We start from the raw sequence: 69,465 nt of genomic DNA, 5'->3' as shown, positions 1-69,465 counted from the left end.
ATCTATGCCACATCATTCATTCAAATTTCTTTAATTAGAATCATACTTTTTCTAAATCCATGATGTTTTGCTATTACTAATAGTTGTGAAATTCAAAAGTATTGACATGACATATAATTCAATAAATAAATAAATGAGACATAATACAAAAATTGAAGCCAACCCATCTGAATTATTATAAATAATAATAATAATAATAATAATAATAATAATAATAGTAATTAAAGATACAACTGTTTTGTTGTAAAAGATTGGAAGCAGATGTGTTAAATGCATGAAAAGTTAGAGGAGAAGCTAACAGATGGGATTGGTATGATAAGATAGAGAAAATAAGTGGCATGTGGGGGTTTTAGTTGTGGTTGTTGATGGTTTCCTTCCACATCTCCACCTCCCTCCGTTATCATCAACTCATCAACCAACCCTAACCATCATAGTGTGTGGCCCTTCCTTTTGGATCATTGCCATTGCATTTTCCCTATCATATCAAATTTTCATACCATAAATCAATTAGATTATTTTCATATAATTATTTACACTTTATTACTTTATTTTTATGATTTTTCATCATTTTGTGTCTTAATCTCATTATTTATGCCTTCATTTAATTATTTAGATTTTTAAAATTTTTTTTTTTAATATTGAATATGTTGGGTGATCACATTTTTAATATTTAAAACACGTTTAATAGTATTTTACTCAAAATGTTTTCAGTGTAAACATTTTTTTTAAAGTGTTTTAAAATAATCATCCATCAAGTATTTTTTTCAAAAAATATTATAAGTGATTTTTCAGTACTATAAAGTTATGTTTGCTTCTCCGAAAATATCAAGAAAAGAAAAAAAATATAAAGAAAAATAATTTTTTTATGTTTGGTTATCTTATAAAAAATATAAAAAAAATTAAATATGATTAAAACTAATTAAAAAGTTATATATTTTAAAATTATTTAATATGAATTAAAATAAGTAAAAATTGGTTTAAAGTAATAGATAAAAATAATTTATCAACTTTTAATCTATTTTTTTATTTTTTTAAAATTTTTTTATTTACTTTTTTTTTTGTATTTTTTTCTTTTATATTTTACTTTAAATTTTTCGAAATCAATGATTTTTTTAGTTTTTTAAAAGCAACTCAAATTTAACTTTGTCTTATTTGAAAATCTTGCTGCAATAGAAATTAAGTCTGATTCATTTTATGTGAAAATAATCTCAGGTTTATACAAAACCGACTTTTTCAAGAACAACACAATTTTTTTTTCTTTAATTTTTAGGAAAAATCATTAATATGTAGAAATTGAAAGTTTCAATCCCTTTCTTTCCAGCAAAGGAGAGGACCACATGAGGAGGCTTTTAAATTGATTGGTTATTATTCCACGTAAGTGCAATCAATTATAAATATGTTTTTGTTTCTTATTTTTTAAATATAAAAAATAAAATTAGAATGGCTTTTCTAATTTTAAAAAATTAAAAATAATAAAAATAAAATTTTATTTAAATTTAGTTAGAGTGTGTTTAATAATAATTTTAAAAAATATCATAAAAATTTTGAAGTGTTAAAATCGGAGAGGATTGAGGAACACGTGATTGACGAAAGTCCCGAAAATTAAGCTTCGAGGGTAATCTAGATTCTCAAAGATAATCCTAGAGCTATTATAATATCTGGAATATTCTAGAATCGAGGGGCTATTTTGACATTTTCCGTAGCATCCCGAGGGATATTTACATAATTTGACAAAGAAATTAAAAATAAATAAAAAAAAGGGCAAGATAAAAATATCTGAAAAGTCATTGGCGACATCAACGGCAATGTCGTGAAAACCACGACAACCAAGAATGATATCCACCCCCACCTACACGTGACCTGTTATCAACCCAAAGTACGCGTGGCGCCACCTCAATCTTCTCCACTATTAATATTTGTAAAATATTCCACCGGCTCAGCCGCTTATCGGGAGCAGAAAAATGAATGGCGGTGCGTGTACTGCACATACGGACACTGCCGCCGTGGCCAAATTCCGTAGCGGCTCCGTGGGCGGCTGTTGTGAGCTCACCTGCCACGTCCCAAGTTTTGGTCGACGTGGTGCCTTGCATGCGAAGTTTTCTGAGGACCTGACTCAGCCCTCTTACTTTCTCGTAACTCGTATACGCCGCAATTATTTCGGCGCCGTTTTCGTCGGTGGCTCTTAGATGCTCGGCTGGCTTGGCTTCTCTCCTCTGGCTGTCTGCAAATCTGCTTTTACTTTTATTGGAAACAAAAAAAATTATTTCTAAAAATTATAATTAAATCTTCTTTCGTCAGATCAACTCATCTGACAATTAACCTAATAATTTAGTTTAAAATAATAAAATAAAGAAGAAAAAGTTATGAAAAAGACGTGTTTTGGTGTTGACCTCACAGGATTAAAAACCGTGAGAGAAGGGAAGGAAGAGGGTGGTTTAAGGTCACTGTAGTTGGACACGTGGCCTGGCACGAGGTGGGCTCTGGGAAATAAGATATAACGTGTTAGAAGCAGCATATTTGAATAATTGAAAGGCGTGGAATGGGTTTGGGCCGGATATTTTCTCATTAGGTGGGCCAATCTTGTAATGAAGATCTGTTTGGGGCCCACACAAAATGGAGATTGACACCTCACGCTTTGTGTTTTTGTGGTGGAAGTTTCAAGTTGTTGGGTGGTGTTGGGGTTGCAGACTTGCAGTTGTGACAACATAGAATTTTGGGCCTTGCCTTTTATTTTACTCTAAATTTTGTGCATTTTCCATTAAATTTAAACGAAGTATTTCTTTATAATATTTTTATTAATAGTTTTATTAGATTTTTAAAAATTTATCAAATATTTAATTTTAATAAAAAAATTAAAATAAATAATGTCGACTAAGGCCAACTCTCACTCTGTTCAAAATAAATAAATAAGTAAAATTAGGTTGAGGCCCTTCAGGGCCCTAATAGGCAAAAAATAGAAATATTAAAAGACAGAGGATTACGTTGCAAAATCCCAGATAATAAAAATAAAAGAAGAAGCCACATGGAATAGCAAAATGGGTGTGGGTCCGATACGGACCGGACTTGAAAACCAGGAGTTAAATGTAATTAAATGGGGGAAGGAAAATCCGAGAGAGAAGCAGCGGAAGAAAGAGGAGACAAAGAATTAAATAGAAAAGAATGAAAAAGTGGGACGTCCGTGATGGGGTTGTGAGCCTCCCCTCAACACGCGCCTGTCCACATCCCCTACTTTTTTATTCATTATTATTTTTTATTTTTTTAAATTTAAAATTTAAAATACCACCCACCCCAATTTCTCAATTCCCTCTCCGTATATATAGAGAGCCTCTCTCTCCTCGCCTTCAACATCTGCCTTCTTCAAACCCTTTGTTATTCATCTCCTACTCCACTCCAACTCTCCGACATCCTACATTTCGAGCCAATCTTCAATTTTCCCCCTCTTTCACTCCAACCAAACACCTCTTGCCTCATTTTTCTAACATCTTGTATCCCGTTTTCCTAGCATCCAAACACCTTGCGTCTTGTTTCTGTTCCTTTATTGTTATAAATTTTATGATGGAAAACCCTGCAGAGTGGGCCAATAAGCGAGTTAGGGAGGAGGACTCAGATCCTGACTCGGTCGAGTCGAAGCGGATCCGAGTTGACCCGGACGAGTCGGATGGGCTGAACTCGCCGGAGGCGAAGTGGATCCAGGATGACCTCCTAGATATTCTTGAGGACTCGGATGCTGGTGACCCGGCGATTCTAGGGCTTGACTCGGTCATTAGGAGCTTTGAGGAGGAGATACTTGTGCCGCCGGCGGGTCTGGAGCTGGCGTCGGTTTGCGGCGATTCGCAGCCGGGGCTAGGGTACCTTTGGGAGGCTTCCGACGACGAGCTGGGCCTGCCGCCGACTGACGGAGCCTCCGGCGAGGAGAATAAGATCGAAGCTGCGGATTTGGAGGCCAATTCGTCTGGTTTCTTTGGGCATGGTGGTGACGTATTCGGATTTGATGATGAGATTCCGAGTTACGATTCTTTCGAGTTTGGAATCGGTGGCGAGTTGGCTAGCCACAGCAACGCCTCGGAGTTTTTGATGCTGGATGGACTGTTTGACTATTCAGATCAGAGATACGAACCGGCCGAATTCTCGGAGTTGTCGTGGCAACATGAGTCGTTGCCGGCCGTCTAGATGTTTCGGAATTTTCGGGTGCCGGAATAGTGCAGACACAGGGCATAGGCAGTTTGTAAATTTTAAGAAAAACAAATGTGAATTGAAAACTCAGACAGTAGAAATTCGTTATTTAGACCACAATTATACCGATTGCCGATTGAGATTTGAGATGGACTCTTCCTTCCCAAATATTCAAAACAAAAAACATATCCTAAGTTTGGAGCACGTTATGGAGGATATTATTCAATGTCATTTAATTCTAATTTAACATTGTACTTATCTTCTACGCTGTTCAACAAATACCATCTACCGCTAATAGCAAACATCCATGGCCTAAAAATTAATCAGTCTGGATGCTCTGAACCAATGGGTGAAGACTCAAGAACCCGTTTTGGATGCACACGGAATTCATTGTAGTGTGGTTCGAGTGATTTTTACTTTGGGCTTCCCAGTAACTTTATTTTTTAAAAAAGTAATAAATTGTTGAGAATGAGAATACATTTCAAATTTTTTGAATTTTTATTTTTTATTTTATCATATTTAAAAGTAACTATACAATTACTAAACAGTCCCCGAGAGCGGGGCAAATGCTCCCTTGAAATTTAAAAAAAGTTGTTTGGGGTTAGTGGGATTTGATGCCTTAACCCAAATAGGGACTTGGCTCCCTACCACTAGACCGTGTTATGATATTATTTTGCCCCCCACAACGCATCCTCGTCAACCTGAAATAATTTTTATTTTGAATATTAAAAATAATATATATATTCATATTATTTTTTATTTATTTTATAAATTAAATATAAACAATATATCTTATTACTTTAAAATATCATATTTATATGATATATATATTTAAAAATATCATATTTTATTAAAAATTATATTTTAAAATACATATTTTTTATTTAATTGGATGTGATATTTTAGAATATATGTATTTTATTATAAAAAATGTAGCCTTAATAATTTTTCTTTTTATTGGAAAATCAAATCCTCCTAAGAGAGGTTTAAGTATTAGTTAATTATGAAAATGAATTTTACATTATGATTTTTTTAAGTTGTTTTTTGGTAAAAGTAATTTTCTCGAAAGCTTATAAAAATACTTCTTAGATATCATAATTCTTGTAATTTAAGGACAACCTAAAAATATTTAACAATTCAATTAATAACACTAAACTTTTGGGCTCATGCTTAAACTTCCTTAAAATTTTGAGGGAAAAAAATAGAAAAGAAAAGAAAATACTATGTAAAATAAAAAATTAAATTAATTTTTTTATAAAAAATTTATATGTTATTTAAATTTATTTAACACATTTTAACCTATTTTATATAAAATTAAATAATTTGAAAATATAGAAAATTTTAATTATATTTTTTTCTATATTTTTATAATAAAATCAAACATAATATATATAAAATAAAAATCATTTAGTGCAACTTAAAAAAAAAAATTAAAAATGGAGTCCTTGCCCAATTTGAAAAAGACAAAAATTATGATATTTTTGGAATTTAAAGGCAGTAATTTAATAAATTTTATTTTGAGGATATTATTCGGATTCGTCTCATCCACAGACGCACCTCCATAGTCTCCGTTCAAAACTCCGACGCGACACTCATGTCTCTCACTATAGCCGGAACCGCAGTAGCCAGGGGCGGCGTTGGCCTTACCACCACGAGCCCATCTACTCACCTCCCAATTCGCCGCCACTTTCTCCTTCCATCTCTCCCTTTCACTCTCATAACAACAACAACAACAAGAAGATCAAGAACTTCCCACATAGTTTTCGCCAAGAAGCTCTCGTCCCGGACTGGAAGGTTCGACAGCAAGAATAGAAGGAGCGGCACAACAACCAAGGAAGGGCAGCAAGAACAGCGAGAAGAGGCTGAGATTAAAGAAATTGGCAGCACAGAGAATGTGGGTGTGGCTGATGGTGATGATGATGATGATGGGTATTTCTTGCCGGAGCTTCCCGGGGACAAGCCGGACTTCTGGGAGGGGCCTCAGTGGGATGCTCTCGGCTTCTTTGTTCAGTATATGTGGGCTTTCGGCATTGTTTTTGCGGTACTCTCTTTACTGAATATCTGGCTTATTTATTTATTTTAAATTTTGTTATTTTCTGCAGTAGAGTATTAGTGTCATAGAGATGAATGTGAGAAACTAAGGTCCTTATTGAGAATAGATTCATCAATGGAATCATAGTGTAAGGAAATTGCAGAGAATCTCTCTTTTTTTTTTCTTGCTTGGATGCTTCAGGAAAATTAAGTGAACAACTTTATGTATTATCGAATACGGTTGTTTGTTATCCTAGAAAGTGTGGAGGATTGGAGAAAAGAGATAAGAAATTTCTTTACGTATTACTTGGTAATGTCATCATTGCATAAAAATAATTTGGGAATTTTATTTATTTTTTATTGTAAATCTCGAGATTAGGATTAACTAGAGAAGTCCTTGAATCAAGGTATGAGTGCTTACTAGCACCCCAAGTGTGAGGAATCATTTCCTTCCAATCCACCATCTTTGCTTTTCCCCGCAATGTTAACCTCGTCGATCTTGTTGCATGTTTGGATGAACACTGATGATGCTTCCTATTTTATTGTAGGCGTCTAGGGTAGAGTGGAAGAACAATGTATGGATCACTGTGTATAAATTCTGTTTTCTACCAAGCGAAATAAGAAGTATGGATGGGTGTAATTTGGGCAATAACCATGCTTGACAGAACTAAATGTTCTTACAGGCAATTTTTCCCATTGAATTGGAGAAAATTCTCATGCCATTACCCTGTCGATGTGAGCTACCTATAAGTTTCAAAGTTATGGGATGGAATGATGAATGGGTAGGATGGGGTTTAAGGAAGTGAAGCCAACAAATTTAGGAGGTGGTTTTTTGACAGTAAAACCTGCCCCACATGTTTATTTTTTAGTTCATTGAAGAATACGTGTCTATTATTGTCGCATTGATGGGTTAACCCCTCTTAGCCAGCCCTTAGTCCATGCAGTACTTTCTTCCTGAATAGAATCACTATTTACTTGTAGAGTCATTGATCTTTATTGTGTATCCTGATCGTCTTAGTCCTGTTCATTCCATCTTATCCTCAATTGGTGTTGTCTTTATCTACTCATGAAGGCATCCGGTTGAACAATTCTGATTGGAATGTCTAGGTCTCATGCCTGGCTTGCCAAGTTGTCATTCATACCATACTTTTCATCGCAAGGAAAATCAATTTCACTGGAAGAGGAGCGAATCCCCTGCATGTAGAGTATACAAACTATAATAGGGGCAAGGATTAAAATCTAAAACCCTAAAAAGAGCCAGAAATGAAATTTTCTGAACTCTCCTCTAATATAGAGATCCTTGAGGTTTCATTTGGATCTTGGAAAGTTTAAGGAAATGGGAAAAAAAAATATGGAGTCCAAATTATGTTGTTTGGTTTACTGTGGAAAGTATGAAGAAAAACTAAATATAATGAAAACAAGTACCTATAGAACAAGAATTGCCGGGTGGAATGCAAGCAACCCTCCTCTGACATGCAAGTTGGAGAAGATAAATGATTGGAGTGGAAAAGATAGCATGCCTTATTCCAATGACATCCCCTTTTGAACTTATTTTTATTTTCCTTTAATTTTTTTCTTTTATTTTTTTTCCCTCATGCTTTCTCTCAAACTTTCCAAGTTCCAAACAAAGCCTAAAGGAAAGAAGGGGGGTGTAATTCTCAAGATTGGCATGCTTGGCCACCAACCCTAAAAGAATCCTTCCAACTAGACTAGAAGTACCTGAAACAGTCTATAGAGGAAAATGGCAAAGATCAAAAGGGACAAGGTGATCCATCAGTTTAACACTTATTCTTAATGTGTTGATATGGATTACTCACTTTCTTCCTGAATGTCTAGGTCTCATACCTGGCTTGCTAAGTTGTCATTCATACCATACTTTTCTTTACAAGGAAAATCAATTTCATTGGAAGACGAGTGAACCCGCTGCATGTAGAGTATACATACCATACTAGGGGCAAAGATTAAAATCTAAAACCCTAAAAAGAGCCAGAAATGAAATTCTGTAAACTCTCCGCTAATATAGAGATCCTTGAAATTTCATTTGGATCTTGGAAAGTTTGAGGAAATGGAAAAAAAATATGGAGTCCAAATTGTGTTGTTTGGTTTATGTGGAAAGTACGAAGAAAAACTAAATATAATGAAAACAAGTGCCTATAGATTAAGAATTGCCAGGTGGGATGCCAGCAACCCTCCTCCAACATGCAAGTTGGAGAAAATATATGATTGTAGTGGAAAAGATAGCATAACTTCCAATGACATTCGCCCTTTAAACTTATTTTTATTTTCCTTTAATTTTTCTCTCAAACTTTCCAAGTTCCAAACTAAGCCTAAAGGAAAGAAGCGGGTGTAACTCTCAAGATTGGCATGTTTGGCCACCTACCCGAAAAGGATCCTTCCAACTAGACTAGAAGTACCTGAAACAGTCCATAGAGGGAATGGCAAAGATCAAAAGGGATACAAAAGGGACAAGGTGATCCATCGGTTTAACACTTATTCTTTGTGTGTTGATATGGATTACTCACTTTCTTCCACTCAACTGATTATTGTCAACATATTATCCCAAATGGGCCAAATTGGGGAGGACACATATACTGCAACCACAGGAGATACTTCTCAATAAATTTCCACTACTATTCTGCTTCCACGTGATGGACTCCTCTTCTAATTGCTGCAATCGAGCTTAACAGACAAGGAAATTCTGGGCTTAAACTCCTAGGCATTTGGTGGCACTATGAAGCTGGGGTTCCAAAATTTCCATAGTCATTTTCCATGTTCCAGCTTTGCTTCAAAAGTTTTGTCTTGACTCTGAATATCCATAGTCATTTTTTTGGTGTAGCTTTGTTTAATTAAACTAGTGGGCTCACCTCCAAACCTTGAGCCTTCTTGGTTCATACACTGCATATGGATCAACCAAATATGTTGTAGTCTTTCCCAAACCATGATATATGTGCACCATCAATACTAGAACGAAGAAGGGAGATGAAACTAGAAGGCTAAATAATGTACATCTGATTAGGCTATCCTCACATGCTTCAACGACAAATATTATTCTGCCCTGCCAATCTTCCCTCAATATGCTTCATGGCAGGAAGAGCTTTTGCCAACGAATCATAATAGCAACAAGACAATGTAAACAATAATGCCAACAACTGCAACATCATTGTTGTGACAAGAGTCTTTTACTATTTGAATATTTTATTCAATTATATCAGAAGGCATCACGCAAGAATGTTGGGAGTTTTTTTGTCAAGAAAAAGACAATCAAAGAAGTAAAATAGAAGAGCTGGGAATTTGCAAAACTTTAGAAATCTGAGGTAATCCAAATCACATTCCATGATTGTTGGGGCTTTCGATGGGCAAGACTACTTGTTGCTATATGTTTATTGATGGAACAATGAGTCTCAATTTGCTAAAAGTAAAGCTAGGGAAATTCAGCATGTAGATTTGAAATGGTGTGCAAATTTCTGCTTTAACACATTTTTAGATTTTTTGCCTTCAATTTACACTATGGAGATGGTTTCCTGATGATTTTGAAGGTTAATTTTTAACCTCTCCCTTTTTATTTTTGGTCTTAACAGTTAATTGCATGTGGGATTGCTGTTGTTACATACAATGAGGGGGCAACAGATTTCAAAAAGACTCCTGTCTACCAGGAATCAGTCCAATCTCGAGATCTTTTAGAAGAACCAGAGACGTCTAACTCAGATGTTTTTGAGTCCAACCCAACTGAGGAGGCTCCTAGTTTGGAATAGCCAGTCCATATAGAAGAATGATTACATCTGGGATATGGTAAATTCTTGCAAAGAAACCTTACATCCTGAGGGCATTATACTCAATTTATAAGGTAATGTTTCTGTTTATATGCCAGAACTTCCTTTCTCAAATGTAATTTTACTATTTTGTGAGATGTTGATACAGAAAGATTTCTTAGTAAGTAATGAGTTCACAAGAAAATTTCTGAATGCGGAAGACATGCATGGCTTTGATTGTCTCTGCTACTCACATAGTTCACAAGCTTTGTTGTCAGTTTACATTATCTGACTCAATACTGGAAATATCTGATGAAAGTTAAAGTCAGTATAAACCAGAACACCTTGTATTGGATTGCAGGCAGGTGTTGTGTTGTATCTTTCTTTCTGGATAAATACTGCATTCTTGGAAAAGTGAAAATATCTGGTAAGTTTCATTTGGAGGATATTTTCTGGTTTTGGTGAAAGTTGGAGGATCATACCAAATGTGGTTTTTTGGGGCAATCCACAATAAACAGCAAAGCTATAATACTTGGTAGAAAATCTTTCAGGCTTTTAGCTAGTAAGACAAAGGGCAGAGAACAAAATTGATCCCGTGTAAGTTTTACTGCAGCATATGTTTATAGTTCTACAAAGCTAATTGCATTAAATGTAAGTATAATCACTTTCTTAGTTTACCTATATAATTTTAAAATGGATATAATTTCTACTATGTTAAGTTACATTATTGGTTTCATTCGAGAATATGATCTTGGTTGAATATTTTGTAATCATGCAATAAACATATCGAGAATATATTATATTCATGTTGTAATTACATATCTATGGAAGGTTAGGTTATTGGATAATCATCGCACTTTCTACAAATAAATGATCTAGATTGCTTGCACTTTTGTCCAATATTCGGCTATTACTCATGTCTGATGTTTCTAGGAATCATTAAAAATATTTTTGTGACTGATCAGAACTAAGTTGCTTCTCTCCTTTGGGTTTCAAAAAATTAGAACCATGTGGGTAGGATATTTTTTACCTTCAAATTCAGTCTGAACTTGTGGTCATCTAGGATTTTGAAAGCCATATCAATTCACATGATGTGTTCAAATGGGCTTGATCATAGAATAAGTATTTCAACTATAAAGTGAATAACAAATTAAATTTTGCTTCTTATTTTGACCATTTTTTGTTCAAATTATTTCTCAAGGATTTTGTTTAAGAATGTGTACTGTAGGAATTGTGTTTAGTGGCCCTGCTTTATGATTCAAACTAAAAACCAATTACTATTGCCAGTACTTTATGAAGTAGACAAACTGTGGTATTGGAATCAGGGCTTGGAATTTGGTATCTGTATATGTGATATTTGTTTAAATGAAGGCTCTGGTGTTCATTTGTTTAAATAATTCATCATAAGACAGAAAGGAACTTCTATATAATAGTTCGAACCTATGTAAGGATAACAGCTTGACTAAAATCGAAGTAGTAAAAGTAGTAAACTCATAGCATAATCAGTCCAGAGTTCGACTCTGATACTATCTTAGAGATCAATTAAAATGCACCTACACTATGATATGCCATAATCAGACTCAAAATGGAACTTATGTCAGCAAACAGGCCACCCCAATGACTGCTACAGCTAAGTCACCTTTCACTTCCAACCTCATGCTAGAACTCCGGCCAAACCCAAATCCCATAATGCTTGGTCTTGGTGCCACTGCAACCACGGGGGAAGCTGAAATTCCAACAGAGCAGATTCTTCAGCTGAGATAGAACATAGTAGATGGAGAAATGAAAGAGATCAAATGAAAGGATCAAAGAGCCAAATATGTTTGTATACCGGCAACAGTGGAATTGGTGCCTTCACCCAGGGAAACTTGAGAATCAGGTGAACTAGGAGGCACTGTCATCCCTTCTGCACAATCAACAAACATCTTGGATTAAACATTATTACTGCTAGTATGTATCCTTATCTTAGTTTTTAGAATGTCCAAAATAATGCACCAAGATAGAATGGTTATTCACTGTAAGACACCAGAGCCATGCTTCAGTAAGATGGGGATGGTACCTGAACAGGGAGACATGCTGACTTGAAGGTTGCAAACAAGTGGCAGCTGCAGAGCCAGCGTCCTGTTAATGGGGAAAGAGCCCATGACTGTGCTGTTGAGCAGGAGGCAAAGGCAATTGGGCTGCTGACTATAGACTTGCTTGAGGTTGTCACAGCATGACTGCACTGGTGTTGGGGCTGAACCCTGTACATAGGATCCACATGAAGCCAGAGATAGCAGGGGAAGGCTGCATTGCGCTATGGTAGAGCCTGAGGTGGTGGGGTTCTGAGAAAAAGCGGAAGGAATAAGGGTGATGAGAAGTAGGACGAGAGAGGTGATGGCAGTGGGAGGAAGAGACTGAGAAGCCATGGTTGTTTGGTTGATTCTTGGGTGGACAGGGCTGCTGCATTGTATTGTAAGGTGTCTAAATGGGGGAAATGCATTGTTTAAGTGTGAGCTGCTGCATGTCTCTTGTGTGTTGTTCCACATGCACTTCTTGTTCTATCTCTGTTTCTCTCTGGCACATAACTAATCTGTACTTCAAAGCTCCATGCAGTTACAGAAGTTACTGAACATTAACTCATACACTTTCGGCAAGACAGCATTTCTCACTTTCTTTTTTGTGATTAATTAAGAACCCGAAAATCAGCATCATTCAGAAATATTTTCACTAATTCATCAGGTACCCACTAAGATATTTCTCACTTTCTTTTTTGTGATTAATTAAGACATGATTACGTGAACTAATTAGAACCACAAGATGGAAGATATTTGAATGGAGGAGAAAAATTAACCAAAGATAACACGCAGGGCTCTATATGAAGCACTGAATCATCTTTTTTCAACTTCACCATCAACTTTCCCCACCTTATTTTGCTAGTGCTTGTTATATCTCCATCTGTTTGGTGCCCCAACAACAAAGACAGCTTAAAAAGATGGGATTTCTCAATCAAATAGCTCAAGTTGTTTAAAGTTGAGGTTACCCTTCTAACTATTAGTAGGGAAGTTGAGATTGAATCCATGAACTCAACACGGTAAACTAGCTGCTGTGCTGAATGCAAAGCTTTGTGTAACCAAGTCATGACTCTGGTTTCTTGGGCTAAGAAGGGGCTCAACCGAATTGGTATCCGCCAATCCAGTAAGCTTCTACTCCCTCAGACCAGCCTAGCTTCCATTGAATCCTTAGAGACCCCTCTGGTTTGTATTCTCTACATGCACTTGAATCAATTCTTGTCGCATAGGCTATGGCCATAGTGTTCATGCTTATGATTTTTCCCGGAAAAAAAAATGGTTGTGCTGGTAATAGCAGGTCCAGGAGATAGTCTTAGCAGCTGATTTACATTGTCCCAATTGCCAAAAGAGGGTAGCCAATGTAATCTCAAACATTGATGGTAAGTTTTGTAAAGGATTTCTGGTGGGATCAAAATTCATGAAGCTAATCATCCTGTGCCTGACTTCATGAATATGCTAAACTATATGCTGGCAGATATGGAATCCTTGGTGGTCCATGTACAAGAGAAGAAGGTGTCACTGATTCGTCGCGCATCTGTCAGCTGTGAAGGAAAAGCTGCCAGGAAGGTACCTGCTGCCTACAGTAATCTCTCTCTCAAATTCTCCAGAATTGTACAGTCTTCTTCCCACAGCTGACTGCAAGTCTAGAAAATGAAATCATTTATTATTCAGAATCACATATCCCTTGTATGAATTTGTAGTTTTTGTCACCCTGTGGAGGTAAATGTGAACCAGGACATGGCTGTTTCCATGTTATTGAATTGTGTGTTCCTGTATTGAATTATGGTATTCTGTTATTATGACAATAGGCAACATTTTCCAGTGGTTTGGCTTGAATGAATGATGTGTAGGCAGTCTGTTTCCTGGAAGCATATGGAAGATGTTTAATCAATCCTGGAGATTATAAAATTTTCACTAAAAGGGATGCCTTTCTGTTTTTCAGAATGGACCTTTAGGAACAAGAAAAGGATTCCCTCCTTTAATGGACAGGAAAATACCAAAAAAAAAAAACAAGTGTAAAGAAGTCAAGAATAATGAGGAAGCTACACAACACAAACCCAATGCTTTGGCTTTCTCCTAGCCTTGTGGGAATCAGATGCCAAAAAGAAAACAAATAGAACTCCCACCATAAACCAATTGAAAGAGCCAGGTTGAGATCCTTTATATTCTCAACATCGATCCTATTTTTCCCTTTTATTCATCCCCTTTTTCATTCTCGGTTTGGGCTTCATGACAGAAAGGGCAAGTTTCAATTCTACACCTCTCTTTTTTTTGGGCTCCCTCTCTGTTTTGGCTTCTGATTTAATTTGTTTGTGAACATGGCAGTTCTACTGCATGATCATGAGGATCAACATTGACTGCAATGGCTGTTACAGAAAAGTGAGGAGAGCCCTTCTGAATATACAGGGTGAGCTTTCAGTTTCATCCATGGAGTTCTGAACTGGGTTTGGCCTTACATCTCTCTCTGTCTCTCAATTATTATGTGTTGTTTGGGTTGATGAATGTAGAGTTGGAGACACATCTGATAGAGATGAAGCAGTGCAGAGTGAGCGTGTGTGGTAGATTCATCCCACAGGACTTGGCAATCAAGCTGAGGAAGAAGACGAACCGCAGGGTAGAGATATTGGACATACAGGAATTCAGTGTCAGCAGCGAAAATCAAGAGCAGAAACCCTTGATTAGTAGTACCAGCTGGAATCTGCTGTCCAACCCAAGCCAGTTTGAAACCTGTACAACATGCATATAAGCCATGACAAAGACAAAAAACATAGAAAGATTTCATTTCATTTCCATTTCCATTTCATTTCATTTCTAAGTGAGCTATTGACACTATGCTCGATATACATGTTCATGTAAAAGTAAACCCGTGTTTATTATACATTTAGGTTATGTTTGGTTCCGGAAAAATGCTAAGCATCTTGATGAAAGTTTTACAAGCTTTGGCATAGAAAACAAATGCATGAATCAATGGAAGGGGGCCAGGAAGAAGAAAGAAGTCACGGGGATGCAATCTGTCAGGGGTCACATGCATTTAAAGTAGAGTACATTTTGGTTTTTATGTTATTTATTTATTTATTTATTTTAATTTAAAATTGGACCTTATTTGAAATAATTGAAGTGGTACACACAGCATGTGGCCTGAAGGGGAAAGACAAGGTGGGCTGTCTGCAATCAAGGAAGAGTTAAAACATATGCAGAAAAATGGCAGCACATGAAAAATATGGTGGTGTTGGCTGCGTACTCTGTTCCACTGTTCAGCATTTTTTAGTACCATCATTTTGGGCATGCTTCTTCATCATTTACTCTTATGTTATTATATATATAAAGCCAGAGGGTCCGCCCTTGTGCTCGTTTGTTTTCTTACTCATAAATCAAACTTGCATATTTTGCCTAGAGCTGTCAAGACCCCACCCGCTAAAAGGTCGGGTCAAGCTCAACTTTCATATTTTACCTAGAGGTGTCAGGGCCCAACACGCTAAGAAGGTCGGGTCGGGCCGACATGGCCCAATTGTTGTAGGTCGTGTCACGCCCTGGTCCTTTGGGTTGTACCGACATAACCCGTCAATCCGCTCACTTGCTCATTCAAATATTAGTTTTTGTTTTTTTTTGTTTTTGCTTCTTCACCTTTTTTTTTTTTCCATTCCATGTAATTTATTGAAATATTGAATATAATAATTGTATTTTCTATATTTTATTTTCTTTTTAAAATTTATTGATATTTTGATAATAAAAAAAATTCAAATGTGATTTTTTTTCCTATTTTCAGAAACAAAAAGTTAAAATTTATATGAAATACATTTACAAACTTAATAAATTTAGAAAAATAGAAACGGATAATTACTTAAGATGTTTGAAGTAACAAAAGAAATTTCACTTAATAATAAAAAAAATTATAATAAAAAATGAGTTAAAAAATTAAATTAAATATTAACAAAGTGAGTGGTCGATTGTCACAACTCTAGACACGATTGACATGTATGACACGACATGATTTTTTTGTTGGGTGGTGTTGAGTTGACATGCGGATTCATAAAGGCCCGCTAAAAATTGGTTTGACATGACATATTTGACACCTCTTTATTTTTTTTATGGTAAATTTTAGAATTTTAGAACTCTAGAAAACAACTCTAAAAAACAATTTTATAATACTTTATAGAAAAAATATATATTTAAAAATTTAGAATATTCTTAAAAAGTATAATAACAAACAATTTTATAATTTTTTCTAGAATAAAATGTATTTAGAAAATCTTTAATATGTTTTCCATATTTTAAATATTTTAAAAAATAACATTTATTTATAATATTTTATTTTTAATCGTTTTCTCTCCATATATATAATTAATAGAAGTAAAAAATAATTAAAAATATATTTTTTTAAAAATCCTATTTTTACAATAAATTTTCAAAAATCTATGAAATATTTTTTAAGTTTCAAAACAATTAATCCTAAAATTCATGTAGAAAGGCATGCAAGCATCTCTGCAACTAATCAATGGCACGCAATCCTCCCCACCCAAATTCATGGATATCACTCGAGTAGAGGATTACCTTCTCGAACACAAAAGTGGGTTACAAAAATCATGTCTCTACAATCCAAATAATACCATGTTGTAATTATATTTATCCAAAATTAAAGTCAAACACGAAACTATAATTTTCAAAATCTATCTTAAACTTCCTTTAGTAATGATTTTATAAAATGTTTCTAATTTTCTTAACATTCAACCTTTTTTATCATTCAAGAATTTCAAAAAGTTATAAACGCTTTTTAAAATTATTATCAAACACTTTTTAAAACTCTTTTAATCAAATTAATATATATATATATATATATATATTTATTTATTTACCGTAATTAATTATTCCTTTTATTGTATTGTCATTTCCATGACAAATCATAAAGATAGTGATAGTTGTAATGTTTAGAATAAAATGAATACAAAAGCAACTTTATACATGTGTTGATGTATATGGAAAGTATTTTTTTTTTTTTTTGAATTCTATTTTAAGCCTTTTTTTAAAAAAAAATTATAATAAAATAAACATAAAAGTGGTGTCGTTTATATTGTGAATCATATAGAGATGGCGACCACGTCATAAAAAGCATATGTTTAAATACTAAATTACCCATCATGAAATTCAAAATTCTATAAATGAATATAAAATACGGAATAGTACATTTTTGGACATTCCTTCTTTGAAAAAGAAGGTCTTGTTTGGGAGCTCATTTTATTATGGTATGGGATTTCATAATTTCTCACCACTCGTACACTTCCAAACGCAATGTCTCTATTGTTGACCACACGATCCACCGTCGAAATCAAAGATTGCTTTTGCAATTTGTTGGTGGGTCCCACTTCGGTTCACATGTACATCTTTCCGTGGATTGGATGCTTGGTCCAAAACGACGCCGTTTTGTGGGCCGGGCTAGGTGGCTAACCAACTCCCCTCATATTCAGTGTTTTTCAATTTTCTATTCTGAGATCCAAAAGCTCTGTACTTGCAGATTTCTCCAAACCAGTACATGATTTTTTTCTCTCTTTCTAAACCCATCATGATTTTCTCTCTCTAAACCTCTGATTTAAAAAAAAATTTTTTTTTTTTGCTCCTTAACTTTTCTCTGTATAACTATTTTGAACTATTTTCTCTTCCCTTCAGTTTTAGGCTTTAAGCGTATGTTTTTTTTTTCTTTTTAAATCTCCATATTTCATGTTAAAACTGCTGTTGGTTGATTGAGTTCTGTGATTTTCTGGCTCCAAATTCCCAGTTTCTCTCTCTAGAATTTGGATTCAATAACCGATAGATCATTTGCTCCCGCTCGTATCCTACCTCGTTCAATTTTTATTTTTTTCTTTTATCCTTTTCCCTCTAGAAATGCCCGCGAAACTTGGGTCGTTCAGACACACTTTTGCAGAGAAGAGGGAGAGAGACAGATTGTTATCATGCAAGGGGTATTCAGAGCTAGGGTTCGTCCATTTAGAGGAAAATGAAGATGCAACACCCAGGTGGTGTTCTTTCCGATCGATTCGCGACAAATTTGCGAATTGGTGGAAGACCACGAAAGATGTTGCCGCCAAAGGATGGGAAATGGGTCTGTCCGATCCTCGGAAAATTGTCTTTTCTGCGAAAATGGGTCTGGCTTTGATGCTTATAACGTTGTTGATTTTCTTGAAAGAGCCCGTGAAGGATCTGGGTCGGTACTCTGTTTGGGCCATTCTTACTGTTGTGGTCGTCTTTGAATTCAGTATAGGTAATATTTTTTTTCTTTCTCTTGTTTCTGTTTAGGTTATTCAACTTCTCTGTTTTGTTTCTTTGATCTTTTTTGTGGGAAGATTCTTAAATGGTTGTTTATGTACTGTTTGTTTGTTTGTTTTTTCTTTTTTGTGGGGTGGGGGTGGGGGTGGAGGTGGAATTAAAGGACTGAAAATTTATCTATTTTTGCAAAATCGCAGAAAAGAAAGGAAAATCGAAACTTGGCATCTTGAGAATGTTGTTCTTCTTAAGCCTCTAACCTAATCCGCTCTTCAATTGATACAAAATAAAAGCAAATGCTGCATAAATACTGTGTAGTGATATTCATAGTGGATGGATGAATTCTGTTTTTGTAATAATTCCTTTTCTTTTCTTTTTCTTTTTTTTTTTTTTTCAAAAACCATATAATTTTAGTGGAAAATTTCCTTGTAGTATCATCCTTGCTTTCAGCTTACGCATGTCTTCATTATGAAACCACCCTCTACTCAACTGTGTAATGTCTTGTCTTCACTGGCTATTTCATATTGGAATGAATTTTTGTTATATCCTTTTCGGTTGGCATCCATCTGTCTCATAATTTTCCATCTTTTGTAGCTATTCTAAGTTTTCTATGATAACATTTTTGTAATGATTGTCCATTTGTCATATTTATGTTTTTAATTTCTTGTCTTTATTGGCTATGATCTTTTGTAGGAGCGACCCTAAGCAAAGGATTTAACCGTGGGTTGGGAACGTTCTCTGCGGGAGGCCTTGCTCTAGCCATGGCTGAGTTGTCTACATTGGCTGGAAACTGGGAAGAAGTTGTCATTATTATCAGTATTTTTATCATAGGTTTGTTTTTGTTATCGGTATTATTTTTAATGATTATGCTGTTGGGAAATTAGGTGTCTGCCGTATTTTTTCTACCTCCTGATTTTGAATTTCTCTTTATGACATATTCTTTGGTTGCTAGGATTATGCGGTTAGGAAATTAGGTGTCTGCCAATTTTTTTTTCTGCCTCCTTATTTTGAATCTCTCTTTATTACATATTCTTTGGTTTCTAGGATTATGTGGTGAGGAAATCAGGTGTCTGCTATTTTTTTTTCTGCCTCCTTATTTTGAATTTCTCTTTATTATGTATTCTTTGGTTGCTAGGATTTTGTGCAACTTATGCAAAGCTGTACCCAACAATGAAGGCATATGAATATGGGTTCCGAGTTTTCACGTTGACATATTGTTTCATAATGGTATCTGGGTATAGGACAAGAGAATTTATCGAAACAGCCATTACTCGATTCTTGCTCATTGCCTTGGGTGCTGGGGTATGTTTGCTTGTAAATATATGCATCTATCCCATCTGGGCTGGTGAGGATCTGCACAACTTGGTAGCGAAGAATTTCATGGGTGTTGCTAATTCCCTGGAAGGTTTGGATGAAATTTTATTTATTAACTCTCCATTAAATTGTGGAAAGATTTTAACTAGCACAACTTTAAAATTGCTTTAAGAACTTCTGTCTTTCCATCTTTATTTTTCATGCTTCACTAATTTCCCTAAGCTTCTATTTAGGTTGTGTCAATGGGTACCTCAATTGTGTTGAATATGAGAGGGTTCCTTCCAAGATCCTTACTTACCAAGCTTCAGACGATCCACTTTATGCGGGGTATAGATCAGCTGTTGAATCTACAAGTAAAGAGGAAGCTTTGGTAAGTCTTTTGTTGCCATCATTTAGCAAGTCGAACTTATTAGTTGAAAAAAATTAAGTGTTGTGTTTCATTTATACTTATATGTGCAGGTGAGCTTTGCCATCTGGGAGCCACCTCATGGTCCTTACAAAATGCTTAAATATCCTTGGAAGAATTACATCAAACTAAGCGGGGCACTGAGGCATTGTGCATTCATGGTTATGGCATTGCATGGATGCATACTTTCAGAAATACAGGTAGGTTTGGATCTCCAACTCCCTTATAGAGCTGTTTGCCTGAGAAGTAGAAACATCTTTTTCATTTCTTTTTCCCCTTAGCAATGCTTTCTTCTGTTTGATGGCAATGACATTTTGGAGGAAATATTGCATAAAGATTTTTAATTAAGGCATATACGCACTTTTGATATATGCATCTATTGGTGTTTCTGTACTAGAAATATTTTTCAACTTCTTTCCTTTTTGAATTTCGTTTACATCTTTGGTCATCATAATGACCTGAACAACAAGAAAATATATTTATATTTAATTTTGGTATCTAACTTGGTTACTAGGAAGGCCATGAAGCAAGATCAGTTGAATTAAGTAAGATGAAATTGCTTTTATCAGCAATGTATTTACTTGTGAAAAAAGTGTAAATAGGAGAATTGAGGAATAGAATGACCACAAAAATGTAGAGGGCAATTTGATCCTCCTTGACTTGAAGGGGCTGTCGACCTCGTACTTTTTATCCCCCCTCCTTTTTTTTTTTTCTTTTCATTTTCCAATTTATTATAGTGCTGCTGTCTCTTTTTGAGGGACATCTTGTCCTTGTATTCTTTCATTCTTTTAACATATCCCTTTAAAAAATTTTGAATCTTTTTAAGGAAAATGTAAATCCTAAATGGGATTTGTATTTAAATTAACTGTAGTACTCAAATATTCATGTTGTAGATACATGTGAAACCACATCCATTTTTTTAAATTATTAAATAAAAAATAGGTCAAAACTGAAAGCATTCAAAAAATGACTTCAAACCATGTTTCCATTCTACATCTATAATCAATGAAGGAATGTGGTAGAAACTATGTTGGAGGCTTTTGAACACTTACTACAACAAAAAGGGGCATAGAAAAGTAATATTTTCATTGAGTTCTTTACTTGGCAAACTCAATATTGTTGCATCTTAGTGGTGTGATATATATATATATATATATGTGTGTGTGTGTGTGTGTGTGTGTGTGTATGTATGCTATGTATGTATATATGTTTGTAATGAGAGGAGAGGCGGGGAGGGATAGAAGTATTTGAATATTGTGCATTGATGGGGTCTTCAGTCTTCCTTTTTTTATAACTTCATAAAAGACTCCCGTGGCTTGGGAAGATATATAATATATATCCATATGTCTATATTTATATATATGTAAAAAGGTCATTTCCTGGTTGCAGAGAGCACTTTTCAATGCATTACATTTGTTGATCTTGATCTTGCAATTTTAACATAGAAACTTAGAAAAATTAATTAGCATTATACTTTGTACATATATCATATTAGTGTCATGTGAGCGCATCCCCTCTTGTTATATTTCCTTTTTACTTGCATCAGGGCATATTGATGTTGTGTAGTAACAGTCTCATGCTGTGTCTGTGTATGTCAAATATTCAAAGCCGTGATTTGAGGGTTGTGTATGAATATGTTTTGTCATTCTGACTCCATTTGTCAATGACAGAGAAGGTAACATTTATGCATGCTAATCTTTTGTGGATGTAGGATTAGGATTTTCTTTTTCTTAAAACTTTATGTTAATTAGGTTCTTTAAATATTTGTATATGTAGGCGTCAGCTGAACGAAGGCAGGTCTTTAGGAATGAGCTTCAGAGGTTAGGTAATGAAGGTGCTAAAGTGTTACGGGAGCTAGGAAGCAAAGTTAAAAGGTTGGAGAAATTAGGACCAGTGGACATTCTCTATGAAGTTCATGAGGCAGCAGAAGCATTGCAGAAGAAGGTAGACCAGAAATCATATCTTCTTGTCAATTCAGAAAACTGGGAAATTGGAAAACGGCCAAAGGAGGTGATAGATCAGCAAGAGATTCTCAACATGGAAAATGAAGAAAACAAATTTCTTGAATTCAAGTCCCTCAGTGAAGCTGTGCTTGATCTCAGATCACTTCCAGGGGCACGAGGTTGGGATTTCCAGATCCCTGACATGGGTGGCTACTCACCACTGCCTGATGGTGTTCTCCCAGAGAAGCCAGCCAATTCACAGGTTCCCCGGTCTTCCTTTTTATCATCTGATGCTAAGGCTGAGCCTAAGGAAGAAGAATCAAAAACATATGAAAATGCTAGTGCATTGTCTTTAGCAACGTTTACATCACTTTTGATTGAATTTGTTGCGAGGCTTCAAAATATTGTTGATTCATTTGAAGAATTAAGTGAGAAAGCAAATTTTAAGGATCCTGCTGATCAAACAGCCGTGCCTACAGCAGTGGAGTATGTTGGGTTTGGAACAAGATTGCGCAGGTGGCTGAAGTTGTAGAATTGAGAGATGGGCAACTCAGTTGTTAAAGATCATCTCTAGCTTGAAAGATCAATAACCCAGAAAGCAACCGTGTACTTGGAGCCAAAATTCCAGAATTACAGTCTGTATCCTAGATCTCAACAAATTGGAGTTCACAACTGACATCTCTGCAGTACAGAATTCCAGCCGGAGCTGATTCTACAACTGTCTGAAAGGGAGGCCCTGAAGTTGTATGATGAACCTTGGTTCATCCAGGGCAAGGCAAATCAGAAACTTCACAAGCCATAAGGAGCTCAGAGCATGTCTCGAAAGACAACAATCGGCATGCCTGAATGGAAAGTGTAAATAACTAACAAATGAACAAGAACTGATGGGTTCAACTAAGACTATTGCCAAGGGATGTCATGACATGTTTGACATGGAAATGCAAATTTCCTTGTCTGCAGGTATGCCATTATTGACTGCCTTGGAAGTGTTAGATGAAGCCAGAGAAAGCAGTGATGGTGCTTCTCTTTTAAAACTGCAAATATGCGGGTTTAATATGCCAAAGGACCCCTTCAACGTCTCAAGGTTATTTTCCTTGTTTTCTGTCTTGAACTTAATAAATTTGTAGGTTCTATCATCCAAGGTTATTATCCTTGAATAACCTCTTTAAGTTTAGCTTTATTTGCCTGCCCAAGTCTATTTTTTTTTTTTTTTAATGTTTTCCAAGTTTTTGTACCATCTTTTTAACTGAGTTTCTCATGAGGGCTTTGTTCTCCCAGGCTATTGAAACTCTATGGGCAAAAGTGTGTTTGATGCCCATAAGTGTGTGTGTTTGATATCGATTTTAATTTTTTTTTCTAGTTTTTAAAATATTTAAAAAATAACAAATTTTAAGTGTTAAAAAGATTAAAAATATTTTTTAAAATTATTATCAAATGAACTTTAAATATGGGTATTCATATTCTTTTATTCTTTTATTACATTGTTGAAAGACATGAATAAAATAAAATCATTCTTCCTTTATATTAAGAAATGATTATTTAATTAAAATTATTTAGAAACTTATGAATAAAATAAATAAATAAAAGTTTGAATAAACATGGAAAATAATTTATTAATTTTAAAATTATTTTTTATTTTACTCTTGTTTTTAGGAATTCTACCTGAGAATCATAAATAAACTTAAAAAAATTAGAAGTAATTATTTTTATAATGAACATAATTTTATAACTTTAATCTAACTCTAGCCTTAGATTTTTCCATAATCAGTCAATATAATTGAGTGCATGAGTTGGTAAGTGCAATTTCATATTTTACTTTGATTTTTTAAATATTTATGTAATGAATACCACCTGTTTTTCAAAAGGAGGTTAATTTTTTTTTTTTTTTTGGAAAAAATGTCTATTTATTATCCATTATTGTTTTTAACTTTATTTAAAAATTTAATTATAAATTTTTTATTTGAAGAGAAAAAAAAAAGTCATTAAAAAAATTGTCAAATTCAAATCTATGTTTCCTTTTTCTCTTTAAAGGAAATTATGGGAGGAGTCGAAAGACTACTATTATTTACGTTGTAATTACTAATTACATTAAAATACACTCAAATCCAAACATATCAGCATCTCCCGGAGAAAAGAAGGGAAAGAACAAAGCCTAGGGTTTTTCTCTTTCTCTTCTTCCAATCTTGGAGAATTTGCAGAGGAAATTTGAAAAATTTGAATGGGGAAGAACGACTTTCTGACGCCAAAAGCGATTGCGAATCGGATCAAAGCCAAGGGTTTGCAGAAGCTGCGATGGTATTGTCAAATGTGCCAAAAACAATGCCGGGACGAGAATGGATTCAAGTGTCATTGTATGAGCGAGAGCCACCAACGTCAGATGCAAGTCTTTGGCCAAAACCCTAATCGCATCATCGACGGTTATTCAGAGGAGTTCGAGAGCGAATTCCTTGAGCATATGAAGCGCAGCCACCGCTTCAGCCGTGTCGCCGCCACCGTCGTCTACAACGAGTACATCGCCGACCGCCACCACATCCATATGAACTCTACCGAGTGGGCTACGCTGACCGAGTTTGTGAAGTATTTGGGGCGAACCGGGAAGTGCAAGGTCGAGGAGACGCCGAAAGGGTGGTTTATCACCTATATTGATCGAGATTCGGAGACTCTGTTCAAAGAGAGGCTGAAGAATAAGCGAATGAGGGCAGACATGGTAGAGGAGGAGAAGCAAGAGAGGCAAATTAAGAGACAGATTGAGAAAGCTGAACAGTTGATGCCATTGGTAGGTGGATCTTCTCAGCCTAATGAGTCGGAGCTATTATCTCTGAAATCAGAGAATGGTGGTAAGATCGCCTTTGCCCTGGGTTCATCTAAACCCATTGTGAAAGAAAAAGTGGAGAGCTCGAAATTGGTGTTTGAGGATGGTGAGAGTGAGAACATTGTGAAAGGTAAAGGTGCTGGTGGCAGTGGGATTGGGGGCGTATCAGCATTAGATGAATTAATGAGAGAGCAAGAGAAGGTGAAGGAACGGAATAACAGAAAGGATTATTGGTTGTGCGATGGAATTGTTGTGAAGGTCATGAGCAAAGCTCTGGCCGAGAAGGGTTACTATAAGAAAAAGGGGATTGTGCTCAAAGTGATAGATAGGTATGTTGGGGAAATTGAAATGCTTGACAGCAAGCATGTGCTTAGAGTTGATCAAGAGGAGCTGGAGACTGTCATTCCACAAATCGGAGGTCTTTTGAGGATTGTGAATGGGGCTTATCGGGGATCAAATGCAAGGTTATTAGCAGTGGACACAGAGAAGTACTCTGCAAAGGTACAGATAGAGAAGGGAATTTATGATGGAAGGGTGCTTCAGGCAGTTGAGTATGAAGATATTTGCAAAGTTGGGCAGTGAGATTAATGTTTAATATTCAACTATAAAGATCAGAATTGATTTTCTTGATCCATTGCAAATGAAGATTCACAACATGTTCTTACTCTTTTTTGTAGTCTTTTCTTTATTGTATGCTGTATTTCCTTTTATAACTGATGATTTAGAATCACAATACTTCACAAATGAATATTTTGATGAAGCACCACAAATTAAGAGGTTGGACTTTCCCTTGTCCTTTCATCTTAATATCTCATTGAATTGTTTTTGTTAATCTTGCATTTTAATCAAATGTGCATTATTTTATATATCATATATTATGGTAGAGGATTTTAATGAAAAGGAATTGTGTAGGCATAATTTAAGAGCTTGAAATCCATGACTTTTGGTCCTTAACTTCTCAATCTTAACCCTTCCTCTTGCATTGGTGTTTGCTAGTTCTTACAGTCCATACATCAATAGGTTATGTATGTAAATCAATCTCTCACTCTCAATAGCCTTCATGACTTTTGTTTTTAAACATGACTTTACCCCTAGTTAATTTACATAGATATTCCATGAGTAAAGGCTTTCCTTTTAGTTTGATTAAAAAAAATTTAGTTTGAGTTTGCTTGGAAATTGAAGATTGTTTAAATTTGATTGGTTTTTTAGTTTGAATTGTTAGAAGTTACACTTTCTTTCATCAAATATTTGATTTTTCTCAAATTTGTTCATTGTTGAACCTTTGTAGATCTTTGGTAATTTGATTTTGGTAGGGAAGAAATTCTTGCAAATCTCATGTACCATGCAAGCTGTTTGACGATAAGCATGGTCTTATATAACATTGCAAAGTTTGGACTGAACTCACTTGTTGAAGGTGTGCATAATGTCAGTATTAGAGGTTATCTCAGAGCATAAGCTCTCCCACTTGATGTAAATGAACAAGAGAATGTGCCTTACATATAAGAATTTGAAGTTTTTTGGTGCTTGGAATTTATGTTTTATAAGAGATTTGTTGATATACACACACATATTATGTTTTGTTTAGTTCTTATTTAAAATATTATCTCTGTGAACCTTTTCTTGAGATGCCTGTTTGGGTTTGAGACAGTTTGGGAACTGATCCTCCAGGTTTTAAGGAATACCGAACTCATTAGTCTAAACAAATCTGGTCTAGCTGCTTATCTTTGATCAGTACCTAAATCTTTTCATCTTGTTGTTTGCCTCACAACTTCAATGTTCCATGAGAAATTATGAAACGTCAACACTTATAGGTTTGATATCAAGCATTGGAAATTAATCGTTCTAGTCTAACAAAATGGGTGGTAAAAGGTGAAACAACATAATTTTTTATTTATGGACAAATAAAAAATAGACAAAGGACCCTTAAAAAAGTGGGCACAACCTATGTACACAAGAAATACACAGAGAGCCTAAGGGCAAAAACAAAAAGGTAAACGAAAAAAAGGACTAGCAAGAGCTACACCGTAGTCCATGCCAAAACCATTGACAAAGTCCAAAAAAAGTTAACAGGTCCCAAGGGAAACCTAGAGAATCCAATATGGATTTGAGGAGAAACCTGTTCAGCCTTTGTTCAGAAAACTCCTCATTGTTGCTCTTATTTTCGTTTAACTCACTATGTTCTTTATTTTCAGGAAGATTTTTTTTAGTAAGTGTTGTCTTTAATTGATGAAACTGGTTGTTTCATTATTTCTTGGGCGTGCGACATGGAAATTGCATTATGCTTGTTGTATCAGATCTGTGCTATAGTTTTAGTAGATTAGTGAATGACTTTGATCCTTGAATAGATCTCTAGGAACTCTCATCTGATGGGAATTAACATGACTCTCAATGAATTTGAAGTTTCAACAAAATTTCTTGATCTTTTGCTTAGGGGTCAAAGAGATCATGAGAAATTATTGATTCCAATAAGGTGTGTGCAAGACTTGAAAAGATCCAAAGAGACTTCCTGTGGGGTGGTGGTGCTTTAGAGAAAAAGCCGCACTTGGTGAATTGGAGTGCGGTTTGTGCTGATATGAGACAGGGAGGCTTGGGTATTCGTAGTCTTGTGGCCCTAAATAAAGCTTTGCTTGGGAAATGGAGCTGGAAATTTGCCGTAGAGAGGAATTCTTTGTGGAAACAAGTAATCATAGACAAATATGGGGTGGAAGAGGGAGGTTGGTGTTCAAAAGAAGTGAGGGGAGCCTATGGTGTGGGAGTGTGAAAAGCCATCAGAAAAGATTGGGAAATCATTCGCTCTAGATACCGCTTTATAGTGGGGAATGGGAGGAAGGTCAAATTTTGGAAGGATTTGTGGTGTGAGGACCAAGCTTTGAAAGATGCTTTTCCTAACTTATTCAGATTGGCGGTTAACAAGGATCAATGGGTGTACGATGCTTGGGAGGAGGAAGGAGAGGTGGGGAGTTGGAATCCTTTGTTTTCAAGACACTTTAACGATTGGGAAATGGAAGAGGTGGAGGGCTTGCTCCGAAAAATACACCCTTTGGGTTTGCATAGTGATGTGGAGGATGTTTTGAGTTGGAAGATTAGCAAGAATGACTCCTTTTTTGTTAGATCTCTCTACCGATCCCTCACACTTGCCTCTAGTGAACCTTTTCCTTGGAGCATTATTTGGAGATCTTGGGCTCCCATGAGAGTTAGCTTTTTTGCTTGGGAAGCGTCTTGGAACAGAATTTTGACCATTGATCAGCTTAAAAGAAGGGGTTGGAATATGCCAAATAGATGTTATTTGTGTAAAATGGAAGAGGAAATTAGTGACCACTTGATCCTTTTCTGTAAAAAGGCTACAATGTTATGGAGCTTGCTTTTCTCCCTTTTTGATGTGCAATGGGTTCTGCACTCCTCAATCAAAAGGAATTTGATAGCTTGACATGGTGCTACTGTGAGTAAGAGAAAGGAAAAGGCTTGGAGGGTTGCTCCCCTTTGTTTAATGTGGACATTATGGAAGGAAAGAAATGAAAGAGTGTTCAATGACACTAAACCTTCCGACCAAGCTCTAAAACTTTTTTTTTTGTACACTTTTGTGAATTGGGGTAGGGTCTATTTAGATGATCATTCTTTGTCCTTGTTTGATTTTATAGAGTGGCTTTTGTCTAGATAGAAGAAAGGTTTTTCTTTTTTGGCCTAGCTTGTTGGGCGTTGCTTGTATACTTCGTGTGTACTTTTTTCGCATTTGCTAGGCTTTTCTAATACATTCTCTTATTTGCCTATCAAAAAAAAAAAAAAAAAAATATTGATTCCAGTTGGCTAATGTTATCTTTGCTGAGGGCTGGTGAGTGCTTGCCTCTTTTGTTTCTTGTCTTTTGGTGACTCGTGTATACTCCCTGTATGTTTTAGGTTGCCTTTCAAGCACCCTTTTTCTAATATATCTTCTGTGGGTATCTATTAAAAAAAAATGTTATCTTTGTTCCTTTTGTGTTCTAGCTAATATAAATTTTAAAATATTTACGTTTTGTTGACCTGTCAAACAAAAAAAATATTCACTTTTTGTTATAAGTGGTTTGGGATGATCCACACTAAAAATATTAAATACAGGAACATGTAAAAATGAACATGAAAAACCTTTTTAGGCCGGGCTTTAGTTATCAAATTCCTGTTGAAATGTCAAAGTTGAGGTTTTGTTCTTGACCTCTCAGTCCTTTACTTTCCTATAATTCCTTTATTGGAACTGGAGCACCAAATTATGGCAGATACACACACACACACATCCAACAATGTACTGTACTATTACCTTATGGTGGGTCTGCAATACATCGCTGAGAGATACAAATTTTCCAAACCTGAAAGTACTGAAGATTATATCAGGGTTTTTTTTTTTTTTTTTTTCTCCTTTTTCTATTTAGTTTAATTGCTTCTGCTGCACTTATCTGAAATTATGAAAGACACAGATTTCTCTTTCAGTGCTCTGTTCAAGCTGGTTGACATCAACATGCGACCTTTTTAGGCTTTTCATTCCCTTAATTGTTGATGGGAAAGTTACCACTGAAATATGTTGGATTGATGTTTGGGATATAAATTTGGTCAAAGCTTTCATTTAGTTGTTGAGGTTTTTATTTGAAAACAGTTACACATGACTGCCATTTTCTTTTGGTCTCCTTCATTTTTCTCAGCAACCAAGCAACATGATTCTTAGGAAGCTGTAATTTAAACTGCAAGTATAATTATTGGAATGTCGAATTAATAATTTTATTTGCTTATAAAAAATATGCCACTGCTGTTTTGCTGCGCCAGCTTAGGTTCTTCTGCTGCCATCTCCTTATTAAATATATTTCTGCTGCTAATGTTCGACTGCTGTTTTACTGCACTATATTAGTTTTTTTTGTTTTGCATGGATTTTTCTTGTGCGAATATATATTCTTATTCTTGTTTGGGATGAGATCACCTCTACTAGTGGAAGCTCTTAAATTTGAGTAGAAATAGGATTTGGAATCTAAGCTTACGGAATGCCTTTGGTCCTATAACTTCTACTTCCAAGTTTGTCCATCTTCTTCCTTGTTTCTTTCCCAAATGGCAACATAAAATGGATGAGAGCTCCCAATAAATTACTTCTATTTTCTTATTTGTTTCTGGCTTGCTAAATTGAGCTCCATTTAGGGTTTTGGAACTTTTTGTTCAGAAGTTTATTTCTTGAGATAGAGGATTAGTCATTTACTTGACTCTTGATTATAGCTCTTTGATATGTACTGTGACATGAAGATTTATATAAAGACAAACTACCTCAATATAATTTAGTATGCGTGGCAATTTACCAGTCAATGAATAAGAATTAGCGGATTTTGCACGCTTAGTTGTGAGGCTTGATTGATATCTCTTGAAAGTAGGACTCTAGGAAGGCTTTGTTGTTGGACTTGTGAGACTTGATTTATTTCTCTTGATAGTAGGACTCTAAGAAGGCTTTGTTGTTGGACCATGGACTGCAATAAGTCTCCAGCATTGGAAATTCAAAGAGTTTCTGAACTTCATTTTTGTTGTTGTTAAGTCACTGCTGCTGCTGTGGTACGCTTTTGTGAGGGAATGATTTCCATTTTCATCAAATGGATCCAAAGTAATTGGACTTGCCTAGCTGATTTGTTCCTTTGTTTACCCCAGTAGATAACCTTACATTTAGCTGAAATATTCTGGCCAAGCATTGTTTTTAGAAATTTGCTTCATCTTTGAATTCTATATTTTTATTGTACTAGTTTCAGCTTGGTATGACCATCTTTATAATATCTCATTACCATGACCCCCTTGGCATTCATTGTTTGTTGGTTGGAAAGTCCATATAGGAGAATTCCTTGTCTTTGTTGGATCTAATTGATGGTTTGGGTTAAAGGTAAGGGAGGGAAGTGGTATGTTTCTTTTCTCCCTCTCCTCCTTTAGATCTCCTCTGTATACTACTTGTGTACCTCGATGCACCCTTTCTTGTTAGACGCAGTTTATGATTATTTTGTTTGCCTACCAAAAACTGATCTCATGTTTTTTTCACTTCCCCTCTGTTTGGAGCTTCCTGAAAATCTCGAATATGTTTTGCTGTTTTGGCGTTGGTTTAAGGATTGAAAACTAATATGGTGTTTATTTGAAGTGTCATGTAAAATCAGATGGAGGAAGAGTTGCCATGGACACCAACTTTTTCTGTCCAGATTGATGGGAGCTCAGTTTTTGGTCAGGTAGACGGACTGGTATCTATTAACTCTGTTTCATTACTACACAGCACAATGCTAAACTGGCCTCAGGATGTCGAGTTGGTTGGGGCAAATACTAAGATGTGTGTTGGAGGTGCACCGTTAGGTCCGTTACCTGGTGCTGGTTGTAGCAGGCGCAGTTATTACAAAAAAGGATGATGACAACAACAATGCTACCCAACTGTGTTTTTACCGGTTTATAGCATGAGCTATAGGGTCTGTTTGGTTGCTTTTTTTAAAACTATTTTGGGAAACAGTTTTTTAGAACAGTTTTTTTGTGTTTTCAAAAAAAAAAAAAAATTGTGTTTGAAAATTGAATTTTGGAAAATAGTTTTTGTTTTAAAAAACAAAAAGAACATGTTTTGGTTGAGTTAATGAATTTTTTTTTTAGAATAAGTAAAACAAAAAAAAATGTATCAAAGTTATTTTTTTAATTAATAAAGCGTTTTCTTCAATTAACTTTATATTATAAATATATAAATAATTTTTATATACACAATTCATTTAAATTTTTTTAAAAAAATTATTCCATTTTGAAAATTTTACATTAGTTATAATTTTTTTAAACAAATGATGACTTTGTCACCATGTGTAAGTATAGTAATTTCAATAACAATTTATTATTTGAACAGTGAAAAAACCATGAAAACATTTTTTTATTATTTTTAAAAAAGTGGTTTTTGAGAACACATAAAACACAAAAAATAAAAATACACTCCCTTCCCCAAACAAATTTTTTGTGTTTTTTTATTCTCAATAACATAAAACAGTTTTTGAAAATATAAACTAAAACTAGCCCTAGTTTCTGAAACTCATTTTCTACGATCCAATCCAAATAAGGATTAAGGGTTTTTTTTCTTTTTTTCTTTTTAATAAAATTAATCAAATAAGCAAAGATAAGTTTTAAACAAATATTTTGGCTTTTTAAAAGCCATAGAAAATAAGTCCCTTTCGTAATATAAAGAACTTAAAATTATTATGAACAAATTAAAATCATATTTTAGGTGAGATAATTGAAAAATAAAAGGTGGGTGAACATCTGGATTTAATAAATTCATTATAGTAATATTTTAAATATATATTTTTATTTTTTACTTTATATGTGACAGAGGAATGAAATAAATAACCGCATGATTTTGTGATGTTATTAATAATCTTTAAGATTATAGGTTTGGATAATCTTAGCAAAAGAAGTTAGAAACTTAAAGGATGTTTGCTTTTTTTACATTTTTATTAGAAATAATTTATTTTTACACTTTAATTTGTTTGTTTTTATATTTTTTTTTATGACTTATAATAAATTTTTAGTTGAATAGGAAAAATTAAATATTTTATTTTTTTTAAATGAAAAAAATAATATGATAGTATATATTTTTTTTAATGTTTAATAAAAATAAAATATCATAAAAACAAATAATTTAATATTTAATCATATTAAATATTATTTAATTTTAAATTTTATTTAAAATAAAATAAATAATAAATATTATTATATATATATTTTTTAATTTCCATTCATAATTTTCCCGTGAAATGAAATTTCCGGAAAGCACGGCTGTGCAAACTCCGCGAGTGTTAAGAAGAAAAGTGGAAAAGAAATTGAAAAAAGAAAAAAAAAATCCAGGGTCAAAACTCAAAGCCCCACAGCACCACCCAATCAGATCCATCTTTACGACGTCGTTTCCAACTCTCGAGCCCTAGGTAGAAGGCTCCTCTCTCTCTCGAGTCCAAAATTCTAAGACGGGCTTCGCCTTCCTCACCTCCGATCTCAGATCTTACTTTTCCCAAATTGCCCCTTCCTCTTCTCACATTTCCACTGTATGGCTTCAATACTCTTGGAATTTCCTTGATTTTTTGCTTCAGATCTCGTTTCAAATCCTCTCTTTGGTTCAAAATTTGGGGTTTTTTTGGTTGTTGTTTCTTGTTCGATTGTTTTCTTTTTGGTTTCTGGGGAAACAAATGAAAACAGATGTGTTGTTTGAATTCATTTTTTTTTTTCCGAGCAACCAAACAGGGGCTATAGTTAGATCGAATCTGGTTGTTTGAGGATCTTGTTTCCGCGTTTGCAGGTTCCGAGATGGCTATGATTGACGAGCCTCTGTATCCAATTGCGGTTTTGATCGATGAGCTAAAGAACGAGGACATTCAGCTTCGATTGAACTCGATCCGGCGGCTCTCAACGATTGCTAGGGCGCTAGGAGAGGAGAGGACTAGGAAGGAGTTGATTCCATTTCTGAGCGAGAATAATGATGACGATGATGAGGTGCTTCTTGCGATGGCTGAAGAATTGGGGGTATTTATTCCCTATGTCGGAGGTGTTGAGCACGCGAATGTTCTGCTTCCTCCATTGGAGACCCTCTGCACTGTTGAGGAAACTTGTGTGAGGGACAAAGCGGTGGAGTCGTTATGCAGGATTGGAGCTCAAATGAGGGAGCCAGATTTGGTGGAAGCCTTCATTCCATTGGTGAAGGTCAGATGATTGATTGGTTTATTTTGTTTTGTTGTTTGATCTCGGTTTCTTTGTTGTGGCTCTTGTGGAATACAAGTGATATAATGTAGTATGCTTAGGAAACTTTTTCAGTATTGTTATAATTATAAAACCTTCATACATTTGCACAAGAAGAAATGAAGTAGAGAGGTCAGTGTATCTTGAATAATTATTCAGATTCACTTAGAGGAGGGCATGAAGAAGGCTGTTATAAAAATGGACTAGAGATGCAATCAAATTTCAATGTCCAAGCTTATACAATGGAGAATTTGCTGGTAAACTAAGTAAACTAACACAGCCTGAATTGGAATAGCCTTGGGTAGGCAACATGAATATACGGTCTTTCCTCTCTAATTTAGCTTTATGTAGAAGCATATACTCCTTTGTTAAGTCCTTGTGGACCATCAGCTTGCATCCCACAGTTATTCTATGCCTATGCGTTTGATTGGTGATGAATGCTAGCTGATGAATTTGCACTTTATACCCAGTTTAAGTGTCCATTGACCCATGTGACAAAACAACATGCTCATGCAATTACTCACTCCTGTTCTCACTTTTATTTTATTTTTGCATGGGAGATGGCTATTCATTACTCAGATGCAGTCCACCACTACTTGTGTAAGCCCTATTGTGGGTTGTGTGTGGTTTAGTTAAATGAAGAGATGCTTGGATACAGTGTTGTAATGCTTCCTTAGTTACATCTAATGCATGGAGTTTTAATATTCTAAAAACATTTTATCTTTGATAATGCTTGTTCTTTTCTAATATAAAGATGTGAGTACTTGAATCTTTTATCCTAGTGATGTTTTTTTTTCTGTCTTCTGAAATTTCCTGGGCCTTGAGTAACCTATAGAGAACTAGGGTTATATGTTCTCCAAGGATGTATATTTAATTGTTTTTTGTAACTTATAATATTGTTTCCTCTCTCCTGTTGATGTTCCTCTTTATCTGGTCTAATAGGTTCTATTTTCCCTCATTCTCCTATTGTGTATAAGGTTATCATCCACACATATATATAAATGCACAATTTAAGACCATTACTGTGTAGTTGTTCTTTTTATTCACACAATGTAATCTCCAACATTCAGAGATTGGCTGCTGGCGAGTGGTTTACTGCTCGAGTTTCCTCATGTGGATTATTTCATATTGCTTACCCCAGCGCTCCAGAGACATTAAAAACTGAATTACGAGCAATATATAGCCAGCTGTGTCAAGATGACATGCCAATGGTGAGGAGATCTGCTGCATCAAATCTGGGAAAGTTTGCTGCTACTGTTGAAGCCGCTCATTTGAAGGCTGACATCATGTCAATATTTGAGGATCTGACACAGGATGGTATGTGGATTTTGTAATATGTATGTGTATTTGATTCCGCTCTTTGATTGCTATGATATGCATACACACTTTTCTATTTGAGTTATTTGTTCAATTTTCTTGTAACAAAATGAAAGCACAATTGTCACCCCTGGCCTAACTTTAGGTTGGTTATCTGGGAAATAGGGTATAAACTCTTGAACATAAAAATTACATCATTGAAAAATGTTGGCACCATTTTGCTTACGAGATTGCTTTATTTTTATACATCCACCTCATATGTTGGATGGGTATTCACTTATAGTGCTGATAAAGATGTGGGTGCCTGGGAGAGCACTAATTTTAAACTATGGTTGTGGTTTTTAGGTTGCTCCATCTTGGCAGGCGGTCTTATGCCTTAGCCAAGGGTAAAATTTCAAAAATATAAATTTTTAATTTTCTAATTTGCGAAATTTTTATATTTGTATTTGGTTTTATATACTGTGTATGAAGCAAATAGCTTTAATGTTCTGTCACTAAAATTACTAAAATTTTGGATTATAAATTTGCTACTAATAATAATAAGGTAAATTTTTAACTTAGCATGGTTCCAAGTGGCCATTTTTGATAGGTAATAAGAATTATATTAAATTTGGTTCAATTAAAGGGAGGGAAACAAAGGGAGTATACAAGGTAAATAACACCAATCTATTGCTACAGCCATCACTAAGAACAATCAGGTAAATAATCTGCATGAATGACTCTAATTTGAACTTCCAGGTAAGAAAAAAAACTACATCAGTATGCTAACAAAAAAGATTATATTGTTTGTAGCAATGCACTATTTATATAGCATAAAAACAAATGGAGACAATAATAGCTTAGGGCATTTTACAAAGATAAATTTTTATGTTCCACTATTAAGTGTGGGAAAGTTTTCAATGTCATATAGTTTGATCGATGATGGTGACTTTTTTAGAATTTCCACTAACTGGAAGGCTTCATAGTATGATGTGGGGTTATGTGAATAGCAAAAGGCTTAGGATTGGATTGAGCCGTTTGGTGCCTGTTGTATGCAACTTGTGTGCTTTGGTCCGCTTTTTATAAATTTCTTTTAATTGCCCTATCAAAAAAAAAAAAAAAAAAAGGCTTAGGATTGGAGTGATAATAGAGGAAAATCTTGGAATGAAAAAGTTGTTTTTCTTTCGTTTTTGCTGGTATTTTTTTATATTGGAAGTATGATAGCCATTTTGGGTTGTTAGCTTACAATTTATCTTCATTTCAGATCAAGATTCTGTTAGGTTATTGGCTGTTGAGGGTTGTGCAGCTCTCGGAAAGCTGTTGGAACCTCAAGATTGTGTAGCACATATTCTTCCCGTAATTGTGAATTTCTCTCAGGTACATCCATAAAGTTGGATATGTTAATCAACATTTATTTCCATGGATTTGCTTATTCATATTTTAAAGTTTCTTTGATCTTCATCTTATGTGTTCAAGTTCTTGATGTGGTGAGCCTTGAGCTATGGGATTATTTCTATTGTTGATTTAATTATTTGTCCTTTGATTTCACTATTAGGTAAGTGTATTCTGATTGTATGAGCTAATTTTCTGTTTGAAAGTTAATAGATCTTGATTAGGAAATAACTAGAGGGTGGCGAATTGGTGTTTGATCCTTTTAGCCCAAAAATTATTAACTTTTAAATTTCTCCTTTGATGTATGGAATAGAAAAAGTAGAATTAGTGCAATGGAAACAAAATTTTTTACTTAGAAAACAACCCACATGGTCTCCTAAAGACTATGTGGATGTAAAAATCATAGAGTCAAAAACCTCTAATCACAAATTCGCTATCAAAAGAACAATATATAGTTTTACCTTGTAGATGCTATCCTTAAGTTTTACTCTCTAGCACCTATATTGAACTCCATGTTTGCGATGCAAGCACCACACGTGCTCCCAATGGATTCTACCTCAGTGCTTGAGGGGATGCAAATCTCTTTCTCAACCCAAAGAGTGCAAAGATGAACTTCTTGAGAGTTTCGGGATGTGGGGAAAGCTAATAATGGTTTCTCCAGGATTTGCATCAAAGAGCAAAAACCATTTTTGGCATGGTATTTATAAGATAAAAATACCAAGTAGACTGAATCTCAAATTTCCAATATAAAACAAGTTAAAATTTGAAAAAAAAATTAGAGAGATTTGGATCTTTGCCACGAGTACTTGGGCGCTTTTAGGAGTGCTTGAGTGCTTAAGGAGATTTTGAAAAACACTTTTAAAATATTTACGCTCATTTTTAAAACCTATAGTTCACTCCATGCTTTAATTAATTCCAATTGATCTTTCTTGGACCCTTCTAATCTTACCTGTGTTATTACGATTGAACATGCAACAACAGTAAGACACAATCTAGAAAAGTCATAAACAGGAATGAATGGAACAAAATTGCCAACTTACAAACGCCTATTGTATACTCCCTGTATGCTTTGGGTTGGCCTTTGGGTGCCCTTTATTCATTCTTTATATATATATATATATATATATATATATGATTTTTCTGTGCTTTTACCTATCAAAAAGTAAAAATTTGCCAACTTACAGCCTAATGTACTAACACTTTTTTTTTTTTTTTTGATAGGATAATGTACTAACACTTTTCATCCATGATGTTTAAAAATAAATGACAAGTAGGATGCATACACAGAATGTGTGGAGCAACTATCATCTTTAGTGATGAAAGGTGCTTAAACATAATTGACCACATATATGTGAAGGCATTAGGGATATAATTTGGAAGCAGTTGGAAATTTGTAAGATGATACATTATAGAAAAATCTGTATGGTTCCTTATAGGACCTACATATTACATAAATTAATAATTTCCTGATATGCAACCTAATCCATATGATCTGTCTAGGAGGCCTTCCTAAGATATGTGTCTAGTGTTGCTTGTTTCTTCTTGAAATTGATGTTGACTTGGATTTCTTTTTAAACTTTTCGTAATGCAATAAGAAATTCTGATGTGGTGTTCTTATATTGCAACAAGAATATCTGCTCAAACAGTAGTAGGATGCATTCCCTTTGTATAGGAGCATTTACACCTTAATCATATTTTAAATGTTAATTCTCATGTTAGTTTTTGGTTCATTATATTTAGGAACCAAGTGCAAACTCCTTCATTTTGTGGGTTTACACTGGGGTCTGCCAACTCAGTAACCATTCAAATAGAAGAAAAGATATGTTTTATATTTTCTTGGACTTAATTTAGTGATTTTTGTCATATAATACTAGATTGGAGATCTTGGGAAGGAAATAGGTTAGTTGGCTTTCTCATCTGCTGGTGTGGCTTTGAACTTGTTTCCTTTTTTTTTTTTTTTGTAAGTACTAGATATAGCTTAAGAGTTTTAAGCAGCAGTTGCTATTTCATTTGTTTGTTCATTTGGGTTTTTTGCAAAGATTATAAATGTACACACTTCCTTTTTTTTTTTTTTTTGATAAGTAAATAAGATTTCATATATAAAAGAGACGCTAAAAAAGCGACTCAATGTATACAATACCTATACACCTGCCTTCAACAAGGCTAAAAAACAAAGATAGCCCAACACTACAATCCTACTTAGAGCCCAACCAATCAATAAAATTAGCTATAGTTAGAGGGCAATCATCTATGAACAACTTAGTCTCGGACCACAAAGAAAGGATAAAAGAGTGTTTCAGTCTCTGAATTGATAACATATCATCCTTGAATGCCAATCTATTCCTCGCCTTCCAAACCGTCCAGAAAATGTAAAGAGGAGCAGCTCTCCACGCCTTCTTGCGTTTTTTGCCCATGAAAAAACCATTTCAACTTAGAAGAGTCTCTCTAACTGAAGAAGGCATAACCCAAGACACCAAAATAAAGTAAAAAGTAGATCCCATAACACCCTTGTTCTTGAACAATGAAGGAGAAGATGGTTTATGTTCTCCGCTTTCTCAAGACACATAAAACATCTATTTGCCAATGTCCATCCTCTTTTCTGGACCATATCCAAGGTTAAGGCTTTGCCCCACGTAGCCTCCCATGCAAAGAAACTAATCTCGGGCTGCACATTCACATTCCAAATATAGCTTGAAGGAAACAGAGATGAACCACCCGCTTCAAGGGCTACATAGAGATACTTGACCGAGAATTTACCACTCTTAGTTTCAGTCTAGGACACCATATCCTCCACATCCTCAATAACTCTCTTACCATGTAGCCTCTCCAAAAATCTTTCCGTCTCCTCTACCTCCCAATCATTAAAAGCTCTTAAAAAACAGGGGTTCCAACCCCCCCAACCCCCCTCAGCCAAGGGGTCCCAAATACCTGCCACCTACGCTTCCTTCTCAACAGTCAAAGCAAAAAGAGAAGGAAAGGACATACACAAAGGAGAATCCCCGCACCATCTATCCCTCCAAAATTTCACCCTCCAAAATCTCACCCTCCTCCCGTTACCAACAATGAAAACCATCCTATCGCTCACCAACTTCCAAACCATCCTTATTCCTTTCCACAACCCCATAACATGAGCCTCTCTCACTTCCCAAGAGCACCAACCCCCTCTATCTTCTCCATACTTCTCTCTAATCACTTGATTCCACAAAGCCTCTCTCTCATTTGCGAAATGCCAATTCCATTTAGCAAGAAGAGCCTTGTTGAGAAAGGAAAGGCATTTGACCCCCAAACCTCCTTTCTTCTTACTTAAACACACCAACTCCTATCTTACTAAATGAGGCTTTCGCTCCAAATTGCCCCCACCCCAAAGGAAGTCCCTTTGGATTTTCTCTAATCTCCGTCTGACTGAGCTTGGTAAGCATAACAATGACATTAGATAGATGGGTAAATTCGATAACGTGCTTCGAATAAGAGTCGCCCTCCCTCCCTTGGATAAATATTGTTCTTCCACATGGCTAACCTTCTTCGGAAGCGCTCTTCCACACCATCCCAAACTGTAACTGACTTAAAAAGAGCACCCAAGGGCATCCCCAAATAGGTGGTTGGAAGACTACCTAGTCTACAACCAAATTCCCAAGCAAGATCATCCATATTCTCTACCCTCCCTATTGGAATGAGTTTACTTTTTTCCAAATTTATTCTCAATCCCGAAACGGCCTCAAACCACATAAGTAACCAACTAAGATAAGTCAATTGATCTTGTGAAGGTTTACAGAACACCAGTGTATCATCAGCAAACAACAAGTGGGAAATTAGGACCCCTTCTTCACTCCTACCCTTCACCCTACTACCCGATAAGAAACCTTCCTCTACAGCCCTTTTGAGAAAAACACTAAAGACCTCCATAGCTATCACAAAGAGATAAGGGGAGTGGGGATCACCCTGTCTCAAACCCCTGGAGCTTTGGAAGAAGCCCGTAGGGGTTCCATTGACCAACACGGAGAAACTTGTAGTGGATATGCACCACTTAATCCACCTGATCCATTTTTCCCCAAAACCCATATTTTGCATAACTGTGAGAATAAAAGTCCAGTCCACGTTATCATACGCCTTCTCTATATCCAATTTGCACAAAATGCCACTTTCATTATTCTTGAGAATCGAATCAATGGCTTCATTAGCTATCAACACTGCATCTAGGATTTGTCTACCTTCCACAAACACCCCTTGAGCCTTGGAGACCACCTTTCCAACCACCTTTTTTAGCCTAAGACCTTGGCTAGCCACTTGTACAAGCTTCCCACCAAGCTTATAGGCCTAAAATCCCCTAAGTCTTCAGCCCCTGCTTTTTTTGGAATTAGGACCATAAAAGTTGCATTTAGGCTTTTAACAAATTTGCCATTTTCATAGAATTCCTTGAAAAAACATATCACACCAGCCTTCATGAAATTCCAAGCAAATTGCCAAAAGGCCATAGAGAATCCATCTAGCCTCAGGGCTTTATCCCCATTACAGCCCAATAGTGCATCAGAGGCCTCCTCTTCCGTAAAAGGAATCTCCAAGGCACTAGCGTCCAAAGGCTCCAAAGTCTCAAACTGCAGCTTGGAAACAGAAGGGCGCCATTCCCTCGGATTGGACAGCAACGACCTAAAAGCATTGGCAATCCCTTCCCTAATTCCATTCTCCTCCGTAACCTAGGCTCCATTAATCTTAATTTTGTCCACATTATTCCTCCTCCTGTGAGCATTGACCATCTTGTGGAAAAAATGGTATTTCTATCCCCCTCTTTCAGCCACACTTCCCTAGATTTTTGCCTCCACGTGATTTCTTCAAGTAAGACCCATTTTTTATAGTCTTCCCTCGCTTCATTTCTAGCTTCCAACTCTTCCAATGACAGTCTGCTAATTTTCTCCTTGGCATCCCAAAACTCCATCTGCTCCAAAGCCAAATTCTTTCTATATTCAACCCTACCAAAGGTGTTTCTGTTCCATTCCTTCAGCTTAGCCTAGCCTTCATAAATTTTAGTTTTTCGGCCAAGATAAAACTTGGGATCCACTGAAGCTACCTTCCTCCCACCAATACTTCAATAGGTCCTTAACACCTTCCACTTTCAGCCACATATTCTCAAATCTAAACGGGGAAGAACCTCTTCTCAGGGCCCCTCCATCTAGAAGAAGCGGAAAGTGATCGGACACCGATCTTGGTAGAACAAACTGCCTCGCATCACCAAAATGACTGTCCCACCCCTCATTAACCAAAAAACGATCCAGCCTTAAAAAAGACTAGTAATACCCCTCCAATCCAAGTAAAAGGGTCCCCAACCATAGGCATATCCTTTAACTCTAGATCTTCTATAACTTCTGAGAATCTTCTCATGTTTGAATTCAAGCTCCCTCCTTTGCTGCACTCTTCCGGACTTAGAATGAAATTAAAATCCCCTGCAATACACCACGACCCATTCCAAAGCCCCTTAATGGCCCCCAACTCCTCCCAAAAACTCTCCCTGTTCCTCCTCAATGTTGGGCCATAAACCCCTGTAAACATCCATATGAAACCATCCTCGCAGCTCTTAAAAATGCAAGAAATAGAGAACAATCCTTTTTGAAGGTCAACCAAATCCAACACCCTGTTATCCCAAAACACCACTATACCTCCAGCTGCGCCCCTTGAATCTACAGCTCCCCATTCAAGGAATCTTCCCACTCCTAAACTACGGATAATGCCCATTGACATTTCCCGAATCTTGGTTTCCTGTAAGCAAACCAGATCCACCCTATTCTTCTTTATCAAAGCTTTGATCACCTTCATCTTATCGCAATTATTGGCCCCTCACATTCCAAGTAAGTAGTCGGAACTTCATTTAGACCTGCTCGTACTTCCCTCCCCTTCTCCTCCTCTTCCAAGATAGTTCACTGTTCATTCCAACTTTCTCAATTCTCTTTCGAATTTTGACGACTCCAATTTTTTCCTTTTTCTACCATTCAACTTTCCTTTTTGAAGTTTCCTCTCTTTCATTCTTTTAAGCAAAAACAAAATTTCCCCTTCGAAGCCCTCCGTCTGCATTCCAAGATAGCGACTAAACTTATCCAAGCTACTAGAATGCCAACACAGTTCCCCATCTTCGACCCTCTCCTCCTCATCATCTTGGAAGACCCTTTCCGAAACCCCCTCTGACACCTCCTCGGAATTCCCAGACTCCCTACCCACCAAATCCGATACCTCGGCCTCCCTCCCATCCGCCAATATCATCCTTAACGGGCATAACAGCTCCCCCTACGGCTTCTGAACCTCTGCCCCAATCGGAAACCCTGGCAATGGTAACACCTTCCCCGTCCCGCCCAGAAGGAGTAGAAGAAAGAGAGATTTCCCGCTTCCCCAAAGAAAACAAAGAACAAGAGGATTGATAAGAATACCTGGAAGCCGCCTCCATCAACGCTTTGTCGGTGATTACAGAGAGATTAACGGCCGGATGAAGCGACCCCAGCTGGGAACCAAACAATTCCCTCTCTTGCCCTAACCCCTTTTAAATTCTCCAAATTGGGTCGTCCCACCTCCACCAGGCCTTTAGAAGGCTCCATCATGGGCCGGCCCATCTCCACTAAGTCTTTAAAGACTTCAAACACTTGGCCCTCCTCAGCGGGCCCTCTCCCCCACCCCAGTACCCTTTGCCGGCCCAACGGAAGTTTTTTTGCAGGCCCAAAACAAGAACTCTTCCTGTTATAGGATTTTTGAAAATTTGAAAATTATTTTATTTTTATAAAACATGTGCAAATAACATAAGTTTGTTATTTTTCTTTGCAAACTCATACTATTGAGTCATAATTCTCATAAAAATAGTTAGAAGTGTCACAATATGGTTTATTTGATCATTGTGTATGAGAAATTTTTTCCTGAACAGGATAAGTCTTGGCGTGTTCGCTATATGGTTGCAAATCAATTATATGAGCTATGTGAAGCTGTTGGTCCTGAGCCTACCAGGTAAATATTTCCCTGTTGATGATAAGCTACTGTGTTTTGCATTTCTTTCATGTAACCCCAATTCTATTGTTAAATCCTGTGAGCTTAATATTTTTCTTGACTAGTGTTTTTCTCTCATGTCTTATCTAAAATTCTGACCTTGAACTGCTTTTAACACTTCAATTATTTAACAACTGTATTAAGATAATAATTAAATTTTTTGGATTGGTTTATTCCTGATCTGTGTCCATTTTTTAACAAATTATTTATATAATTGTTATTTGACTTATAATTGATAATTATTTGATATTTTGCAGGTCAGACTTGGTTCCTGCATATGTTCGGTTGCTTCGTGACAATGAGGCTGAAGTACGCATAGCAGCTGCAGGAAAAGTAACAAAGTTTTGCCGGATTTTGAACCCAGAACTTGCAATTCAGCATATTCTTCCTTGTGTGAAGGTATACATGCTTGCAAAAGTTTTAAGTTTCTTTATGCTATGAAGTTTCTTATGGGCTTACATGGTGGGGTTCTATTTACCACTGCTTATCTGTCATCTGTCTTAAAATTTGTGACTAGATTAGAAAATGTCCTTCTGCAGGAATTATCATCAGATTCTTCCCAGCATGTTCGTTCTGCTTTGGCTTCAGTTATTATGGGAATGGCACCTGTTTTAGGAAAGGTAAGGGTACCATATTAGTATGTATATAATTATTCAGGTTGGAGGTAGTTGAACCATTTATTTACTTTCTAGTGTGGTTTCACACTTGCAGGCAAAGCTGTAGGGGTAGTGGAACATGGTCTTGGGGTTCTATCCTATTAATGAATTTTCATTTCCTCATCTGCATCCCACCACCTAAATAATTGATTGGTCTCTAGGGCTGCTGTTTTTTGTTCTTATTATTTGTATTTTTTTCCTTTTGTTTTGTTTTGTTTTTCTTTTTAGCTTCTTTATATGTGTGTGTGTGTGTGTGTATGCATGCATGCATTCATGTATGTATGTATGTATGTATGTATGTGTATTACATATGATAGATAAGAAATTCGTTTGTGTGGTGTGTGACCTGTTTACTTGTTTTTAATGGGCTTAGCTACACAGGTATTATAGTTGCTATTATCGTTGTTTTTATTTTAAAATGAGAATCCATTGTTTAACCAGGAAACGTAAGTGTATAGAAGGACGATGTATCAAGAAAATAAAGAAACAGAGAAAAAGCATTCAGCAGAAAACACCTGTGGCCACAGTAACCCTTTTTATAGGCACCTGAGAAGCCAAGATGTAACTTCTCAAGGAGGAAAAGAAAGACCTCTTTGATGCTTCAAGGAGGTGGCTCCTCTCTTTTAACTGAAATTCTGCTTCCAAGAAAGAGGCACCCAGACCTCAGCCCTTGCTTAATGTATCAGTTTCTGTGCCTTCAGCTACTCTCTGCTAGTAAAGGTGGGCATTGAAGTAAACATTTAGAGTCCACTGGCAAACTCATGAGCTGCTGTGCTCAATCTTCTAGTTCTAGGAAAATACTGGAATTTCCTTTTAGGAAGCCTCTGAATAATGGGAATGGCATTTTCAATTGCTGAACTGCTTGATGAAGAAAAGATGGGGAGCTTCTTAGGGCTGAAATGATAACCTGTTCAGCTATACTTACAGGCTGCTAATTGAGCTGCAAAACCATCCCAAGGTCGGGTAAAGAGGAATGAGATACACTTGCCCAAATCTCCGGTGCAGAGTATCTAGCAGCACAAGTACCAGAGTGTGGAAAGTTTAAAACACTGTATGAGGCATTATTTTCTGGGGTGCGATTAGGAACTTTGTTGAGTTGGCATGGAACTTTTGTGGCAAGAAACGGAGAAAAGCTTGGAGGGCTGCTCCTTTATGTATGTTTTGGACTTTGTGGAAGGAAAGAAATGAGGGGGCTTTTGAAGATTCTTTAGCAATCAAGGCAAGCAATTAAGCTATCTTTCATGAATTCTTTTTTGGATTGGGTCAGACTGTATCTAGATGACCATTCTTTAACCATGGGAGGGTTTGCAGATTGGATTAATTTTAAGTAAGGGGAGAGTTTATTTTTTTGCTTCTTCCTTTTTCCTCTTGCTTGCCTTCTTTGGCAACATATGTATACATCGTGTGTACTTTGTTCCTTTTATTTTGGTGCTTTCTATACATGATCCTTTTGCCTATCAAAAAATTTTCTGGGGTGCAATTGTGTCCTTCCAGATCAGCTTCCTGTTAGATTGAACCTGTTCTACAATGATCCTCATATTTTCCTCTATCCAGAATAGCACGCATTCAGAAGACCCTAGTTTTCCAGAGCTATCAAAAAGTCCAGATGCACAGCAGTCGTACAGTAGTAAACAGTTTACATCACAAAGAGAGGAACTAGACAGTGCAGAAAAAGATGATAATTCGTCTTGCTGCTTTCTTTGTGCAGTACACTAATATCAGGGAACATGTTTGTTCTTGGACCACTCTCATGGAAGCATGTTAATGGTTTCAACGTTGCTTTGGGCAACCACCCAATACAAGCTCTCAAAAATATTGGTCTTTTTTTGCGTGGTTTATGCCAACTAGGTGGGCTTTGTTTTATATTTGTTGTACATTTGCATCATAGCTCTCTTGGATTGCTGATAAGTGGCATGAGATGGAAGTAAATTTTGGAATCTTACAGGAGCTCTTCAACAGCCATTTGTTGTAAGGTTTGGCTTTTCTAATCATGCTATTTGAGTCCTTGCTTTCATCTACATTGCACAGCAGTTGCCAAAATGAAATGAAAATGCGAATGTGTAAAGATGTTTATATTAATGTGTCATGAATCCTTGGACGATGCATGTTTTGTTTTGTTCTGTTTTTCATGATTTGTGTTTTCCTAGACTTTGAGTCTTTTTTACTTTTTTTGGTGGGTAAACAGAAGCAATTTCCCAGACTTGAGTCTTAACAGTTACTTGTACGATGTTAAATTATACTGTGGATGTCCTGGGATTGTGTAGTGGTTTTTGGACTATGAATTTTTTAATTTTGTCGTCGTCTTTCTGGAGGAATTTAAATTTCAGTTTAGGATTCTTCAATGCATTGTTTTAAGCTGCACCTTTTTTGCTAGATTTTTTCCCTGAGATGTTCTATGGAGTGATCTATATCCACTGGTTTGGTCTCTGTTTGTCATTTAATTAATATATATCTTTATTCCTATAGGACGCAACAATAGATCAACTTCTGCCCATTTTCCTTTCTCTGCTTAAAGATGAGTTTCCGGATGTCCGACTGAATATTATCAGCAAGCTTGATCAAGTAAACCAGGTTTGTCTGTTTTTCCATTGTCATTTCTTGGTTTTCATTTGTTCCAGTTGGTTAGAGAGGTGGATGGTTGGTTCTGTTAGAGACCACTTATTAAAAGGCATGCGAATATTGCCTAGCAAGTTTATGGTCATATGATCCTGGATATGTGGTTCGCAAATCCAAAATGTTTCAGGCCCAAATTCTACAAATGAATCTTTTCCATGGCTGAATCCTGAAAAATACAATTTTCATTAGTGTTCAGTATTTCTTTTCATGCATATTTTTCTGTTCAGGCCTGTTGATATTACCTGTTTGTGCAGGTGATTGGAATTGATCTGCTGTCTCAATCCTTACTGCCGGCCATTGTTGAGCTTGCTGAGGATAGACACTGGAGGGTTCGGCTTGCAATAATAGAATACATTCCTTTACTAGCAAGTCAGCTGGGTGTTGGTTTTTTTGATGACAAGCTTGGTGCTCTTTGCATGCAATGGTTAAAAGATAAGGTCAGTGAAGTTCTAGACTAAGAGTAATGATCATGTAAAATGAATTTTACTTGTTCCTTTGACTCTGATCATCATCCACGCTCAGAATAGTTTCCTGTTGTATGTTGTAGCCTTATTTATTTTTTTCTCAATCTTGCTTCCTTTTTCTTCTTTCTTGTTCAAGGACTAGTGAAGATTGTTTTCCTCATTTTAATGGGGAAATTTGTAGCAGTAGTTTTACTAGTGGTGGGGTACTGTAATACTTTGCTCGGATAATAACATATATGATCAATCTGATGATGTACATCCTATACCATGCTATAGGTAATATATCATTGTCTTTATCAAGAAAGGACTGGATTGTAGCCAAGTATATACTATATCAACTTCACAGAAAAATAATTTAAAGCACAACTATGTGTTAGATTTGGGGCATTTTTTTGGCATTTCTCTTATTAATGTACGTTCTCTTTATCTATCACACACACACACACACACACACACACACACACACACACAAAAAAAAAAAACTGTGTTAGAATTAATATATCGGCATATTACATACGAGAAGTTTTCTTTCATTGACCATGATTGCTGGGGGCTTCAAAGCCAGTATTCCTTGGTGTCTCAGTCTGGTATCAACATTTATTACATGTTATTGAATCTTTTAAATTGGCAATGGATTATTTTCTGGTATTGTTGCTTTTATTTTTATTTTTATTTTGTTTTCTTTTATTTTAAGAAACAAGAAAAATGTTCCTATGTATGAAAGAGAAAATTTACAGAGAAGGATTTCAGATCCATTTAAATGAATGGTTCCAGTTCTTTACCCAGCATTAACAAGAAAATAGCCCTTAAAGTAAAGTGAGTGATATCCTAATCTCTTAATATTTGTTTCCTAATTGGCTTGGATGTGAATTGTAGGTTTATTCAATTCGTGATGCAGCTGCTAATAATGTGAAGCGCCTTGCAGAGGAATTTGGCCCAGATTGGGCAATGCAGCACATAATTCCACAGGTCTTTCTGATTACATATTACTGTGAATTGGTACCTTTTAAACAAGCATTGACAAATATCTTGCTGTTCAACATAGATACAAAGTGTCTAATCTGACAAGTCCAAATAAAATGAACTGCAGTGTTGGTTCTTGGGATGATGTCTGATCTGACATCCTCCATGCTGCACCAATATAACAAAAAATACAGTAGGAATATGCTTATAAAGTAGCTTTTAAAGTCTTCTTTTCTTACACTTGGGAAAGAAGCCATTTGGGCCCTTGGGCTGCATAATTTAGTCAGTGATTAAAAGATACTTCATTTTAATTTTTTTCTTTCCATATTTAAATAAAAATTAAAGGATAACGCTTTTCTTTGGCAATGGAAATGCATTAAGATTTAGCTGTGACATGCTGATTTGCCTTTGAATTATGGCTAAAATAACTCATCAATACCCTGGCAGGTTTTGGATATGATTAACAACCCACACTATCTGTATCGGATGACCATCCTCCATGCAATTTCTCTCCTTGCCCCTGTTATGGGCCCAGAAATTACATGCTCGAAACTTCTGCCAGTGGTCATTAATGCAGCAAAAGACAGGTGAAGTTGTTGAGTTCTCAAGCTTGGTTTTGAAAGATGTCTCTTTCCCTCCCCACCTTTTTTTTTTCTTCTTTTCAAAGCTTGGACTGCTGGCCTGAAAGTTAAATTTCACAGGGTACCCAACATAAAGTTCAATGTGGCTAAGGTGTTGCAGTCACTTACTCCTATAGTGGACCAGTCTGTAAGTAACCAATTTTCCCCCCTTCAGATAAACTTTGTGCATTGGAAGTATGGTGACTTTAAGATTCAGAAATAATTTAATGGCGATGCTGATCGAGGGAAAGCAATATGTGATATAAACAGAAGCATATGCTAACTGGGAATGATTTAACTTGAATAAAATTATTTGTTATATTTGTCGTCTTGTGAATAATTTTGTAAAATGTGGAATCAAAGCAATAAAATTTGGTCTGATAAACTTGATGAGAAGGATGGGTGGGAATTCAAGATTTTTAAATAAGAACGTCATTGTTTCCAGCCAAATTTCACTCTTAACAGAAGTTATATTTAGACCCCATGGTAAAGTAGCATCTTTTTTGCATCTTTCCCTCCCTCTTTCATGAGATGTCTTGTTGAAAACACCATCTTTCAGATAAGGCAAAAGTCATCTGCTAACTTATAATCTCATTGGGAATTACTTATAAATGCAGGTGGTAGACAAGACAATTCGTCCCTGTTTGGTTGAGCTGAGTGAGGACCCAGATGTTGATGTTAGGTTTTTTGCAAGCCAAGCACTACAGGCAAGTGATCAGATCATGATGTCTAGCTAGGTGGTGGTTGTTATTAGGAATTTTTTCTTAACTCTTCCTTATTTTGTTTTCCTGATTTGGAAGTCCAATTAACTCAAAAGGTACATGTAATGTCTTACCTGAGGTGCTTTCAGTAAGACAATTTGATGTCTTTAATGTGATGAGTGCTTTTGTATTATGAGAAAACGTGCTTCTACATGTTCGTGATTTTAGCAGGTGTCCTAGTCCTAGTCCTAGTCCCTATGTTAAATAGCCTTTGCCCCCATGTATCATTATATCCTTTCATAATATGGTGCTTTAATCACATTTTACTGGAGCTATTATAGATGGTTGAGTAACTCTGAATTTTGGTGGCCTCCCCAGTCTTATGGTGGAGGCGTGAAAGCTGTTTTTGAAACTGATGGAATAATAATGAGCATTTGGTCTTTTGGTCATGAAACCAGCATAGCCTGATTATCTCGAACTAGTCATAAAACCCAGCCAACCCAATCATAACATCCAAATTAGCTGTCTTTTGGTCTTTAATCACATGTCATGTTTTTCATTTTGGTATATGATAATCCTAAATTATTCCATGAATTATAAAATTATTTCTCGCATCTATTTTCTTTATTCATTTTTATATCATTTATTTTCTAAAATAATAAAAAAAATTGATTAAAAAATTAAACTTTTAGTTAAAAAAAATTAAAAGCAGACTAATATATAATATTGTTTGATTTTTCATATATTCAACAAAATAATGTATAATAATTTTTTATTTACAAAGTTTAAATATTGTAACCTTAAATACTATTAATGAAAAAAATAATAAAAACATTTACTAATCAAACATCAAATCTAATATACCAAATTCTAATTCCAATAAATATAATATCTTACTATGTTTACGATATCATCAAGAGAGGGGGTGTGGCTCGTCAAGGTGTGAAAATAATTATTACATAGAAGTCGAATATCCTGCAAACCTTACAATTTATAGTCATAAAACGGGAAAAAGAAAAAAACATTTGTCTCAAAACTTACATATTTGCTTGTCTTATATACATATAGTATCGTATGTAAGTATGGAGGGATTCACCACAAAAACGCAGAGGTAGTCAGCTGGATATCTACAAAGAAGGAACCGAATCTATAGGCTATACCGCATTCTTCCCATGTTACCTACAAACTCTCGTCAGAAGAATGGAAGGCTTTTAATTTTTTGTGGCTTCACACAAGTGGACTGTGCCCACCCAATTTTCTGGTTCACATTGTCGTATACCACCAATTTTCCCCGCAATGAGATGTCTGCAAAGATTAGATAATCATTTAATCATATTTTGTAGTGGGAGTCATCCACAACCAAAGATCCCGACGGATAATGGCAACAATGTAGGCAAAAGCATGCACACCAAGGCAAGATGATTAAAAACTAACTAGGTTTTAATGAATAATGACGTACCTCCAAGTATAATTGTGGATCCATCATGCACATTGCTTCCATCAAGGATACCCAAGCACACATTGCCTTTATTCTGGAGTACAAGGAATGATATGATACAGTTGCTTTGCAATATCAAACCTTGTATTGGAACACCTAAAAGAAACCGATGCACAAGAGCAAGAAATTCCTTACACTTATTATCAAGTAGCCTTCTGGAGGAATCCGGAATTTTGTGGAGACAATCCACCATTTGCTCCTAAACTGAAGGGTTAGAGGCTGGAAGAACTGCTTCACATCTATCACAGATCTGCATGCATGCGGATACAGTTTCATAGGCTTTAACAAATTTTTTTGACAGATTTTTAAAATTAACCCTAACAATTGCAAAATGATTTAAGGGGGAAGCTTAAAAGTTAAGACTTCTGTCAACTTTGCTCGAATAAACTCAAAAATAGAAATTAACACCCACTTTTGACATTTTGTCCTTAGTTCAATAACTAAGGTGCTTCTATATTACAAGAGCAATTTACCCTTTCAGTCCAATAATCAAATGTAAAAATCTCTTCCCCAAAAAAGTTAACTTTCTTTTGTGGAATTAGAAACGAACAATTCATTGTCATGAAATAAGTAGACAGAGAGACGAGAAATTCTTCCTTCATATACTTATGATCAAAAGTAGGACAAAACTATCTGTACTAGAAACACAAGGCATTCCTAAGCTAAAAGTGGTTCCAAATACAAAATCAATACTCAGGGATAGAAAATTGCTTACAAAGGACATCAAATGTTTGGGATATGAGCTTGTCCTCATTTTGGGTTTGACAAATACAATTTTTAGTAACAGTAAAGGAAAATTGGTGGATGCATCAGAACAGGCAGTAGTACTAGAAGTGTCAGTAGTAGTCCAACAATGGTGGAGATCATAAAGATGGCCTTGGCTATGGAAAAGAAGTTTATTGTTGAAGTCTAACATATGTAGTGTTGCTGATGGTGCCAATGTGATCGTAGTAGTGGTAACTAAATATTTCTTTCAAAGTATATGGTTATCAAATTTCTTTTCACTGTTCTCTTACTTGGGATGATCTTCAGATTGCAATTCTTTTGCTTTTATTGCTTTTTTCACTTCCTAAGTGAGAAAAACACTTTTTGAAACGCTAACCTAGTCGTGGCTTCATGTTTAATTAATTTCTTTAAAACAGTATGTGACACTTCCCTTCAGGAAGAAGCTTAAAAGAACCCTCGCAAAAGATGAAACAAGTATTAATTTACAGTCATACTGCATTTTAACGTCAATTGTCAATTTGTCATCCTCCAGTTAGGATGTCTAAAATAAGCTACCAGCAGTCATTCTAGAGGTGATAAGGAGTAGTTCCTCAAGGAAGACGCTACAAAACAGAACCTTACAATAGAAACAATAGAAAATTATATCCCAAAAAAAATGTAATTATCATTTGAATAGGATCGTAAGTGTGGCCTGACCAATCATTATCTGTGTTTTGCTATCATACCTTATTGGAAATTTAGCTCGCCAACAAACAGGCAATGTAGGATCTGACCCATCTTGGATGAGCCCTTCATCAGAAACATCTTTAAGCTGCATCAGTGGTCATTAAATAATCAGTAAGACCAGTAAAACCGCTTGTGAAGAAATAATTCATGATCTTTTCATGCGGCTGAGGATTAGACTACTTACAGAAGCAACTAAAGCATAATATGCTTCTTTTGGAAAGTATGTGTAAGAACTGCCGGTATCAAAAACTACCCGTTCTGTTCTACCATCCTGCCTGCCTAAGCTAAGCAGCCTGCTTCCATGACTTATTTTCATAATCTGTGAGTGATAATTTCTGTATGGATGAAAACAGGAAATATAATTAAACAAAACCTAATTCCTTAATAAATGTGTAAAGAAGCATTAGAATACAGGATAAGGCTCTGTACAAAGTACAAGATTCAAGAAAATCAATGAAATGACAAAAAAATATGCATTTTTCATCTCTTTATCAAATTGAATAGAGATTGGACTGGAGTAACAAATTTTGTGAGCGCTTCAATAGATGCAGTTCCTTGGAAATGACATCACCAGAATCCATTTTTATCGACCTGAATTTGTTTCAAAGGGAAAAATGACAAAAAGGGATTTGCTCCTTGAGCAGGGAAGGTGATAGCTACAAGGTTGGTTAAAATTAAAACAATTATGGTGTCTACGCTTCCTTTGTTTTACCCTGACAAGAACATTTTCCCATTTGGTGGTTTTCAAGAAAAAAAAAACTGTCAAAAGTAAACAGGAAGTTGGACATTTCTTGGAAAAGATTATGGCAGAATATGCTGATCGCTGCAAGCTATAGCTTTGAAGGATAAAATTCCTGCCATGAAACTATTTTTTTCAATAATAAGAAAAACCCATGAGAAGCCTGAAGTAACCCAAAAGGAAAAAAAGAAAGCAATAAAATCTCAATGAATCCATACTCACGGGGAATGGCTGTTAAGCATGGGTACCCATGCCATACCCCAGTAGGGTACAAAGTCATCACCTAAGAACATATATCCACCACCAGTTGCATCACTGGTAAGGCAGTGACCAAGCACATTGTTAATGATCCTTTGGCTTGCCAATTGAGAAGGTAAGCTAACTTTAGCTTTGCTAAGTCCAAGGATTCCATCAGTCTTTGCCAGAGAGTTTAAAAGTAAGCCTTGTTGATCATATGCACACCTTACAAACAAACAAAGCAAAAGTCAGCTTTTTGTGTAATTTAGATCATTCAGCAATCCAGTATTAACAAATGGAAAAGGCAACATGCAGTAGGCACAAAGATAAAAAGAGTTACCCGAACATAATGCCTAACTTGGTCAGTGATCCATTTGCAAGCATTAGATGAAGATCATCACTTGCAAGAACACCCATTGAGGAGCTATGATCTGCATATTCTATCTCATAGTCACACTGTTCACAAGTCTCACAATATCCTGTCTTTAGGTTTCTCTGAACTTCTACACACAATGAGTCCTTCAACGGTACTAAGTTGCCTTTTTTGGGCTTGTACAAAGGATTTGGTCCCTACAAAAGATGTTTCCATTAGAGCATTGATGATCTAATCTCAACATATTGAATAAAATGTTAGAATTTTAAATATTTAAAAACATTTTAAATACTAAATATTTAAAAACATTTTAAATATTAAATATTTTTTTGGCAGGAAAGCCAGTTTTTCCCCTCCTCTGCATGCTAGTCTTGTATTGTCGCTCAAGTGTGGTGCGGGGTTTGGTTTCTCTTTTGTTAATATAAACACATCCTTTACATAAACAAGAAAAGAAGAAGAAAGGAGTCAAAGGTGAAAAAGGTCCTTTTGGGCAAACTATCATACCAGATAGGCCCTCCTATGAAAATTAAATTTAAAAGAAGATGCATTGTGGTTAGATCATGCAACCACATCTTCATTATGTGGCTTTGATGTTTTAAAAAGAAAAAAAAAAAGTGACTCCATGGCACCTATGTGGAAAAAAGGGGTAAATTGAACATTAGATTATCCACCTCCCCATAATGCATATATATTTTTCCAACAAAAGGGCCATTTTGTCCTTCAACTTAAAAAGGTATACTCTTACACGTGCTCAGAGAAAAATGTTCTCCATCTTTTTTTTTGGGATTACAAATCAAGGATTAATATATCATAAGGGACCAGGTTCTTTTCTCCACTAGATGTTTTCTGAGAAAAAACCATGGTTTTTCCTATGAAAAAGAATCACAAGATCCAATCTTTTCAAAAAGAGTTCAAAGGAAAGTTAAATACAGTTGTCTTCCCATGAAATCCAAAGGTGGCTGATAATCTGTAAAATATGCTTGTCCTCAAATTTGTGGCCACAGCCAAGTAACTTTTTAAGGAAAACAAGAACTTCAATATTAACATTTTGAACATCAAAATTGTTTTGGGTCCAGAAAAGAAGTTACATCTAAAGGCCCCAAAACATAATACAAAATCAGAAAAGGGAAAAAAGAGATGCCAATTTAGTTTATTCAGTTGATGATGTCAGAAAAATATAATAAAGGTCAATATAATTTAACATTTTACAGCACTGAAGAACTTTTAATAGTCTTAAGCATTACCTTGGCACAGCTAGTGCATGGAGCATCACACTGAATCCATGTTAAGTCACTGCCGGTATCCATGTCAAGAAAATAACGTCTTGGAGGACTCCCAACAAAAATGTGTGTGAAATATAAGCTGAACAAAAGATTAAAATTTTAGTTAGCATCGCCATTGACATCACATGATCAGAAATGTAATATTGTAAGGCACATGAACATGATGGCTGGAATAACAAAACTTTTGGCCAATGAATTCACTAAGAAAAAGTAAAGGCACATGAAGGTGATGGCTGAAATAACAAAACTTTTGGCCAGTGAATTCACTATGAAAAGGTAAACCAATATGATTCAGACAAGCATAACATACTTTTAAACTGAGAAACCTTACCTATTCACTAGAGTGATGGATTCAAACTCAATCCAAAAAGTGGTTTGGTGAGAGTAGCTAAGACCCAAATGATGGATTCAGAATTTGGGAGCAGATTTTTGGCATTCCAATTAAAGTAAAACCATTTTGTGTCAGTTTTATTTTATTTTTAATTTTATCAAAAGTTCTTATTGGTGAGCATGAGAGGATTTCAACTCATGCATAACAAGGTGAAGATAATATTTGGAAAGCTTGCTCTTTCCTATATAGCTGCTTCTATGGCCATTAATGCGGAATGTTCAAAGTCTACAATTGAGAATACCATGGAAGCTGCTAAATAGACATTTCAGTTGCGTTTCCTATCAATTAAAAATTAAATCATTTAGATCAAAGATGGCAATAAAAGAAATGACAGGACTAATACTGAGTAAATTTATGAGATGTTGGGAAGAAGACCAACTGGATAAAAGAAGCAAGAAGATCAGACATGGTGAAGATGGTTACAATGTGCAACGAAGATGTGACCTATACCTTGAAGAATCCATACAGTTCAGGTAGAAGGTGTTGTGAAAAGAGGAAGAAATAAAAAGGAACATAGATTGAAACACCAAGAATTTATGGCTTAATAGAAATTGAGGCCAATCAGATTCAAACGGCCAATTCAGGATTTCATGATCACCCCCAAACTATAAGCCATTAAGGGAGAGCTCCAACTTTGATTGATGAAACAAATAAGAAAAAGCAGAAGTAGATATACATTACTTCATTGATTCCAAACAGTACCTTCAAATAGAAGAACAAAATCGGATACTAATAATTGTGTCAAAACATAAAACAAAGCTACCAAAAATTGCCTCCCCAGACATTAACCATGATCAGCAAGAAAACCAGAAATAAAGTTAGATTGCTTCAGTGCAGTGTGGTTCATATATTAACATAACACCCATAATACCACTCCTATAAACCAGTATTCTAACATCAAAGAAACAGTAATTGAATGAAACAATAACAACATTCACACATACCCATTTGGATAAACGTCGCCCCTAACAGGGAAAATGGTAGATGAATCGAAAGCAGAGACAGAAGTAGCCAATTTGTTGATCCCTCCGGGCTTCATATCATTTACATGAAAGTCCACAAACTTCCCCAATTTGAGCTCCAAATCCCCTAGTGATCGAGAACCCAATTTGGGATACAAAGGCAAGATAAAAGAAGTGGGTTCGCGATCATCGTTTTTGCGGCGCAATTCAACAAGGGGGCTTGAAGATGCAAAATTCCACAAAAGAAACACAAAAAGAGAGACACCCAGAAACCCCAAAAGGATTCTTGGGTTACCAAGAGAGAGTTTTCTGACAGAGAACTGGAGCGCAGGGTTCGGGGGCGATGGACTTGGGAGCTGATGGGGTTCTTCTTCTTCTTCTTCTTCTTCCTCCTCCTCTTCCTGGTGTTGTTGGCGCTGAAGTTGTTGATGGGTGTGGTGGGGACGGTCAAGTGGTGGATCGGAGAGCGTGAAAGCGGTAATGGTTTTCCCAAGAGAAGGATTATCAGGTGGTGGAAGAGTGATTATAACAACCCTATTGAGCTGGGGAGACTGCCCGAACTCCATATCTCTCTGCATCAATATGGATCAGAAGATGATCAGAGCCAACGCAGAACCAGAAGAAGAAGAAGAAAGTACAGTCTGCTGGCTTTTTCTCTTCTCATCCGCGGTCCAATTCGCCCAAAAGACTTGGTCTCCCTCTACCTTCCAAGTCAATCTATTGGGTGATGTTAAGGGACGGATTAGAGTGTGGAAAAATGTCAGCAAGTGAAAAGACATGGCAGTTTCCGGATGGGGCAGAGAAATGAACGAGGAGTTGCTCTACCGCGTGGAAGGAAATTATTCGTCTGTTTGTTGTTTTTGAATTTCTTAAAGAAAGTCTTAAGTCATATAGCCGATAATTTTATTTTAATAGAAAAAAGTGAAAATATTTTACTTTTTCATATATTAATTTCCATTTTTTTAATTAAATTCATTCTCTCTCCCACCTTCATTACTTTAATTATTTTCGATTATTTATTGGTTAGTGTTTTGAGAATATTATTTTAATTATTTTCATTTATTTTTACTTATTTTTTTTTATTATTTCTTCCCTATTTTATTTTCATTGTAATCATTTAAAACTTTCTCAAATCAAATATTCTATAAATTTCACCTTCTTTTTTTAATATATTTTATATAAGTTTTAAAAAATTGAGATAGAGGGAAGGGATGACTACAAAATTCAATTCCTTCTTCCATATACTTGACCCACATATGGTTTCTTAATTATGAGTGGTTACTCACATCGGAAGGAATGGATTCAATTTGAAAAAAAAACAAGAGGGAGAGGGGTGAAAGACAACGATAGCTTATAAGAGACATGAAAAAGGCCTCTATTAACAATTGACATGAGATGGACATCCAAGACATTCTATGACTTGTACTCAGAGATAAACATTTTTATAGATATTATAGTAAAATAACATAATGAGAGATAGGGTTTGTGTGGTAACAACCATTTTTTAGAATAATTTTTGAAGATTGTTTTATGATATTTTATAAAAATAAAAATTTATTTAAAAATTTAAAATGTTGTTAACATGTATTTGATATTTTTAAATACATTTTAAAAATAATTTTTATGTTTAATGATTTTTAATTATTCTAAAAACCCGTTTAATAGTGATTCTATGAAGAGTTTTTAAATTTTTATCATTCAATTGTTAGAAATGTCAAAAATGTTTTCTAGAATAACTCAAAAATATACTCTAAATGTTTGTATAATTATTTTTTAAATATGTTATTAAAAGATAAGTAAAATGAATTAAAAGATATTTTCTAAAAATATCATATTTTTTGTTTTTAAAAATACCCATTTTCTATTGTTAAACATATTTTCCTTTTTATTTGTTATGTTGGAAAACAGTTATAAAAAACAAAGCCCGATAAAAGAATAATAATGAGAGAGTATCAACATCATTGGATGAATCCTAGTTAAATACATGAAAGACTAATTAAGTCACATGAATCTTGTAAAATATAATATTAAAAAGTTAAAAATTATATAATTAAAAATATTTAAGAATATTTTTAGAAGCAAATAAAGCTAAAAAAAAAATGATAAGAAAAAAAATATTTTCCTTCTGGTTTTTCCTCCATTTCCAAAATCCAAATGCAACTTAAGAATTTCTTACATTTAGCATTAATACAGAACATCTACCCAACTATCATGATTGTCAGGAATAAAGGGTTTTGCTGAATGTGATGATACCAATTTTAAGAAAAGTCAAAAGTTTGTATTTCCAACACTTGTGGGATGATATCCCATATAAATACTCAAAATCTTTCACCTAGACAATCATTAGTTTATTCTCCACATATATGCCATGGGATTTTTTATTTTTATTTATTTATTTATTTGTGCTTGAAAGAAAAATAACAAGTTTCAAAAAGGCATTTTGAGTTTTAAAAAATAATATTTAATTGTTGATAAATTAAATTATTACATTATGTTGAAAGTAAAATGTGGATATTAAATATTTAAATAATTACTTTATTTTAATATAAAATTAGCCTTTAATTAAAGAAATGATTATATGATTTAAAGTATAGCTATTCTTGTTTTCGTATTTTTAGGAGAAATAATTAATCTCATTTTTCTATTTCAAAAAAAATTTAAATGAACATATTTATGATAATAGTTTTTTCTAACAATTATAAAATATAAATCTTGAGAGATAAGGTTGTGAAATAAAAGAGGGTGACAGAGGAAAAAGGTATTGAGAGAAATTGTAAAAGGAAATTATTTGAAAATATAGTGATAAATTGAAAGATTGAGCTCAGTTGAGAATGTTTTAAAAATCAAATCTCAAAAAATAAAATTTGAGAACAATTTTTCAAAATAGTTTTCTCATGTTTTCTATAACAATAGTATTTGAAATGCTTTCTACTTATTTTCTTTATTTTTCAATATTTTTAAAAAATAAATTTTATAGATGATATTTTGTTTTCAATTATTCTTCATATTTATACTATTATTTTTTAAAATAATCATCATAAAATAAGTAAAAACAAATAAATATATATGAATTGTTTTTGGAAAATGTTTTTGAACACGATTTTGAAAAATAGTTTCTAAAAAGTATTCTTCAATGTTTTGTGGAACAAAAGTTTTTTTTTGAACTCTAAATGTTCTTAATCTCTTTTTTAAATAATTTTTATTTCTAGTCTTTTATTTCAATTATTTTCTACATTTTTATAATTTTCTTTTAAAACAATCTTCATAAAGTAATTGCAAATGACTAAAATATGTTTTAAAGAAAAAAAAAACTTATTTTCTTGTTTTAAGAATGGAAAACTATTTTTTGTTTTAAAAAATAGTTGCAAAATGAAGTCAATTCTTTTTTATTTTCTATTTTTAAAAATAAAAAAATAATTTTTTTCTTTTAATTGTGGGGACTATATTTTCCATGTACCTCTTCACTCGATGGCCATACTCACTTTTTTTTTAGTGAAAAACTAATTTTTATATATTAAAAAATTGGAGTTGTCATTTATTTTATTATTTTTAAAGGAAAACAAAATAAGAAATAAAACCTCTAAAATTGACTCTTAATTTGGAAAAATGTGTCTTCTAAAACCCAAGTCTAAATCAGGGGTGAGATTATCTATAAAAAGATGTATAGTGCCCTCCAAGCCCTAAAGTCTTAAGTCTCAACTAATTAAATTCAGTTAATTATGACAATTGATCATGAAACCAAATTAATGGAATGTATCAATGCTTAATTACAAATTACTCAAGAATCATGCGCATTTAATAAATTGATAATCAAAATAAGAAGAAGACGTACCTTAACAGCACGCTAAGTGATTCCATAAAACAAGGAAGTTAGTTGACAAACAATAACATAGAAGTGTATAATAAGCATTACATATCAATAATAAGTATTACGTGGGATTAGAATATAATCAAGACAATTCAAAGTGTGTTTTCGACTCCTATTTTATTTACTTTATTTGACTAATTTGATGCGATTTCATAACATAATTTCAGTAATTCTCATTATTACAAAGAATTGAAGAATCTCCTAAATAGCATGGATCTCAAGAATTCAATATTGGAATAGATAAAAAGAGTTACCCCTGAACCGTACTGTGGGAGGGCGTTGCCCCTCGCACCCTCCCAACCTATCGTTCGCCTTCAACAATAAAAATACAAGTTTGAATGACAAATGTCGTCACTTCCCTTTGCTTCAACATTTACTCATTTTTCTCCATATGTCTTTTACTCAATATGAGCCACATACTACAACAAGAAGGGAGAAAAGTGAGGTAGAGGAAGATGAAGAGATTAGGATTAGGTTTTTTCGGGTGGGTTGATTTGATGAGGTGTCTTGTAGGATAGAGAAATTGTCTTGAAAATGATTGATTTTCCATTATACTGGTAATGCATCCCAACATTTCTAAAAATAATAACAATAAATAGCATGAGAAATTAATCAAGTAAGGTCAAGTGTATGTTAGGGTTTTTTTATTTATGTAAAACAATAATAACCCTAATTCCTACTGAATAATCATAATCATGATTCTTGCAAAACAATCATAAGCCTAATTCTATAATTATGTAAATTAAGTCCTTATTTTGCACAAATCATAATGGCCAAGGTTTTTAAAATAATATCATTTTCATAGTCACGTTATTAAGAGAAGACATGCTTTTAATTTGTAAGGAATTTTTTGAAAAAATTCTTGAAGAGACCAAACAATAAACATAATAGAAATTGTGTCTCTCTCTTAATTCCTTCACCCTTAGATTTTTTCTTATGTGTATTATTGATGGAATATAATAGTTATTTTATAGGGTGGAGGGAGGACTAGTTTCCTTATAGGATTAGAAGTGTACTTTCTATTAAAATGTCTTTAATTTAAGAAACTAACTTATGATCATTTTAGTTTTGTTATTTATTAAATCATAATACTTAAATATTTAAATAAATATCACATAATAATCTAAAGCATGAGTCACATAAAATTCTTACAGCCCCTAGCAAGCGCACGTAATCCGCTATACTGAAAGCTCCTGCCAAGTTCAACGCCTCGTGTAAGCGCTTTCAACTGGATTCTCTCAATTTTGCTATGCCCAAAAACCATTTTGTGCGTCATGTGTTCAATGAGTTCAATCACCGTGTCACTGAGGTTAACCACCTGACGTGCCTCGCCCATTTCTTTAAGTGATTGCACCATCAACCCTAGCTCCTCCCTCCTCATCGCTGCAAAAGAATCAATTTTCTCCCTGCTGAGAAGCTCCATTGTACACAGTTTCCTGACATTGCGCCAATATGGACCGTAGTTGCAAAAAACCATGCCCTAGCTACCATAAGTCAAATACTCCGAGGCTTGTATTGTAGGACGACTCCCAAAGACAATATCATGAGTTTTGAGGAATAGCTTGGAACTTCAGGCGATGAGACTACAGTAGCTGGAACGTACCTGAGGCGCATAGACATGATGGGACCATACTTCTTGGCCAGGAGGCTGAGGTTGCGCTGAGGAAGGTTCCCCAACATGTGGAGGTTGCCAATAATGGGTAGTGCCCAAGGACCAGGTGGTAGTTTCCCGGTGAGTGGCCGGAGATGGATGAATGAGAACAAGGCTCCATGGAGGAGGAGAAGAAGAAGGCCAATTGTGAAAGGGTTTTAGGTTGGTTGTGGGAAGGGGCTGATTGGTGTAAGAAAGTGATGATACAAGCCTGACATATATAGTAGTGCATAGGGCTGATAAAAGATGGTGGCATGCATTTGGAATTGTAGAAGGACCTAATTAAGTTTAATAACTCTGATGGACCCAACTTTGATAACAAAGAGAGATGCCTTGCTCAGATTTGATCAAGTATCAAATCACAATAATTATCACTGAAAGTTACTTGTCGTGATTAATGTTGAATAGTGTTCAGTCATGAACAAAAAAGGAAAAAGGAAAAACAAGAGACTAGATTTGTTGCTTATGCCAAAGTGTTAACAAACACCCAAAGAGATCATTGCAATGGAAAGTTTAATAGACTTGCTATATATTAAAATTGTTCCTACATCTAAGTACTATGGAAGGTCCATCAAGGGCGTAAAGCAAAATGATATAAAAACTTACCAATTTTATTTAAAACTTGAGAATTTGAGTCAAGTTATAACTTACATATTTGTCTATTGTGATAAATATTTTCACAAGACTCTCCTATTATCATTGTGTATCTTATGAATTCCCTATTTTTGTTTTTTTAATTTTTTCTTTCCTATTATTGTTCTTTGTCATGGATTTCATAATATTGGTACTATTATAAATAAACGATGACTTCCACTTGATTTTTTTTATGATAGATTAAACATGGAAAAATATTTAAACAAAAAGAGTTTTATTTTATATTTTTATTCCTTGTTCCATTAATATCATAGACATTTGAGAACCACAAATTATTGAAAGAGTTTTCTAGATAGATGCTTAATTTTATTATTATCACCATCTACATAAATTTGGTCTACATTATCATAATGTTTTACAAATCCATCTTTTGATGATCATATCTTCATGAAAACAATATCTACCAAGCCCTAGATGATCAAATTAGGCTTGCCAAAATTTAGGTATGGAAAAAGGTTTATCAAAATCAGGCTTACCAAAATTTAGGTATGGAAAGAGGTTTATCAAATTAGGCTTACCAAAATTTAAGTATAGAAATTGGTTTATTCAAAAGTATTACAAATTTTCATATGTAGAAGCTTGTTGTGTCTTGTCTAGGATCACATAAAAGTTAGGTATAGTCATGAAATTTGAAGAAAATGGGAATCCACCTTAAATCAATTAAAGATCACTAAAAGATAGTTAATTCAAATCACTTTGTGTTTTTAGATTATGATATTGGGTAGAAGTTGGCTACTCTTTTAATACTCAATTTGTAGCATAATAATCTCAATTGTATTAAAACAAAGAGAATTTTTATTTATTTATTATTATTATTATTTTTTCAATTGCATGAACGAGTACAATTCATTTATATATTTGGAAAATGCTAATGTATTGTAGTGGTAATTGTCAGAGTAAAAAATTTGGACCGGGTGAAATTTAAGCCGTCATATGAGGGTATAAATAAATGAAATTAATATACAAATTAAATTACAAATAATAAAACTTGAAAATGTATATGTGGAGACCCTAAGAGATATTTTGGACCACCTTTTTTAGTGCCTTTTAGGAGGTTTTGGGCAGCAGGCTGGCAAGGACCTTTTATGTAGGAAACCAGGAGGTGACAAGTGGCAGTAGGATTCAGAGGCCCTGGGGATTGGGATTGGGGCAGCAAGAAATCTGAGAGGGCGGAAACAGAGAACTGAGAAGAGGCTAGGAGAAGAAGAAGAACAGTAGGAAAAACAGAGAGCTGGGGAGAGGAGCTTAAGAGGAGAGAGCTGAACAGAGGGGAGAAGAAAGATAGGGAGCTGCAGAGAGAAAAAAAAAAGGGGAGAATCAGAAAAGGAAGAAGAAAGAGCCGGAGCAAGAAAATTTGGAACTGAAGAAGAAGCAGATGAGGAGCTCGCCGGTTTTGTCCAGGTATGATTACAGCATGCTTCATATTTCTCTACTTCACATTGTTCTGTCCTACCTCCTGCTGATTTTGGGTTCATTTCGATGCTTGATTGTGGACATTAGATGTTGTGCATGTTTGTGGAATCTGAGACTATTTTTTTTTAATGTATTTTATGTCTGGTATTGGCCCTATTTCTTTGGCTCTGTTTTGGTTCCCCTGTGAGATGCCCAATCATGCTTTTATTTCTATTTAAAATGTGTTTGGTTTCACTCACCTGTTTAAGCCCGTTGATTAGAGCATGAAACAGGGCTTCGTTCGATGATTTGTCATTTCATTTTATTTTCTCTATCCATGCTCTGTTTTTGTTGTTCACTCTCTGTTTTTTTGGTACCCACCTCTCTCGAGAGTGCTTAGACTGTGCACATCCTTCTGGTTTGTTCTTGGTTTGAAAATCAATAGATGCCTGCTAGGGTCTTTATCATGTCTCTGTTTCCTCTCTGGCAAACTGGTTAAAGACAAAACATCAATATGACCATCGTCACAGTCCCCCAAGAGTTTCAGTAAAAAGTGCTTGCATTTTCGAAGTCTCGCACAACCAACTGTGCACACGGTCCACTCAAGCCTTAAAGGAGAGATCGATTGTTCACTTCCAAGGTCAGGAAGGTGTTGATGTAGTTGGCTATTTTAGAAAAATGGTTGAAGCTGGGTCAAGACTGAACTGGGGAGTCCATAGTAAGATGGTTGATGGGTTAGTTTTCTTGAGCGGATGACAAGATCTCACAACCTCATTATGGTGCTTGGGCGATATGGAAGCAGTTCATCATGCCTCATTAGTGCATACAGTTTCAGAAATATATGGTGGAGTACTCTCTTTCATTGAGACCAAAAATTTGGGAACCTGGATGCAATCGCACAGAGCATTGGAGACCTTCTGATTGTTGTGGTTCATGAGTTGCAAATGGGGTTGGGTGTGTGGAGCCAGGTCTACCCCTTTCTGTTCTTTAAAAGCAAGAAATTGTCCAAACCGTGTGATGGCTCTTACACGTGGCATATACCATTGTTGGTTTGGACGGGGAATAAGCTACATTCGAATCCTGTTCATGCAGTGGTGTAGCTCCGGCTATCAATGGAATATCTCGGTTCTGGTGATGGCAGTGAGTTGAAAGCTGAAGGTGTAGAAGCTTGAAGGCCATTCCGATATTTTTTCAGTTTAGAGAATCTGGAACATAGTACCTTCTGTACTCCTACTGCTCAAGTCACGCATGCTCATTACAAGGTCCCTTCAGAAAATATTCCTACTGTTAAAGTAGAAGAATTATACAGATGTGCAATGGTTCTGAGATGATATGATTGAGGGAGCAATCGGGAAAGGGTCTCTTAGGAAAATGGATAATTGCGGATTGGAATTCGGAGGCTCATGAGACCACTCGACAATGTGCTACCATCTGTAATACCAAGTCGCAACATGCATCTTGGAGTCCTTGCTATTGCATCACCCTATTGATACTCTTATGCTGGGATAGGTGTTCAGACCTTTGGGAAGACACTCTTATGCTGCGTTTCTTGTCATCTCCCAACCGAGGGGCCTCATGACTGCCATGGACCCTGCTACTCAGATGCTTGCATCCATGATCAAGTCTCTCACCTTCCAGTCCGTATTGAAACAACTGATATGGCCAAGGTAATTCTCAGTTGGGTCTTCCATCACCTAAGCTGCCCCCTAGACCTCACTTTTCCAACTCACTCCTGCCTGGCCACCGAAATCCTTTTCAAAGCCCTCCATCAAAGTCCCTCCTCCATCAAATCTGAATCCCAAGCCAAACTACTCCACGCCTAAAGCCTTATGACCAGCTCACCATCCTCCCAACCTTCATACCCATCAAACTCATGACCCCCCGCGGACCTTCAGGCATTCCGATTTCTTCCACTGTAGATCCTAAATGCATTGCTTCGGGTATCAAATACCATGCAGAGTTCAAGCCTTTGTTTTCCAGAACAGTTCGGGCTCTCTAAGGCTTTCCCTGCAATTGCTCAAAGTGTTCGTGATGCACCATCATAAACTGGAACGCTACATATGTTGACTATGGGAAGATGATTATGCTGTAAAACAAAACCCCGTCTTGATTGAGGGTATGTTGTTATTAAAAATCTGGGCATTGATGATATTCCCATAGTTGAGTGGTACACTTCTGAGTCACCCCATGCATTCCCCGTGATTTCTGATGATGGAGTTCCCCCAAAGGTCACGAAGGAAGTAGAAAATGTTCAGGCACACTGTACGCAACATCATACCATGCTCATTCATCAATCAACCCCTCGGCTCATATGCGTAAGGGTAATGCCGCAACAACAGCCACTCCAATGGATACCATAATTGGTGCATAGTGGGGCAGACCTGTCGCTTCACAAGAGTCAATCCGTAAAGCACACGTGCCTCATCTTCTTTTTCTTCACCTTTGCTTTCAAAAATTGTTTTTTTTTTTTAAATTCCAATTTTCAAATAATTTTAACTCTTCAGTTTTTTATTTATTTTATTTTATTTTTTATCATCCGTAGAGTTTTAGGTCACCAAAAATCCGATTTTAATAAATTATTTGTTGTCATTTTCTCTTCAGCAAGCATTTTTCACAATTTTCCTTTTTTTTCTAAACGTTTCTTTTATTAAGTATGAATTAAATTTTATACTTCCGAACATAATGAAATTCTAGATAATTAATTCATACACAATAAATTGAGCATTGGTGGGACCTGACATTTGTGATCGATTGTTTGATTGACTTTGCCCTACTTTGACATACATGCTGTTAATTTGTATTTGTACACTAATATTGTCTTTTATGATAGCACTCAGCTTGCAATTAAGGTACGTCTTGTATGTAATCATATTTATTTATTTATACGTTATCATGTATGACTTGTTTTATTATTTGATCATTGTTTGACACTCACAATTTTTCGATTAATTGTCATACTTGCTTTAACTAATTAGTAGAGATCTAATTTTTAGGGCTTAAAAGGGTGGTACGATTTATTACCATACATCCCCTTATAGGTAACTTGACTCGAACCTAAATTCGATTTTTCACATACCTGTTTTTCCTTCGTTATCACATTTAGAGTTTTTCTTTTTTATTTTGTTTTTCCTTTTAATAATAAAACAAAAATAAATAGTGATTCTAAAAACTTTTCAATAAATTATTATATTTTCAAATAAAAACGAGTCGTGCCATTTGAGTGGGAACGCATGTATCGCAAGGTAGGGTCCATAATATGTGATACTATCTAATTAATGATGTTCTTTTGGTAGGTATGAAAAAAAATATGGTTCGATATTGTAAATGGAACTTATATATTGATATTAATAGAAAAAAATTTATATTAAAAAAATATTATTCTTATTAAATTGGTTCGTCCATGTCACTTTTATTTAGCTGACCACAGTTTATGGGTCGGCCTCTTGCCTACTTTTAAATCACATAACTAGGCATATAAAATGTATTCTTGGCTTGGCTTAGAGCTGCGTTCAGACTGTTGTTTACTTAGTGCTAGCTGGCTTGGGGTCAAATATATTTAATTCCAAGCTTCCTGATCCTAGGCCTGAGCACGTGTTGGGAATTTAAAAATGATTGTTTTCTTCTTCTTTTTTTTTTTAAATCAAAATTAGACTTACATATTTTCTAGAGAAAATGAAACATAAAAACATTTGTTTTTGTATTAAATGACTAGCCCTTGGTATTGATAAGCCAAATTTCTCACACATATCCAAGTCATTAGGCGACATCTCATTGCAAGCTCAATAATGATTATCTCTAAGTCAAAATTACTTTCTCCATTTTGGACTTGAGATACCCTTAAAGGGATTTATGAACTCTAATTTCTAATCATTAAAGTATGACATTTTAATTAAAAATAGAAATAGGTCCAACTTACAATAAGTTGAATAAATCCTTAATCACATAAAATTTGATAGTCATTTCATGGACACAAGGAAGGTCCAAGATTGACTTTTCTACAACCTAATCTACTACTCAAAAGATATGAAAATAGAATTAAAATGAAGAACAAAAAAAATCATCATTCAAACTTAAGATTCATATTATTTTTCATCTTGTATCTAATTCTTGACCTATCAGGTCTTTTCTTTAAGAGGCACATAAGCCATCATTTTATCAATTTGTTTTTATAAATTTTTTTTCTTCCAATTTTTTAATAATAGCTAATTTTAACTTTCCAAATCTTAATATTAATTCATAATTTTCCTCCAACAAGTCCATATGTCCCTCTCGAAAATCCGTCTTTAAGCTTTAAATTTCATTTTGAAAACTCAACTTGAGTCTTTCACTCATTTTCTTTTTCAATGCACTCTTACCTTTTGGGTGCATTTCATACGCAGGTATGAAAAAAAGAATGTAACTAGGAAAGACAATATTGGAAGTAGATTATTACATGGTATAAATTTTTATGAAAATAAATTTTTTGTTATATTCTCAATCCAAAATAATAATAAATAAGGAAGAGAATGAATTTTTCCACGTACTCCCATGTTCTATTTTTGTATTTCAAATACATCCTCTTTAAAAAATAAATAAATAAATAACCACCTTCATACTCCACATACTTTGGCCATCAAAGTCAAAACTTTGGACATTCAAACATTCCATTAATCAAAACTTTATTACTACAAGTAAATGAAAATTCCACTTTATAAAAACTTCCATGCGCTCCCTAAAACATCTAAATTGGTGCATAACTTAATACTAAAAGCCTAAAACCATAGTTTATGTCATTAATTTTCTTTATAAAAAGAGTGAATTTCTCAAAAAATTTCATTCAAGTCATTTCCTTATCTTCTTTCGATATAGTGAAGAAGAGTGCTAATTAAGTAGATTTAAACATGACCCTCTCTCTCTCTCTCTCTCTCTCTCTCTCTCTCTCTCTCTCTCTCTCTCTCTTTCTTTTCAGACCTTTTTAAATTCTATATGAAATGGGAGGTGATTCATATGTACATCTAAGATATAAATATACTTTCATGAATAATATATAAATCATAAATTATAACAATTATTTGAGTTATAATCAACTTAACATCATATGAGCAATATATTACTGAAATATCTCAATATAAAACATATATAATAATACAATCTTAAAAACAAAATCAATTTAAATGTTCAATAAGACACTCTCATTAAACTTTGGGAAGAAGTCGATAAGTAGGAAGAGCATGTAAGTGAGTGGCCCTTGGCAATGCCAAACCAAATTGCTCGCTCATATCCAACTCACTAGGTAACATGCCATTAGGTAGTTTCCAATCAAAACAATGTACTAATTGAGCTAACACAAGCCGAATGTTTATTAGACCTAATTGTATTCCAGGACATTTTCGACGACCTGATCCAAATGGAATGAACTTAAAATCCTTCCCTTGAAAATCTATATCGCTACCAATGAACCTCTCAGGAAAAAAGTCTTCAACATTATTGGACCATATATTAGGATCTCTTCCAATTGCCCATACATTGATGATAATTCGTGACTTCTTAGGTATGTAATATCCATTTAGAGTAATATCCTCAATGGACTCACGTGGGATAAGGAATGGTCCAACAGGATGTAGTCTTAAACCCTCTTTCAATACCATGTCTAAATAAACTAGATTTGCCAAATCAACCTCTTCTACCATTCGTTCCATTCCAATTACATTCTCTAATTCTTCTTGAAGTTGCCTCATAACTCTTGGATGTCTAAACAATTCAGAAAGTAACCATTCAATGATGATAGTTGAAGTGTCAATTG

The 69,465-nt window shown here is 35.1% G+C and overlaps 10 protein-coding genes across 11 annotated transcripts in view; 6 read left to right on the top strand and 4 right to left on the bottom strand.

Annotated features, from left to right (window-relative positions):
* The first annotated feature begins 3,341 nt into the window (after window positions 1–3,341).
* On the top strand, window positions 3,342–4,452 carry LOC117934490. Its single transcript, XM_034856199.1, has one exon. It carries the CDS (start codon window positions 3,553–3,555, stop codon window positions 4,168–4,170), a length of 618 nt encoding a protein of 205 aa, XP_034712090.1. The 5' UTR covers window positions 3,342–3,552; the 3' UTR covers window positions 4,171–4,452.
* Window positions 4,453–5,689: 1,237 nt separating this feature from the next.
* LOC117904777 lies at window positions 5,690–10,195 on the top strand. Its single transcript, XM_034817531.1, has 2 exons — window positions 5,690–6,214; window positions 9,783–10,195. The coding sequence occupies exons 1-2, from the start codon at window positions 5,768–5,770 to the stop codon at window positions 9,954–9,956; spliced, it is 621 nt and encodes a 206-aa protein (XP_034673422.1). The 5' UTR covers window positions 5,690–5,767; the 3' UTR covers window positions 9,957–10,195.
* Window positions 10,196–11,526: 1,331 nt separating this feature from the next.
* On the bottom strand, window positions 11,527–12,501 carry LOC117904776 (protein YLS3). The gene is made up of 3 exons (XM_034817530.1): window positions 12,013–12,501; window positions 11,785–11,859; window positions 11,527–11,679 (listed from the first exon to the last, which is right to left on the bottom strand). Exons 1-3 carry the CDS (start codon window positions 12,479–12,481, stop codon window positions 11,546–11,548), a joined length of 678 nt encoding a protein of 225 aa, XP_034673421.1. The 5' UTR covers window positions 12,482–12,501; the 3' UTR covers window positions 11,527–11,545.
* Window positions 12,502–12,553: 52 nt separating this feature from the next.
* Window positions 12,554–14,940, top strand: LOC117904778. 2 transcript variants are annotated; one of them, XM_034817533.1, is made up of 5 exons: window positions 12,554–13,189; window positions 13,302–13,383; window positions 13,479–13,570; window positions 14,330–14,411; window positions 14,512–14,940. In XM_034817533.1, exons 1-5 carry the CDS (start codon window positions 13,073–13,075, stop codon window positions 14,748–14,750), a joined length of 612 nt encoding a protein of 203 aa, XP_034673424.1. In that variant the 5' UTR covers window positions 12,554–13,072; the 3' UTR covers window positions 14,751–14,940. The 2 variants fall into 2 exon arrangements, with proteins under 2 accessions (XP_034673424.1, XP_034673423.1); XM_034817532.1 differs by having other exon boundaries at window positions 13,299–13,383.
* A 2,558-nt stretch (window positions 14,941–17,498) lies between these two features.
* On the top strand, window positions 17,499–23,102 carry LOC117904806 (aluminum-activated malate transporter 9-like). The gene is made up of 6 exons (XM_034817571.1): window positions 17,499–18,257; window positions 18,953–19,090; window positions 19,395–19,664; window positions 19,807–19,943; window positions 20,033–20,179; window positions 21,756–23,102. The coding sequence occupies exons 1-6, from the start codon at window positions 17,882–17,884 to the stop codon at window positions 22,452–22,454; spliced, it is 1,767 nt and encodes a 588-aa protein (XP_034673462.1). The 5' UTR covers window positions 17,499–17,881; the 3' UTR covers window positions 22,455–23,102.
* Window positions 23,103–24,043: 941 nt separating this feature from the next.
* On the top strand, window positions 24,044–25,566 carry LOC117934375 (KIN17-like protein). Its single transcript, XM_034856024.1, has one exon. The coding sequence runs from the start codon at window positions 24,141–24,143 to the stop codon at window positions 25,314–25,316; it is 1,176 nt and encodes a 391-aa protein (XP_034711915.1). The 5' UTR covers window positions 24,044–24,140; the 3' UTR covers window positions 25,317–25,566.
* Window positions 25,567–32,608: 7,042 nt separating this feature from the next.
* LOC117904339 (serine/threonine-protein phosphatase 2A 65 kDa regulatory subunit A beta isoform) lies at window positions 32,609–49,504 on the top strand. Its single transcript, XM_034816901.1, has 13 exons — window positions 32,609–32,773; window positions 33,025–33,425; window positions 34,532–34,778; window positions 36,022–36,134; window positions 43,045–43,124; window positions 43,421–43,562; window positions 43,703–43,783; window positions 46,286–46,390; window positions 46,690–46,872; window positions 47,776–47,868; window positions 48,310–48,449; window positions 48,564–48,630; window positions 49,100–49,504. The coding sequence occupies exons 2-13, from the start codon at window positions 33,033–33,035 to the stop codon at window positions 49,217–49,219; spliced, it is 1,764 nt and encodes a 587-aa protein (XP_034672792.1). The 5' UTR covers window positions 32,609–32,773; window positions 33,025–33,032; the 3' UTR covers window positions 49,220–49,504.
* Window positions 49,505–50,111: 607 nt separating this feature from the next.
* Window positions 50,112–57,083, bottom strand: LOC117904610 (aspartyl protease APCB1). The gene is made up of 9 exons (XM_034817301.1): window positions 56,101–57,083; window positions 54,727–54,844; window positions 53,450–53,679; window positions 53,095–53,334; window positions 52,318–52,468; window positions 52,133–52,218; window positions 50,817–50,931; window positions 50,643–50,715; window positions 50,112–50,488 (listed from the first exon to the last, which is right to left on the bottom strand). The coding sequence occupies exons 1-9, from the start codon at window positions 56,694–56,696 to the stop codon at window positions 50,376–50,378; spliced, it is 1,722 nt and encodes a 573-aa protein (XP_034673192.1). The 5' UTR covers window positions 56,697–57,083; the 3' UTR covers window positions 50,112–50,375.
* Window positions 57,084–59,909: 2,826 nt separating this feature from the next.
* LOC117904420 lies at window positions 59,910–62,011 on the bottom strand. Its single transcript, XM_034817009.1, has 3 exons — window positions 61,590–62,011; window positions 61,139–61,369; window positions 59,910–60,405 (listed from the first exon to the last, which is right to left on the bottom strand). The coding sequence occupies exons 1-3, from the start codon at window positions 61,891–61,893 to the stop codon at window positions 60,389–60,391; spliced, it is 552 nt and encodes a 183-aa protein (XP_034672900.1). The 5' UTR covers window positions 61,894–62,011; the 3' UTR covers window positions 59,910–60,388.
* A 6,823-nt stretch (window positions 62,012–68,834) lies between these two features.
* Window positions 68,835–69,465, bottom strand: part of LOC117904666 (cytochrome P450 CYP736A12-like) — a 2,633-nt gene continuing 2,002 nt past the window's right edge. Inside the window, exon 2 of the mRNA XM_034817391.1 lies at window positions 68,835–69,465. This exon is cut by the window's right edge and continues 226 nt beyond it. Within this exon, the coding sequence (XP_034673282.1) occupies window positions 68,858–69,465 (608 nt within the window). The 3' untranslated portion in view covers window positions 68,835–68,857.

Source organism: Vitis riparia, chromosome 17, assembly GCF_004353265.1.
Source record: "Vitis riparia cultivar Riparia Gloire de Montpellier isolate 1030 chromosome 17, EGFV_Vit.rip_1.0, whole genome shotgun sequence".
NCBI classification, from domain to species: Eukaryota; Viridiplantae; Streptophyta; class Magnoliopsida; order Vitales; family Vitaceae; genus Vitis; species Vitis riparia.
Note: the sequence above shows the minus strand (reverse complement) of the source record. Positions and strands in the feature narration are given on the sequence as shown.

Coding starts and splice junctions, on each gene's coding strand:
- LOC117934490 (XM_034856199.1), top strand. CDS start 3,553: ATGATGGAAAACCCTGCAGAGTGGGCCAATAAGCGAGTTAGGGAGGAG.
- LOC117904778 (XM_034817532.1), top strand. CDS start 13,073: ATGACTCTGGTTTCTTGGGCTAAGAAGGGGCTCAACCGAATTGGTATC. Junction 13,571..14,329: donor AAGGAAAAGCTGCCAGGAAG/GTACCTGCTGCC, acceptor TGAACATGGCAG/TTCTACTGCATGATCATGAG. Junction 14,412..14,511: donor AGCCCTTCTGAATATACAGG/GTGAGCTTTCAG, acceptor TGATGAATGTAG/AGTTGGAGACACATCTGATA.
- LOC117904420 (XM_034817009.1), bottom strand. CDS start 61,893: ATGCCACCATCTTTTATCAGCCCTATGCACTACTATATATGTCAGGCT. Junction 61,370..61,589: donor ATCATGTCTATGCGCCTCAG/GTACGTTCCAGC, acceptor ATTCTTTTGCAG/CGATGAGGAGGGAGGAGCTA.
- LOC117934375 (XM_034856024.1), top strand. CDS start 24,141: ATGGGGAAGAACGACTTTCTGACGCCAAAAGCGATTGCGAATCGGATC.
- LOC117904776 (XM_034817530.1), bottom strand. CDS start 12,481: ATGTGGAACAACACACAAGAGACATGCAGCAGCTCACACTTAAACAAT. Junction 11,860..12,012: donor CAGCATGTCTCCCTGTTCAG/GTACCATCCCCA, acceptor TTGATTGTGCAG/AAGGGATGACAGTGCCTCCT. Junction 11,680..11,784: donor CACCAATTCCACTGTTGCCG/GTATACAAACAT, acceptor TTGGAATTTCAG/CTTCCCCCGTGGTTGCAGTG.
- LOC117904610 (XM_034817301.1), bottom strand. CDS start 56,696: ATGCAGAGAGATATGGAGTTCGGGCAGTCTCCCCAGCTCAATAGGGTT. Junction 53,680..54,726: donor CATGCACTAGCTGTGCCAAG/GTAATGCTTAAG, acceptor CATCTTTTGTAG/GGACCAAATCCTTTGTACAA. Junction 53,335..53,449: donor AAGTTAGGCATTATGTTCGG/GTAACTCTTTTT, acceptor TTTGTTTGTAAG/GTGTGCATATGATCAACAAG.
- LOC117904806 (XM_034817571.1), top strand. CDS start 17,882: ATGCCCGCGAAACTTGGGTCGTTCAGACACACTTTTGCAGAGAAGAGG. Junction 18,258..18,952: donor CGTCTTTGAATTCAGTATAG/GTAATATTTTTT, acceptor GATCTTTTGTAG/GAGCGACCCTAAGCAAAGGA. Junction 19,665..19,806: donor TGTTGCTAATTCCCTGGAAG/GTTTGGATGAAA, acceptor GCTTCTATTTAG/GTTGTGTCAATGGGTACCTC.
- LOC117904339 (XM_034816901.1), top strand. CDS start 33,033: ATGGCTATGATTGACGAGCCTCTGTATCCAATTGCGGTTTTGATCGAT. Junction 43,563..43,702: donor ATATTCTTCCTTGTGTGAAG/GTATACATGCTT, acceptor GTCCTTCTGCAG/GAATTATCATCAGATTCTTC. Junction 47,869..48,309: donor TGCAGCACATAATTCCACAG/GTCTTTCTGATT, acceptor ATACCCTGGCAG/GTTTTGGATATGATTAACAA.
- LOC117904777 (XM_034817531.1), top strand. CDS start 5,768: ATGTCTCTCACTATAGCCGGAACCGCAGTAGCCAGGGGCGGCGTTGGC. Junction 6,215..9,782: donor CTTTCGGCATTGTTTTTGCG/GTACTCTCTTTA, acceptor TGGTCTTAACAG/TTAATTGCATGTGGGATTGC.